At 31.5% G+C, this 72089-nt stretch overlaps 3 protein-coding genes across 3 annotated transcripts; 1 reads left to right on the top strand and 2 right to left on the bottom strand.

Annotated features, from left to right (window-relative positions):
- Positions 1–15376: 15376 nt before the first annotated feature.
- Positions 15377–17534, bottom strand: LOC149538502 (protein OXIDATIVE STRESS 3-like). Its single transcript, XM_089802835.1, has 2 exons — positions 17367–17534; positions 15377–15946 (listed from the first exon to the last, which is right to left on the bottom strand). Exons 1-2 carry the CDS (start codon positions 17474–17476, stop codon positions 15655–15657), a joined length of 402 nt encoding a protein of 133 aa, XP_089658961.1. The 5' UTR covers positions 17477–17534; the 3' UTR covers positions 15377–15654.
- A 16277-nt stretch (positions 17535–33811) lies between these two features.
- LOC149538501 (uncharacterized) lies at positions 33812–35051 on the top strand. Its single transcript, XM_089799828.1, has 2 exons — positions 33812–34059; positions 34658–35051. Exons 1-2 carry the CDS (start codon positions 33896–33898, stop codon positions 34953–34955), a joined length of 462 nt encoding a protein of 153 aa, XP_089655954.1. The 5' UTR covers positions 33812–33895; the 3' UTR covers positions 34956–35051.
- A 6370-nt stretch (positions 35052–41421) lies between these two features.
- On the bottom strand, positions 41422–42332 carry LOC149538500 (protein OXIDATIVE STRESS 3 LIKE 2-like). Its single transcript, XM_089802834.1, has 2 exons — positions 42104–42332; positions 41422–41966 (listed from the first exon to the last, which is right to left on the bottom strand). The coding sequence occupies exons 1-2, from the start codon at positions 42208–42210 to the stop codon at positions 41672–41674; spliced, it is 402 nt and encodes a 133-aa protein (XP_089658960.1). The 5' UTR covers positions 42211–42332; the 3' UTR covers positions 41422–41671.
- Between the last annotated feature and the right edge of the window lie 29757 nt (positions 42333–72089).

The following is a 72089-nucleotide window of genomic DNA, read 5'->3' as shown; positions in this document are numbered from 1 at the left end:
CTTCTTGAGCCCTATTCTTCTCCATTAGGTATGTAATTGTTGCATCAAACTGCTTTGAGTCTCCATTTGCAAATACTTTCGTGGTGTCAATCTCCTTGTATTATGTCTCATTCTTAGCTATGGCGATGTCTTTTCTTCTCTTTAGGGATTTCCTCAATTCCTCCCTAGCTTCTTCCAGAGAATGTAGAATGAGATGTATTTCAACCTCCTAGTTCTCTATAATCTTCCCAGACTTGTAGACCTCCATCTTTAGATCTTTTCTCCAAGCTGAAAAGCTTCTCATAGTGACAACTTTTCTTTGATACCAATTGTTGGAATTTATGAGTGGGAAGTATACTTCTGATTGGGGGAGGGGGGTGGGTGGGGTCGAATCAAAAGTACAAAGCTTAACCAATAAAACTTTTAACTTAAATCAACACATGCATGTAACATATCTATATAACATGAAAGTAAAGGTATGCATGGAAATAGATGACACAGTATTTGATCACCCAGAACCCTCAAAAATGAGAAGGTAAAATAGGGGTGGGGATGATACCCACAACTTATCACTGCGGCAATATTGTAACTTGTTAAGGTTACAATGTTTGACCATTAGCAATGGTTTTCCATGTGAGAGGCCTACCCTATTAAAGGCTCTAACACCCTACTAAAGGTGTACCTGTCTAAAGGATTTACAAGACAATCACTAGAAATGTCACCTTGTTAAAGGATTTATACAATGGTTGTTAAACCAACCTAATTCCATATGATTTTCATTCTACTAATACAATTGTTAGAGAGTATAGTAGAATGTGTTGACCTAATTACTTACAATCTTCAATTGCTGATTTCAGATCACTATTCAATCTATTCTGATCTGATCGTCTCTAATCTGATGTGAAACTGTTTGTAGTGTGGATACTCTATTCTCCCAACTAATCTTGTAATTATTTTGTTCTTCTAAGTCACCTTAATGCTTCACTTAATGATTTTTCCCTCTTATCCTTCTATTCTCTGCTCTTTATCACTCTTTTTTCTATATGAATTATGAGGCTTCATCTTCCTTAAAAGGTTTTCGTGACTTAGGGTTAGGTATGAATCTACGATCGAGATTCATCCTTTTTGCCTCTTTAGCTTTTCACTTTTCTGACTGGTTGCATGTTTTTTACATAGGAAATCAAATAGATTCAATCTTATCTCTAAGCTTTGAGATCTATCCATTAGCTGTCATGCAACATGATTTGCATCTTATTTTGTGAAGGAATAAACTCTTATGTCAATACTGTGTTACTCGATACTTGTTGTTTACTGATGCTTAGAACACACAAGTGTGTTGACACTCAATTCTCAAAAGCATTATGAGATCAACAATATCTTGTGTGACTTCTAGACATATTGGTTGCCCTTATATATAGGTACCCTCTATGATGTATTCATCCAATTATCCAATTATCCAATTATTTGATATTCAATCATTTGATATCCATTCTCATTTGGTCATCATTAGTCTCTCTTGTGCTATCTACTAAGCTTCTTGATCTTGGCGTTGAATTATTGCCTTAGTCAAATTCTTATATGGTATTAGAGCTATACCAAATTCTTTCATGGTATCAAAGCCATAGGAGTTTCATTGCATAGCCATTGGAGAGATTTTTTTTGCAGGTCAAGATTGGAACTTGCTAGTGCAAATGAGATATTGGCAGCACATTCAAAAGGTAAAAAAACCCCCAAATTGACTTTTGTTTCATCAAATTTAGATATCTGAGGTGAAATCTAGAGTCATTTGATTTTTGAAGGTGTGACGACAACAATTTAAGAAAAATAGTTACAGAGGTGATTTTCAAACAATGATATCTCCCTCATACAGACTCCTTTTTTTGAGCAATTTGTTTTTTTTTGGGGTAGAATTTCATGATCTACACATTATTGTAGGTTGTTTGCAATCCCCGTTCTTGAATTTTTTCAAAAAAAAAACAAATCCTAATTTTTGCAACTTCAAAGGCTTAGTTTAGGCTCATCTAGACACATATTCAGGTGCTATTTTTTGAGAGTGAATGATTTTTTGTCAACTATCCAAATCTAGTATTAGTTTGGAGTAATTTTAAGTAGACATAATACTTTCAAATTTTGGTCTTTTTTTGGCCTATTGGTACCTATAATTAATTAGATCCTTGAGAGGTCTTGTGTCTTATCTTGTTGAGTTCGATATAGCTTCATATTTGTTGTTGTAACCATCAAAATTAGAAGTCCACTTACGCCCTAAATTGGCAAGTTGCCATTGTAATTGCACTAAATATAAAGTGCCAAATCATACATTAGGGGGGATTTCTTTGATTTCTTTTTTGCATTTTGGGGGTACACACATCATTTGATCTCATGGAGTCATGTCAAAAGTGTCACTTTGGTCTAAGATTCAAATTGACAAAAAAAGAACTATTAGAAATAAAGTGCTTTGATGATTGATCATCTAAGAGAACATAAGGAAGTGTTTCCTTATCTATATTCAAAGATATTTCCACCTAATACTAATTGGGGACATTTTTTTTCTTCTTCTTCACTTTATGTATAATAGTATAAGTAAGGAACCTTTTGCTCCTCTTAGTAAAGCAAGTAGTCCTCATGACATTTGCATGTGTCTTTGGGAAGCATATGGAGATCCACAAGTCCCTCCATTACCAAAGGACATTCTACCTCTAGTCACTCTAGTTGTGGTACCTACAACTCTAGTTGAGGTCATACCTCTTGATGCTCTTGTTGCTTCTACTGATCTAGTTCTAGCCATAGATGCTCTTGATTTAGTGTAGTAGGAAACACCATGTCTTCTTATTTCAACTTCATGAGATGACTTCCTTCTAGACATTGTAGTGTTATTTGTGGAGTCTTACATTAAAGATGTGGGAGACATTATTGATGGCATCCATCTTCTCTTTGTTGAGGAGAATTCTTCTTCACTTTTTTTGAGGGAACACTTTGACCCTCAACCACTTGATCTTTCTTTTGAGACTGACATGATTGTGGAAACTTTTTTTTAGCAGTTGGATGAGGATTCTTTTACTTCATAGGAGATATATCAACCTTTGGAGATTGTATTCGAGTTTCCTCAGACATCATATCTTTTGAGGATTCTTTACTACACCTACGGCACCACTTCTTCCTATAAGGAGGAACATCATTTAGTTTTCATCATGCATCTTCTTCAGTCATCAAGGAGCTTCCTTCATGGGTGTGCATTCATCATTGAGGGGAGGCTACATTGCTTCTCTTCCCATATCTTCCTATAAGGATGATTCATTGTCTTTGGAGTTTGATTTACTTTCATACATGGACAAGTTACCTAATTAATTATTATTACACTAAGTTACCTAAGTTTACTTAGGAATATGCATAGTCATATGAGTTGTCTTGTTGACAACACAAGAGTTAGCAACTTATTAGAGCACATGGTGTCTACAACATCTCTTTATGAGATACACCTATGTAAACTTATCCTCTCATCGTTGCACAAACTCCTATGCTCAATGGAGGATAATCCACCTTTGGTGGACATGTGCTGAGTTGTAATCCTTATCTCTTTTATGACTTCTAGACATATCAGTTGCCCTTATATACATGCACCCTCTATGATGTATTCATCCGACTATTCAATCATCTAATTTCCAATTATCTAATATCCATTCTCATTTGATCATCATTAGTCTCTCTTGTACTATCTACTGAGCTTTTTGATCTTGGTGTTGAATTATTGCCTTAGGCAAATTCTTACATGGTATCAGAGCTATACCAAATTCTTACAAATACTAGTGCATGGAATAACTTAATTAGTAAAGAATGAATGTTAAGGGAACCAAAATTGGATGTTACATCTATGATTAATGAGTTTAACAAGAAAAAGATGTTAAAAAAATTTACTCATCAAACTTATCAACTTTGGCCTATTAGTTTGGGTTCCATTTAGAGGAGAATTATAGTATATGTCTATATTTCTTTAAATGACCTTTGTGTCCTCATTAGCGTAAGGTGATAGAGAAATCACCACATTGTAGAATTCTTCTATTTTTGTCTCACTTCTTCTATCTTTGGTTCTATGCTATGTTGTACATGTGCTTGTATCCTTCTGTTGTCTATTTGTATTTGTGATATGGAAGCAAAAAACCTTTTTGGTCTCCATGATGGTGATCCTAAAAGATTCTTCTTCAATACTCTTATTCATATTTGTTCCATTGTGTTGTAGTTCCACTTCCTTTGTGGGGTGATGACATTTAATACTTGATATAATACTTACATATTATCAAATGATCATACTAACCCCATAGTTAGTAGACCCCTTTCCACTCTTGGATGTTATGTTCTCATTTCCCTTGACTTTTCTTCTTTTGGGGACATCTCATAGTGGAACCGTCTTATTCTACTTGTATATATTCTTCCATAAAGACATTGCACCTTTTAAAGTGTTATCATTGAATTTAATGTGGAGGCATATGCTCTACTCATTTTTTTCATTCTAAGCATGGGGTAGTGAATATGGATTTTGAGTCTAGCTTGGGGTACTTTAGCCATGGTTGCTTTATATTATTCCTAAGTTAGAAATAAATCAATGCATTACTTCTTATCCCCTTTCTTTCAATCCACATATTTTACGAATCCCTTTATGGATTATGCACAATCCTAAAAAATGGATTCTTTATGCACAAATTCAATTCAGGAAGTGAGTATCCTTGACATTTAGGTCTATCTTTCCTTTACATGCACATATACTAAATCTCATATATGGGCTAAACATTAAAAAATACTAAAGTTTGATATATGGGTAACACATCTTCACTAAGCCTTACCATAGTGATACAAAGAATGTTGATCTATGGGTGGGTCTTCTTATGGGTTGACTAGTGGGTTACCACCCTATTAGATTTTTTTAATGTCATATTTTTGAAACATCTCTTCTAGTGATTTCTAGTAGGTTGGCAACTCTACTAGGCGAGATAATCACCCCTTTTCTTGTTTGTGATATCTCTCTCATTATAATATGGGATTTTACAAAGTCTTAATCCCTAGAGGGCTTGATAGATTCTTTGTCTCATAGATCTTAATAAGAGTATCCTATTTCTTTTGCTCTACTTTACCAAGAGTTTGGATTGAGTCCACACTCTCACTAAAGTGGGGGATAAGCATACCATCCTAAATTGGAAGCACTCCAATTTAATGAAGGTTTACCACCTATTTAATGTGAGATCATCTCTCTCTCTCTCTCTCTCTCGCTCACACACACACACACACACACACACACACGCACGCACGCACGCACGCACGCATGCACGCACGCACGCACGCACGCACGCACGCACGCACGCACGCACACACACACACACACACACACACACACACACACACACACACACACACACACACACACACACACACACACACACACACACACACACACACATCTCTTCTCCCCTTTTATGTTCTTCTCCCTAGGTAGAATCAAGATAAAATCCAATAGATCCTCTTTAAAGATCCTATCTTCACAGTGTTAAGCTTAAGGTGAGATATATTTCCCATAGGCCCCTCCTTCTCATGCATTCATCCACTTGGAATTTAGTTCTTGCATTGAAACAAGATTTCCTTGGAATCTTGACTTGATTTTGAGATTCTAAGACCTCTTTTGGAGCCTTGAGATAGCCTTAAGGGTTTCTACACTTGACCATTAGGGAATAAATTCACTTATGATGAATCAAGGGAAATATTCACCCTTGATGGACCAACCAATAGTGAATTTTGCCCCTAATGATGCCCTATTTTAGTCCCATGTTCTAGGATGTTTGGGTGTTGATTCCTAGGGCTGGTTGGCTTGTGGGAGTTAGTTGATTATGATCTCTACACAAACCTTTCCATTTTCTCCATTTTTCGTAATAGACATATCATATTACATCCAAGCATTTAAGCTCACAAGCATTCAAGCATTCCATTGGAGACTAGGATTCAAGTATTCAAGAAATATAACAAGTTTATATTAAATACCTTTTTCAATCCATTCAAGATCCTTTGTCGAATCATTTACATCTATTCATACTCATCTTCTTGATCCAATTCTATTGGTGAAGTCAAGTACATTACATTCTATTCAAGAAGTCTAGCTTTGTAAGGTGACTTCGTACATTTACTTTACATTCATTCTATTTTAGTTATTTCAATTCAAAGTTAATTCCTAAATTGGAGCTTGACTAAGGAAAACCCCCCATCAACAACAAAAACACTTTTTTATTTCATGTTTCAGATATTGGATTGACGAACACATTGCAAATTGGACTACCTTTCCTCCATTTAGCAGAATTGCAAAATTAGAATCCACTTCAGTCTATATCATATCAAATATGATTATATGTTTCTAGTTATCATTTCTATGGTGATAGCATAGATCTCTTGTAATCTTCTTTTTCTATTCACATGAGGAATGCCCTAAATACACTTACTAATTAGATCTTGCACTTGTGTCCCTTCATATTTTTCAGTTAAACAAAATTAGATTTGCCCTAAGGATTTGATTTTGGTCTTGTCATATATGTGTAACTTGGTGGTCTATCATTGATCACTATTTTATACAATACACTTTTAAGTAGCATGCTTTGTATAGTGATTCAAAGAGGGGCATTTGTATACATGCATTTAAAAAAAACCAAATCAAATCCATCAATCAATTAAACATAAGATATTTGTACTAATTATATACAAAAATTGAATAACTATGTAATCTATTTAATAAAATAAATTCTATAGTTCATTCAATAATTAAATCCAACCCATTAAATCACATACATGGTTAAATTAATTAATTATTTGAATTAATAAAAAATGTAGTTTCCTCACCCACCACAACAAGATAAAAACCAATTCAACCAATGAGGAAACATGATTTGGAGCACATGAGTTTACAATACGTTTTTCTATCTTGGCCTTTCAATTTAAATAACTCAATCTAGTCCTCTTATTTGAGACACATCAAGAAAAACATTCAACCATTTGTCTCTAATCATAACTCTACCCCTTACCCTTGGGAAATCCTCTAAACAGGATGCATTTTTAGTGTGGTTCATGTCTAGCTCATTTGCATTACTACTATAGTCAAAAAACATTAGTATTTGGAAAAAATGAGTTCACACAACATTTGATTTAATTTGCATTGTATTTTCATTTTAACTTATCTTTCATCTCATCTTTGTGTTCTCATTCTATGGGTTGTGACTTTAAGCCTATTCTTGTATCTAAGAGTGTAATTTTAATCCTAGTTATAGAACCATATGAAGCTCTGACCCTTTTCAATCCAATTTTCTAAATAGCATAATATCTTGACATTGAATTATATTAATGTCCTATGAAGGTATTTTTGATATACAAGTAGATATCTAGATTGATTAGATTTAAAAATAAAGAAAACATAGGTGAAGTTGCATTCATATTGACTTAAATGTCGTTATGAAACTATTAAAACAAGAAAAAAAAAAGCAAGCCTTTGATTTCATCACAAGTTACACAAAGTTCAAAATTTAACTTACAAACAATTTTTGTCCCCTCAATTTCATCAGATGACACACAATATTCAACATTGAATAATAAATAAATAAATAAATAAATAAAAGAAGTCACACTTCTCCCTTAATTATATTTATTCACTCAATTTTCTCAATGTAAAGGAATACTAGACATATAAGTGATAGTAGATGAAATCAGGGAAAATTTATTATTAGGAGGAAAATTTTGAAGAGGAAAAATTCATGAAAACAAGCATCTTACAAATATTTCAGATTCAAGGTCAAGTGATTAATCAATTTTAAGAAGAAATGGGGAAATACTTAGAAATTAAAGGAAGAAAGTAAGCACCAATTTGAATGTATGACATGATTTAGTCCATCAACTTTTTCAATTAAATCATGTAAAATAAAACAATCATCAAAATAAATCATAAATAAACTATTCAAATAATACAACTGCCACTTATGAAATTCAACTTTTTAGCACCAACATGAGTAAGAATTACTAGATAGACACTTTTAACAAGAGTCTAGTACAATAAATATTTTAATTTGGGACAAAAATATAATTGTGGAACATTTTAGATCTTTAAACTAGTATTGGGGTTTGAAGGTGGAAATGTAAGAGGACTCGCCTATAACCATTAATAACCCAACTCGTATGGTGTAGTAGCTTGAGGTCGTGGGTTGCCCCAATGATCTCAAGTTCTAGATCACCCCTGGTTTGAATGGTGCACATGTGTGTACATGTCCCAAGGGGTACTAGTTCACCTTGTTTTCCCAAAATGGGTTATTGGGTGAGTAGAAGAGACACCCCCTTGGTTAAAAAAGAAATGCTTAAGACCAGGAATACACCAAATTGGAGGTTAAAATCTATTATGGACAATGCATTAAAGATACTAAAAAATCTTCAAGAATGTAATTATCAATCACATACACATGGGGGGATATATAATAGCATATAAATTAGAAAGTCATGGTGTTAATTGTATAAATGTCAAAAAGATAAAAGATATTAGGAGGAAATTGTCTCACAAAATGTATGCCAAAACTTTAGAAGCGATCAAAAGTTAAAATTTTGGCATAAATTTAGATATTAGTTTAAAGTTGGAAGAAAAAAACACAAATCAGAAGGTGTTAATAAGGAGGTGCTCATGTTAATGTGAAGTTTAATGGGAAAGTTTTGGTATAAGTGTAGATATTTTGACTAAAATAGTGGTTGAAAAATTGTTAATAGATATTCAATATTCAATTGTGCAAGTGTAGTGAATAATTTTAAAACAAGAAAATAATTAAATCTTTATGTGATTTTTGATATATGGTGGAAAATCTAAACTAAAGAGAAGTCAATATTCAAAAGACCATTAATAAAGGACTTTAAGAGATGGAGTGGAGAAGAAGTTGAGCAGTTGGCCACGTTGGTAATCTTTATGTGATTTTTGATATATGGTGGAAAATCTAAACTAAAGAGAAGTCAATATTCAAAAGACTTTCAGTAAAGGACTTTAACAAATGGAGTGGAGAAGAAGTTGAGCAGTTGGCCACGCTGGGTTTAGAAACAAGGTGATGTGGGAGCTTTCATTTTTTAGTTTAAAAAGGCTACTACTAAATTTAGCAAAAATAGCTTTTAACAATTAAAATAAATTCAAAATATTGCTAAATATAGATGTAGAAAAGAGGTGGCATCATTAAGTATTGACATGGATTACATAGTAATCATTTCAATTTGAACAAGAATATCATTTTCTCCATTTTTTGAAGATTGTAGATAAATGTAAAGGAGAGATAAATTGAAGAACTCATCATAGAATTTATTATGACTCTTAAAACCTTGATTGTTATTGTTTATATTTTAATAATATTCTAAATTTATAGTATTAATATAATCTTATATGACACTAGCCTTCTCCTGATTAGAAAAAGTAGATTAGAAAAAGAAGTTAGTCAAATATACTATAAAGACAAATCCCTTTTACATTAACCCTTTCTATTGCAAACAACCTCAATACTTATAGTATCTAAATAATAATAACAATGAACACTACCAAAAATATGTTTAACCTTGCTACTACATGTTCAGTACCATTAAAGATGTGTCTGCTTTAAGTTCTCAATTTAAAACACAATGATTTTTTTAAATTTTTTTATATAGTTTTGTCCATTTAACTTGACAGAACCTTCTCTAATAGATAGAAGAGGTTAGAATTCCATTTAACTTGATAAATGAGAAATTGACTAGATCATTTGCTTGCTAAGTGATCACTACCATTAGCATTGTAAGCTACACAAAAAGGTTACAAGCCCTAATCTTCTACAGATGTCATTGCTCTCAAGTCTCACTTCATGGATATAAAATGTTAAGAAATTCCCTCAATTTTATTACATGACACACAATATTCAACATTGAATAAAAAATAAATAAACAAAAGAAGTCACACTTCCTCGTAATTACACTTATTCACTCAATTTTCCTAAAGTAAAGGAATACTAGACATATAAGTGATAGTAGATGAAATTAGTGAAAATTTATTATTAGGAGGAAAAAAATTGAAGAAACTTTTCAAGAGAAAAAATTCATGAAAAAAAACATCTTGCAAATATTCCAGATTCGAGGTCAAGTAATTAATCAATTTTAAGAAGAAATTGGAAAAGACTTAAAAATTAAAGGAAGAAAGTAAGTGCCAATTTGAATTTATGACATGATTTAGTCTCTCAAAATTTTCAATTAAATCATGTAAAACAAAATAGTCATCAACTCAAATCGTAAATAAACTATTCAAATAATACAACCATCACTTGTGAAATTCAACTTCTAGCACCAAAATGAGTAAGAATTACTAGATAGACACTTTCAACAAGAGTCAAGTACAATAAATATTTTAAATTGGGACAAAAAACTATTGTAGAACCTTTAAACTAGTATTGGGGTTTAAAGAAGGTGGAGATGTACAGGGACTTGGCTATATAACCATTAATAACCCAACTCATCTAGTGTAGTGGTAGAGCTTGAGGTTGTGGGTTACCCCAATGGTCTCAGGTTCTAGATTGCCCTAGTTTGAATGACACACATTTGCTACAAGGGTGATGTGTGCCCCAAGGGGTACTAGTTCACCTTTTTTTCCCAAAATGGGTTGTTGGGTGGGTTGTAGAGACATCCCCTATTAAAAAAGAAATTCTAAAGACTAGAAATACACCAAATTAGAGGTTAAAATCTATTTTGGACAATGCATTGGAGATACGAAAATTATCTTCAAGAATGTCATTATCAATCACATACACATTGTAGAAAATCATGGTGTTGATTGTCTACATGTCAAAAGATTAAACGTAATTGGAGCAAATTGTCTCATAGAATGTATGCCAAATATTTAGAAGAGATCAAAAGTTAAAATTTTGGCATAAATTTAGCAAAGACTAATACTAGTTTAAAGTTGGAAACAAAACACAAATCAAAAAGTGTTAATAAGGAGGTGCTTACATTAATGTGAAGTTTAATAGGAAAGTCTTGGTATCAAGTGTAGATATTTTGACTAAAATAGTGGTTGAAAAATTGTTAATAGATATTCAAGATTCAATTATGCAAGTGTTGTGAATAATTTTAAAATAGGCAAGTAATTAAATCTTTATGTGATTTTTGATATATGGTGGAAAATCTAAAGTAAAGAGAAGTCAATAATAGAAAAACCATTAGTAAAGGACTTTAAGAGATGGAGTGAGAAGAAGTTGAGCAATTGGCCACGTTGGGGTTAGAAACAAGGCAGGCGATGTGAGAGCTTTCATTTCTTAATTTAAAAGGCTACTACTAAATTTAATAAATGTAGCTTTTAACAATTAAAAGAAATTCAATATGTTGCTAAATATAGATTTAGAAAAGAGGTGGCATCATTAAGTATTGACATGGATTGCATAGTAATCTTTTCAATTTGAACAAGAATATCATTTTCTCTATTTTTCAAAGATTATAGATAAATGTAAAGGAGAGATAAACTGATGATCTCATCATAGAATTTATTATTATTCTTAAAATTTTTATTGTCATTGGTTATATTTTAGTAATATTCTAAACTTATAGTATTAATTAAGCTGATAGGCTTATATGTGGGAGCTATGCTACCGATTTTTACAATTTCGCACTAGAAAATTGTCAGCCTCACCAAAAATTGGTTACTTTGAGTTGCTTTCCCATTATTTTAAGATTATTATAAATTCTTTGTATTTTCTTTAAATTCCTTCCTATTCTTGTCTATTTGTTTCTCTAATTTTTCCCTCTTGTATTGATTGGTTGTATCAAAATATTTCCTTTGAACTTGTTTTTTTCTTTCCCATGTACAATCATTTTAGGTTGCATGTCTTTAAATTTCCCTTCTACATAGTGTGGGGTTTATTAGACTTGTGCATTTTCTCATATGTGTAGTTGTTTGGAGCACTTATATTTTGGATAAGTGGTTTTAGATCAATTTGTTTTAATAGTTTTTAATCTTTACATATTTTTGTGTTTTCTATAAGAAATAAAGAAATCCTATTTGTCATGAAAGTGACTTGTTAATGTAGAGCTCCATTTTGCAAAATCTCTAAACATTGCAATTTATGTTGGGCATTCACTATTAACAAAGACATGGCTCTATAGGTTCCACACATTACAAATAAAGAAACACACTTTCTATCATTTCTATTTGGTTCAAATCTTATATTAAACATGTTTGTATATTGCTACACTAGTAAATAGATTACCATCAATAATATCATCTTATTGTAGTAAGAAACAATGTATTTTGACACATGTGTCATTGCATTTATTAGAAATAGTTTTACATGTTGCATCCTTCACATCATATTCTCTTACTCCATCCTTTTGGCACATTGAATTTTTTTGATCATCATGGTTTCTCTTTTTCCTCTAATACTAATGGCTATTGTGATACAAATTGCCAATTTTGAATAATAGCATTCACCTCAAATTCTAATCATAGTCATCTTAAAAATCTTCCATATTCCCATTAGTTTAAAATTGCATATGTACAAAACATAAGTAAGATAAGGACATGCAATATTACCTAGAAATGAGCAAAGGATTTTAAAGACCATGGACCATATGTTAGTATATTTGTATTTGAATTTCTCACTCTTGTCTATTGTTCTATAAATGAGATTATACATGGCAGACATTCAATTCAAAGGGCACTTTTTGAATGCCAATTAATAAGACAAAATAGTTATTTACATGCAAAAGGAAAGAACAAGATTTTTGATAATAAATTGAAAAATATAGAAATGTTTTAATTCTATCTAAATCTTAGTTGTAAATTAATTCCTTAATTATTCATTTAAAAATTTAAAAAATTTTGATTTATTTTAATTTTAAAATATGTAAAAGTTTGAATAAAAATTAAATAGAAATTTTTTTTTATACATTTAAAAAAAAATTAGAAAGTTTTTATGTTTACATTTTTTAGAAAGATTCTCCATATATCTAGATTTTAGTTTTAGATTTATATATTGGTTGAAATTTTCAAAAAAAGAATGTAATTAAATTTTAAAAGTTGAATTGGTTTACATGCAAAAAAGGGAAATAGGATAAAAAGGGTATTTATATATGTGGATTAATTTTTATATTTAAAATTTCACAACCTAAAAGATATTGTATGAGTATCAATTTAAAGTCACTAAAATTCTACCATTGTATAGTATAAGTTTCATTTTATTAAAAAAAATACAAAATATACTTAACATAAATGTATTAGTATAAATAAATAAATAAAAATATCAAATCACTATTTAATAATTTTTATTTTTAAATTATATTTATCTAATATTTCTTCTATCAAATATAATAGATATTAAAAAATTATGTTTGAATAACCTTGACTAAATGAATCATTTAAGAAAAAATACATACAGTGAATCTATCTTACAATTTGAAATAAAGTAGTGTTATAAACTTAGATATGGTTACGGTGTCAAATTGGGTTATGGTTTTCAGAGAGAGGATTATGGATAGAGTCAAAGTTTAGAGTTATGGTTATGATTAGAGTTGTGGCTAGGGTTGGGGTTTACATCATGATTAGGGTTAGTATTAGATTTATGGTTAAGATCAAGCTAGATTTATGCTTAGGATCAAGGGTTAAGATTAAGATTAGCATTTACATCATGCTTAGGACTAAAACTAGGGTAAATTTTAACATTAGGTTTATTGTTACTCTTAGGATTGTGGGTATCTTTATGTTTATTTTTAGGTGAATCTTAGGATAAGGGTTAATACTATAGTTAGAAATAGTACTAAAGGGATACAAAAAAAAATTATCATAGTTTTTTTTCTTAAGATCGTAGTTAGCTTTTTTATGTTAGAATGATCTAATTACACTTAAGTTATTATATTCATCTTGTGCTTAGGATCAAGGGTAGTGATTATGATTAGCAAATTTGTATCATTCTTACCACTAGAGATAGGGTCAAGGTTAACCTTAGGGTTATTGTTGCTCTTAGGATTAGGACTAGATTTTTAGTTATAGATGTGGATATATTTATGTTTATTATTAGCTAAAGCTTGGGATAAGGGTTTATATTATAGATAGAAATAATATGAGAGGGGTAAATTAAAAATAATCACATGTTTTTGCTCAAGATCATAGTTATATTTTTTTACTATTGAATGATAATTGCATTTAAGTTATGAGTTCGATTAGACTAATAGTTATGGTAAAGGTTATCGTTAGACATTGAGATAGGAATACTCTTATGGTAAGTGTTAGATTTTGGACTATAATTATAATTATAATTGAGTACTTGGATTAAGGTTAGCGTTAGTAATACTATTAAGATTAGGGAAATGATTAGAAATATATTTAAACCTATAACCTAATCATAATACTAACCCTTAGCCTAAAATAATGATTAAAACCTTAAACCTAGCTACAATGCTAACAATAATCTAAAAATAATCATATCCCTAACTCATACACACAACCTAATCCACCTTAAAACTCTAACACTAAATTTTATGTATGTCCTAAAGTTGGCCATTATTTAATGTAACCCAACCCTTTCCATTATCCTAATCTATAGGTTTAGTGTAAAGATTCAAGTAAGTTTAGGATTAGGGTTCAATTAGGATTGAGTTTTTATCATAGTTACAAGAGAAATATTATATTCATGGTTACAATTAAAATATAATTAAGATTGAAATAATGTGTGTAATGATATAATTAGTTTAGGTTTTAGGTTTAATTAAGGTTAGGATATAATTTAGGCTAATATTTTTCTACTAATTTTGTAATTAATACATCTGCCCCACCTCCCAAATCCCCCTTCCAAAGCCATTTCCCTCTTTTTCTGTATTCATAATTTTAAATTTAATGATAATATTCACAAGGCCATTGTGTATATCATTCATGTATTTAGTACAATCATACTAACCTTGCATATGTGTTGTTGCATTCAATACTTCTCAAGAAGCTCTTTATCAATATGTTATCGACTTATTAAAGCTTTGGGAAATCATTTAATTATGTTTTAATTACTGTTTATGTTCATTTTTTCTCATTCAGTTCAACAAAAAAAATCATCCCTATCGACTCATCATTGCATGTACAAAAACGTGCAACTACTAGTATAATCTTATATGACACTAGCCTTCTCCAAATTAGAAAAGGAAGTTAGTGAAATATACTGCATGAGAATTTGACCAACTTATAGTATACTCGTGTCTAATTTTAAAGCCAAATCCCCTTTACATTAGCCCTTTCTATTGCAAACAACCTCGAGTCTCACTTCAGATGCCAGTGCTCTCGAGTCTCACTTCATGGATATAAATTGTTACGAAATCAAATTCATATTGCTGAAAAAATGTGTTTATAAAAAACAAACAATGCTTCCAAAAACGTTATGTCAAAGTTCTCATTAGTTGAAGTCCACGTGATTTACGTACGTAACAAATCTTATATACAAGCAAAAGAAGCTCCATTTCATATGCCTCTCTCCAAAGCACTTAGCTGGACTAAATGTCTTTTAAATAGAATGTGTTTATTTGTTGAGTGCAACCGTATTGCTTTCCTTTTTCAAATAGAATAGGTGAATTCTTTTTACACCTGTCTTCTGTATCAGATAAATCTATTTCATCTTTTTTGAAATAGAATGGAATGACATGTTTTTATAATCCACTAGATAATCTATCTGAAACAGACAATCCAGAGCTCAAGAAACAACATGCAGTCTTCTTCATCATCTGAGAGGTCTTGTGAGGTCTCTTGGAAATCATTGAAGCTGAAGATATTCTAGGTTGATATGACTTACAATGCTTCAATCCACATTTATAACACCCCTTGTGTTTTTTCTTCCTGCAATTCGAATCCTCCGGCTTGGCCAGATGCTCCACACATTTCACTTCCTCCAGACTTGAGAAGGATTGGGATTTTCCACCATAGAACTTTGATAGCCCTCTCCTGAAAATCCCACAAAATTTGAACCCAAATCAATAATAATAATAAGGAGAAACGAAAACGAAAAATACAAGATAAATCTACTCAATCTTTTACAACCTTGGGCCATCAAAGTTGGTGATGAATAGCAATAAACTAGTGAAGAAAAATGGTTAAAATTAGTCAAGAAAATGGTTGCAAAACTAGCCAAGAAAGTGGTTATAAATTTTTTAGAACCTTCACAACTTTGATACACAAGATTTTGAGATGATGCACCATTATTGGATATTCCGCCCTCACAAATCTGTTCAATATTTAAAACTACTTACTTGGGACATTAGAATTGATGATGAATACCTCAAGTTAGATTCAAGTAATAAACTAGGTAAGAAAGTGGTTACAAAAGTTTTAGAGCGATGCATGAGATTTGAGATTATTGATGTACCATTATTACATCTTGCCCTCTAATAAATCTATTCAATATTATTTGAAAAAATATCAAAATTGATGATGAATAGTTCAAGTTGTAGATTCAAGTAAACTACCTAAGAAAGTGGTTACAATTTTTGAAAGAGCTATTACCATATTGATACATGATATTTTTGAGATGATGCACCACTATTAGACCTTCTGCCCTAATAAATCCATTTAATCATTAAAACCAGTTATTTAGAACATCAAAATTGGTGATGAATACCTCAAGTTGTAGATTCAAGCAATAAACCAGTCAAGAAAGTGATTACAAAACTAGCCAAACAAGCTATTACAAGATTTCTAGAACCATTTTCACACTGTATTCAACTTCAAAACTGTTTACTTGGGACATCAGTTGACATCATAATTGATGATGAATTGTAGATTCAACCAATAAACCAGTCAAAAAAGCTATAACAAGATTTAGATCCATTTTCACATTGTATTCAATCTTTAAAACTGTTTACTTTGAACATCATAATTGATGATGAATTGTAGATTCAACCAATAAACCAGTCAAACAAGCTATTACAAGATAGAAACCAGTTTTACATTGTATTCAACTTTGAAACTATTTATTTAGGCTACTGTAACTGGTGTTGCTATTGCAAGATTTAGAACCAGTTTTACAGTGTATTCAACTTTAAAACTGTTTATTTGAGATATTATAATTGATGATGAATTGTTGATTCAACCAATAAACTAGCCAAACAAACAAGCTATTACAAGATATAGAACCAGTTTTACATTGTATTCGATCTAAAAACTATTTATTTGGGACATTATAATTGATGATGAATTGTAGATTCAACCAACAAACTAGTCAAGAAAGTTATTATGAAAATCTTAGTACCATGTCCACATGAATATCTACTATTTTGAAACGTATGAAATTAAGATGCAAAACTAGAAGATCTTCCACCCAAATGTAGGATAATAAAATAAAGAAATCACTGGAAAAACCACTTACTTGAAAGGCAGGCCTGCTATGAGAGAGCCCATTTGATAGAGAGGTCCAGAATGAGCTTCTATAACATCTTTGCTTTCCATACAAAACAAGTTTGAATCTTTGTCATCCATGGCAATGGCACAATACAATCTTCAAAACTCTCCGTCTGCAGCAAAAATGATAATAATATTACCGACTCCCCCATTTTTCTTTTGAAGCAGACCAATAGGTCATCTCGATGCTGACTGTACTTCCCGGGTCCACGTGTCGTGTACGTCATGAAAAGAGATGAGCTATGATTATATATGCTAACCGTATTTTTCTTGCCACGTCAGCCCCAGGCGCTTTTTGAAAATCACATTAAATTATTGGCGGGTCCCACGTTGGGGGAAGATGGAGTTGGGGAGTGGTGGACGGTGAGGGGCACGTCGCCATCGAAAGCTAGGCCGGCACGTGTGGGGCCATGTGGGAATTTAATAATGTTTTACCGTACCTAAATCCTTATCATCATCATAAACGTGAATGGGCCATATCTTGTCTTCCACAAACATGATCTCTTTGGAAAACCACATCGTCCTTATCCTCTTTAATCACACTCTAAACATTCTTACTTGTCAAGGAACAACTTTTTATGGTTGTCATGCACATTCTCCCTTGTGTTTATCTTCACCTTTTCAAAGTTTGGTAGGTACAGGTGCTGCCATGTTTATATGGGAAGGGAATAAAATGTGATTTTTTGGAAGGGTGAAATGTTTTTGTTTTTTTATTTAAAAAAATTAAATTATTTATTAATTTTCATGCTGTTTTATATAAGGATAGTAATTTTTCAGAATCCATTACAATGTTTGCTATGTTTTTTGGGTAGATAAATAAACGTTTTGGATCACACCCTTGATTCATTTTTTTTCTCTAGCTTATCATCGTGTAAGTGTGATCCAAAAAAAACAATGTTGTTTTATATAAGGATAGTAATTTTTCGCAATCTATTACAATGTTTGCTATGTTTTTTTTCGGTAGATAGATAAACGTTTTGTATCACACTCTGTGATTCATTTTTCTTCTCTAGCTTATCATTGTGATAAGTGTGATCCAAAAAACAATGTTGTTTTATATAAGGATAGTAATTTTTCACAATCCATTACAATGTTTGCTATGTTTTTTCGGTAGATAAAAAAACGTTTTAGATCACACTCGGCGGTCCATTTTTCTTCTCTAGCTTATCATCGTGATAAGTGTGATCCAAAAAACAATATTGTTTTTTATAAGAATAGTAATTTTTCACAATCCATTACAATGTTTGCTATTTTTTTGGATAGATAGATAAACATTTTGCTTAAATTTATTTTTATAAAATTTGGATTTTCTCATATATGATTTCAATAAAATAGTTATGTTGTTTACCATTTTGTTGTTTCATATTTAATATAGATACTAATCTAAGTTATCTAAGTTATTCATTCTGTGATGTGATGCCATTAACTTCTTAACACTTTTTTAAAATAAAATTTGGACTTTTTAATTTCTCACATCTACATTGTCTATGTGTTGCTATCCATCTATGCTCATGTGAATTAGCCTTTAAGTGGGCCATCACTATTTTGGAATGGTGAAGTTTACTATCTATGTAGTCTTTTGTTTATTTAATTTTGTGATAGTTTTATTTAATGTAAAATTGAATTTTATGGTTATCTTTGTTTTAAATAAAGTGGTTATATTATTATGTGTCTTATGTTATTTTATATTAATATATGTATTATTATAAGTTTTCAAATTGTTATGCTTATTTTTATTTTAAATAATGTAGTTACCTTGTTTACTTTCTTGTTGTTTGGTATTTGATAAAGGTGTCAATATAAGACGTTCACTCCAAAATGTAATGCCAAACTATATATAATGTTTCTTTTTAGAAAATAGAAATAATCTCATTTCTCATGTAACTTGACAAATTATCTATGTATTGATATTGCATCTATCATTATATAACCTAATATTTTAAAACATTGTCTATGTGTTGATAGACATAGATCTTTTTAAGTGGGCCATCAATATTTTGGAATGGTGGAGTCTACTATCTATGTGGTTTTTTATTTATATAATTTTGTATTAGTTTTTTTAATGCAAGAATTGATATTATGTTTCTTTGTTTAAAATAAAACAATTAAATGATTTTAAAATATAAGTACTATTATAAGCTATCTTAATTTATTGTTGTACTTATCTTTATTTTGAATAAAGTAGATAAGTTTTCTTTTTGTTTGGTATTTAATATAGATGTCAATATAATATGTTTTTTCTATGATGTAATGTCAAACTATGCACAACCTTCATTTTTTTATAAAATTGGGCCATTCTCTTTCTCATTCTCATGTAGCTCTAGGCATTAGTATCAATACCTGTAATGATATGAGCTAGTCTTTAAGTGGACCATCAATATTTTGACCTTCACTTGATTATCCTAATTTTTTTTCTTAGATACATATTTAACTTAGTATTAATATTTGAGTACTTTTGTGTGTTATTATCCAACTTGTAGATCCATTTATCAATCCATTTCATTCACATGTTCTTCCTTGTGTTTGACTTTTTCTCTATCACCATTCCAATTCAATAATGTTTTTCAATATTATTTTAGAAAATAACTTAGTGCCTAAATCATTTTTGATATGTCTTAATGGGGAAGTACATTTTTCAAATAATAAATTAGCATTAAAATTTGATATATTAATATTAAAATTGTGCAAGATTAACTACTTTTATTCTATGGCCAGTGGCGTTCCACAACAATCTTTAGAACCATCTCAAAGGTTGGCCTAAGATTCGATCTTCTAAAATCTATAATTATCTTTGGAAGGCATCCCCATCTATTTTAATGTAGGAAATTTGGAATGAAAGGAATCATAGAATCTTCATGAATGAGGAGCTATCTATCCCTTCTTTCTTAAATAAAGTAGAGGCTAGTGTTAGAGAAAATATCAACAACAATCTTAGAAACTTGATCAAAGAAAAATCATCATTTTCTGTCTGGGATGCAAAAATGGGGAAAAATTGGCGCAATAGATTATTAACCCTCCCATGATGGACTCTAAAGTTGATAAGCAGGCAAGAGATAATTGTAATTGGAGTCCTCCACCAAGTGGGTGGGCTAAATTGAACTTTGATGGTGCATTGAAAGGTAATCCTGGGAATATTGGGAGAGGATGCAACATACATGCTAGTAGTTAAGAATGGCTAGCCAAATGTGCTAAATTCATAGGAAAGGTTACAAATAACATTGTAGAACTGGAGGCCTTAATTGAAGGATTACATTTTAAGTTTAGAATTGGGGATTAGGAAATTGGTTATTGAGGGAGATTCTCAAATCATTTTAAATGAAATTTAAAAATGAGGAACTCCTAATTGGCAAGTCAACTCTAAATTAGAATGTGGAAGGCTCTAGAATTAATAGACAAATTAGAGGCAGTTTGAATTCAACACATTTACAAAGAAGGAAATAAAGATGCTAACTCCCTAAAAAATGCAGGAGCAGATGGAGAGGAAATATTTGTTAAAAAAGAACCAAACACTCTTAATTAATTATTAATCAATTCCATTTATAGAAAATTTAATGACTAAATGGATGTTAGTAATCATTATGATAAAGTAAAATTCAGTTACTACCTTTTCTCTGCATAATTAATAGTATTTGATCCTTTTATAATGGTTAAAGATAGACAATGGATTTTTTATTTATTTTTAAACTAATTCTCTAACAAGGATATTGGGCAAGAATTTATAATATTGCACCTGACTCTACACTCTTTACCTTTATGGGAAAATAATGAATAGAAAGAAACTATTTTGCATTCAAAACTTGGAAAGTTTATAACAAGTTCTTCCTAATGAAAGGGAAAACTCATGGATTAAAACATGTGAATGTTATAAGGAAAATACAATGTCTTGCTAGAAGATCTAAATTATTACTCCTTTTCAGCAAGAATAGTTGTAACTTCTTTTATTTAATTAATATAATTGAAGGTTTTGACTTTTTACTAATCCAAACTATATATATATATATATATATATATATATATATATATATATATATATATATATATATATATATATATATATATATATATATATATACTCTATTTTTTATTTAACGGACTACTCCCCTAAACTTCACACCCATAAAAGATTATTGACATATTTGAATAGATTTCTCTTAGAATTCTAAGTGTAAAACCCTCCACCCCTTGCATTTTTAACCATATATCTCCCAACTAAACTAATGAAAATCAATAATGGGATACTTGTATTATTCCATTATTTTTAATGTATTTTTCTTGAGAATGAAGTTAATTTGTTTTTTTTTCTTTGAAATGAAATCACACTAACTTGGTCATAAACCCTATGAAATTCTAATCTATACTTATGTAAATTTTTAATTTATGCATCTTAGTTTACAATTTGCATCAAGACACCATGTTAAACATTTTTTAATAGATATATAAAAAAAATCTAAAGCTTTTCTTTGGATACCACATAATTTTTCAATCAAATACTTCTAAGGGTTGATATAATTTAGTCAATGGTTAAGAGATTTGATTTGAAACTTGCTTGTGATTTTTCTTTCCCTCTTTTTTTTCTCTTTATCTTCCCAACTACTAAATTTGTGCTCTACAATGTTCCCAAATAAAATTCTACGAAGAAGATAAATTATCATGTTGTGACATTTGATAAATTAATGATATTTCTATTTGTGTGTGGATAATGACAATGATCATTTATTTTTATTAGGAATACTTTACAAATGACTCTATTTAAAATAGATTTGATGGGTCATGTGAAGGCATTTTATCTCCATATTAAATGCTCTTATGGTAGCCCATATATATGTTGTTCATTGCTCCTTGCTATACTCTTTAAACGTAAAGTGATGTATTTTGTAAAGAAGCACTCAGTTGTTGTGTTTATTATGGGAGGGATATATCTATCCTAGGATCTCATAAACTACTTTTGTGAATCTATGGCATTGTTTTCTCTTTTTGTTGTAGTTACTTCCAAAAGATAAAGATTTTGAGGTTGTTATTCCAAGTTAAATTAGTTTTTTCTTTCTTGTGTTTGTATCTTGTTTTTCTAAAAATATATTAATATTTTGCATGCCTTATTATTTTCTTTATTCATCCCAAGTTCTCTCAAATTTCTCTTTATTGCTATACATTTTTTGCCATGCCACAATATTTTTAAAAAAGAAATATAAATTAATACGACTAATTTTTAAAGCTATACTTATTTTTTCAAAGATTTTTTGATGTTTCTCTACACTCTTTTTCATGCCATGAGTTTAAGATTGTGCTAATTTTTTATATATACAGGTTATTATTTTCTTTTTTCATCCCACATTTTTAAAATATCTCTTTATTGCTCTTGACTCTTTTTCATACCACATTTTTATAGAAAAAATTATGACCCAATGTGATTAATACTTTACAAGTCAAGGTAATCATTCGAATTTTTTATTTGACCACTTGTTGAAAATGATGCATTACTGCTGCCATCTACTTTCTAAAAGTTCTCTTTAAGGGTTTTCTTTAAGATTTCTAGATTCTTATTAGAATTATGAGAAATTTTCCATAAAGAGATCATTTTAAATTGTGGTGAACTCCTCTATAAAATAATTTCCAATGTCTAACTCTTACCATCCTTAACCCAAATCATTAACAAAAAAAAACATAATCAACCATACATTTTCCATTGATATTGCCTAAATTTTATCTTATTCTATTTCATTGCATATAAGCATGTTATAACAACTACATGAGCATAACATTTCTACCTCATGCTATGTAACATTCTTATTTACATCTACTAATCTTATTTTCTAAAGATGATCTTCTACACCATCTAGGCTATAGCATTTAATTTTTCTATTTTCTCTCTTTTCTCAAAGTGAGGAATTGATGAATTATTACATTCATGCAATACCATTAAGACTTCCCCCAAAGTTTAAAATATTGAGATATAACCTTTTAGCAATGAATAAGGGTCTTTAGAGTCTAAGTTCCTTTTATTATATATTTGATTCTCTAACCACAAAGTAAAAAGTGATTATAATTAATACTTAACTATGCTTCATTAATTTAAATCATATGTATTCACATTTTCTGGTCATTTTTCTCCATTAAAAAAAAATTATTCTACAATAGAAATTGGGAATAGATTGAGAGTTAATTCCCATAGTTGTAAGGTACATTAGGAATAAGGTACCTTCTCAAGAAAAATATGATTGATGATTCCTTGATAAAAGAGATGTCCATACAATATCTAGATACTCTTGGGGATTTAGTTCTTTTTTGTTTCTTGGAATGAAGAGAGACATTTATATACTAAACACAATGTCTAGCCAAGATCTTATTGAAGCTTTAAAAAGATAAAGATGCAAGAGATAGATGAGGATTTTTGTGTACCTAGAAATGAAATAGGAAGTATGTTGACACAAATCTAACTTTATATAAGTTAAGAGCCTACATACACTTATACTATTTTTATCTAAAACTCCTAGATGGTACTTCCCTATGGTTTTAATTTAGAATATAATAGTTGGAACATTTTGTTCATGGGAATAGAGTTTTCTAGCCCTTATATTTCCTATGTTTTTAATGGAAAATTAGAGATTTTTTCAATTAGATCCTAATCTTCCCTAAATAGCTTTAAGAACTAGATAACCTGTATCTATAAACTTAGAAACAAGGGAAAATTTTGTAGAAATATGTTTTCCTTGGTCAAAACTTTATGTAGGTATTAACCTTGAAAGTAGAATCATACAAATAAATTATTGTTCAATGTGAAATAGAAGCTAGATCTGAATCACAAGTCACCTTATGCTTTGATGAGGTGATTCTTCTTCATACATAATCACATGCATTAATACAACAGTCTTTGACTGCAAACAAAAAACTTAAAGGAATAATAAGGTTTTACACCATTAGTGTTGTGGTTTTTACAATGCATGATGATGAAGATGAATTCTTTATGGATGATGTGGATGCTATAATAATTTGATAATTCCCTTTAAATCTTGATCTTGGTTCTAGAGAGAGAGAGAGAGAGAGAGAGAGAGAGAGAGAGAGAGAGATAACATATTTCATGTGTCACTTTTAGTCATACTCCATGTTGGAGTTCTTTCTTGTAAAGAACATATCAGGTAGATTTAAACCCGATACTAAGAAACAAAGACTAGGGACAAGCCTTAGGATGGGCTAAATCCTATGTTCAGCAAGGTTACATCTTAGTTTTGGACCAATTAACAGAGTCATCAGGACTCACTTCACTTTATGCTTTGCTAAGCCAAGGTGGGAAAACCTAAGGGATACCATCTTATTAACTTGATACTCTTCTATGCAAGATTATCCCCTATAGCAGAAATGGTCAATATTCTTCTTCAATTTGCTAACAATTTTCTTGATTATAGAAGCCAACTACAATCAAAGAAAGAAACAACAAATAAGCCATGACCCACAATTCTAGCTCTTCAATATGTAAAATGGGAAATTGATATTCATTTAAAGATTTGATTTTCTCAGCATAACTCGGGTATGCAACAATAGAGAACATGTATCTTTCAAGCTAACCAATTTCTTATCCATTGGGCACCAAATAAACCTTCACATATAGATGGATACCTGAAGTATACTCATATATTCAGATATCTGATCTATCTATTTCACTTGCAAACAAACATCAATCTTCATGACAACTCTCATACTTATGGTAATATCCTCCTGGTGTAACCCACAACCCTATCAGTACAAACAAGCATTTACTTGGCTTCTTTGTTCCAACAACAAGTTTATCCTAAAATACAAGTTGAAAGGATTGCAACTGAGTTCAAGCTCTTAGTTCTTAAACACAAAATATTGCAAATAACAGAAGAAGGAGACGAGAATCAAAATGAAACTAAAGAAATGAAGCTCTTGCATTAATCTCCTTGAAACCAACACATCATCTACATATCAAAATTCAGAAAATACACAAAGAACTGACTGTGACATATGAATGCTTCAAAAGAAATACAATATTGATGTTCATATCATAGGAACACTGGGAAAATTGGTATCACAAATATTAGGAAATTCTCTAACTCTAGAACCAGATTGGTCTCACAATCCTCAGAAAATCTCCAAAAAATTGGAACCCTTTACAATGAGCAGACAAGGAAGATATATAGGAGAGAAGATATTCAGGAAATATAATTTGGAAATGACATCTATCCCACTGAGAATGTCTTCAATCTGAAGTTGTTAAAACTAATCATCCTTCAACTACTTGCAATTGAACTCATAAATGAGGCCAAAATATTTGATATAATTCCACTTTAATAATCTGCAAAATATCATACGGAGAAAATATCAGGATTGTATTACAAACTGTACTAGAACTTCAAAATCTGATTTTTACTTGTCATATCAGTTTTGCTGTGAAATTCACTTGTGTTGTTGGCCAAAATACAATTGCTTCCACCACCTTCAAAAACATTCAATTCATCCTTCAAATTGCTGGAGAAGTCAAATTAGATGAAAATATGTCCATATCTAATTGTAATTTCATTTGCAACATTAAAATTGCACAATTCACTATGAAGCCCCCAAAATTTTTTAAAAACCTCCAGTAGCTTTTACCGATTGACACCTACACAAAATTTGACTTCAAAAATGGAAAATTCACTCTTTTTCGATTTTGACGATATATTACACTATACATTTTGGATGAAAAATGCCCCCCTGAAACCATTTTGAAAAATATGCCTCCCAGACTTAATAGAGCATATTTAGAATTGAAAATTTTAAAAAAGGTCATATAGTCAAACTATTCAAATATTTCAATTTTAAAATCTGAGCGTTGGAGAATCATTTGAAATTTGGTTTTTAAATCATTGTCTTCTTTCTCTCCTCCCCCTTTGCCACATGTCAATCTTAGATTCACTGCTCATCACTCTGGCAGGCCCCCTGATGACTGGGGACACATGTCATCAAATCGCTACCTTGCTATGCATAACTTTCGCACATCTTTCTATAGCGAGTTAGTGATAACCACTGATTTTGCTTTGATCCTATGGCAGACATTTGATACAACCCTTAAGAGAACAATGGTGGGTCCCTCACTCGCTACTTCGCTATACATAACTTTCGAGCACCTTTCTATAGCAAGTTAGTGAGTATTGTCGATTTATGCTTGATCTGACGATTTAGAATCATTGACATGTTCTATGCATGGGGGTGGGTCCAAGATACTGTTGTCGCTGAGCTGGCCTAACATGCTAGCACACATATATATTATTTAATTTCCAATGACATCATGTTTCCTTGACTCTACCATGTTTGTCATTTTCAGGCATGTTGCTACCTTGCTACCGGAAAAACACCAACTTCTCAGCTAGCGAGATAGCAAGCTCTAGTAGAGTCAAAACTTTCAGCCTAAAAATGCTAAGTAGGATGCCAATGTGTCATTTAATCTGCACAACTCATTTATGACGAATCACTTGTTTGAGGCCCATCTCTTTTAAAATTTCCATTACATCACAACCTTTCGACTAGTTGCTACCTCACTACCAGCAAAACACCAACTTCTCGGCTAGCGAGATAGCGACTCCTGACGGATTCATAATTCTGGTGATGGAGAACACAAAACATATTGATTGAAAATTCGTCAATCAATACTAGTGTCAGAGAAGATGGTCACACATTTTTATGAACTTGCATGAGAATTTCCGCAATCACATTAGTTTTTAAAAAAATGTTGCTACTTCCTTTAAAATTCGGGCACTCGCTATGTCACTACCAATAGGTCACATAGATTTCTAATAGCGACTTAGCGAGTCACCGGAGAAATCGCAATTCCGGTGACACCATTTACAAATTCCTCCTTGTGTGCCCTTTCTGACACTGACAATCCTCAGAGATAGCACGTGACCCTAATGCACCCTTTTCTAGTGCCAGAATTCATTCTTTAGTACTATAACAAAGTTCTCCGATGGTCACTACATCGCTATAGGAAACAACCTCGCAACTTTTTATAGCAAGTACACGACATCCGTTGATCCTAACAAGATCCAATGGCGGGATAAGATTTTTCAAAAGGACTCAACAATGACCTTGACATAGGCAGGAAAGAATATTCAGTTGCTGTTAAGACTTTCACGCCAAAATAAGATTTAAAAGGTAAGACCTAGGGTTTCACACAATTTTTAAAAGATATTAGAAATATAAGACCAAAACCCTAAAACCCTAGAACCTAACAAAAAAAATCACATCTGATTTTTTCACCATGATTCTATGAAAAATTAATAAGTAAAAATCAGACCAACACTCCACATATGGTGTGCACCATATGTGAAATATTCTATCAGAAATTTGAAAGATTAAAAATGTTTTCACATATATGGTGAACTCTATTTATGGTGTACACCTTATTAACTGCTTTGGGAAACATCGAGCCTAAGGCTTGGATTCTTCTTGGGCATCTAACCCAGAAGATTGAATAATTCAAATAGGCTTGATATGTGTTTTCCAACAAACATACAAGATATCACATTTTTCATGTGTGCTCCTTGTAAGGTTTGTGCATGGGTCAACAATGAAAAAATTAGACAATAAGATCTTATTGAGATCTCTATTGGCTACTATCCTCTTTTTTTTTGAATTCTCACTATGTTATGCTTTTCTTCCCTAATTGCTTTGTAAGTATATTTCTTTCTTGTCAAAAACCAACTAGTACTATTTTGGGCATAAATTATGGTCATTTAAACCATATTTTAAAACACTTTCTTTTTGGAAACTAGATTTCATTCTACACACTTTTTTAACAATTTTTTTTATTAGTCTTCAGTGATTTCTATGGTGACCACACATATTTCACATTTTCATGAAACTCCAATTTAAATTTATATGTCATAAAAAAATCACTTCATAAAAAATTTAGTAGAAAAATCCAAGATAAACTACATAGTTTTAGCTAATTTCTCACCTAAGAGCTTAAAAATATTCAACAAAAGGTTAACATTTTAGGGGAGTACACCAAATGCTATATTTCATTTTTTTTCTCAAAAAAATAGGACCATTTTTGTTCTTCCTCATTTTGTTGGTTTTAATCATCACTATTTTTAGTAGTTTAGAAACTAGATTAAAATTATTGCAACTCTTGTTCTTGTCACATGTTCAAATTTTAACTCAAAGTATCTTCAATTTCTTATCAAAGTTCAAAGTTGGTTGATTTCAGGAAAAAAAGTGGTATCTTATACCCATGTTTTGGTTCCATGTTAATGCACTTACCCTTGCATCCTCATGAATTGTAGGGCCACTTATAACATGAAGTGTATGAAGGACTACTAGGTCTATGGTTAAAGGTAGAGAGCCTCATAAATGATGTCAATACTTGTACATGATATTATACAATGGAAAGCATAATTAGTAAATCGTAACTCTCTCTTCTCTCTATTGCATTCCTTTTTTAAGAAAAAAGAAAGGTGTAAATGATTTATTCATGTTTGTAAATTTTATGTACATAAAGATCAATTGATTTTTTAGAATATTTTTTAAATAATTAGAAAAGTTATTATTATTATTTATATTATAAGCATGGTAGATAAATAGACATAGAAATTTAACATATATTTATTTTAAATTATTTAGCATGTTACATGTACTAAGTGGAATAAAGTTAATAAAATGGGCTAGGTGAAAATATGAAGAAATTATGTGGTGATCGAAGTGAAAGACCTACAAGAAAAGTCAAAGGTTACAATTAGATGTCAAGTAGGTTAAGTTTCTCATTGATAACCCTTTTTGTTGACTAATGGTTGACCTTGCCTAGGTTTTTTAATTATTTTCTATCAATTTTTTTAAATCTTGTGTTAGTTTTACAATACCATCTTATGTATGTTTTTTTTTCCCTTTTGAGACTTAATTAAAGGTTTGGGGCCCTTCAAGAACTATTACTTTTTTTTAATCTTCATTAAAAATTGAGTTACACAATGTCCTAATTAAATTACTATAAGGAATGCAACAACTCTAAGGTATGCCCAATAAATTCTTAATAATAATTATTATATAAATAAATAACTAATTTATAGTTAATGTATTATATTATATTGATATTTCTCAAAAAATTTAGTAGATGCATTTAAGTTATCAGGACTAGTTTATCCACAAGAGATGTAAAATTTGTAATTTTATTTGTTATTTACATTAAAGATTATATTTCAATTTAAATCTCATAAATGATAATTTATTAAAAAGAATACATTTGCTATAAAATTGAAAGAATAAATTATATCAAATTTTAATTTTCTAAATTTTAATAATTTCATGTCCATCAAAAGATTAAATCTAGTTCATTTTCTCAATGTAAATAATTTCATGTCCATAAAAATATTAAATATAGTACACAATTAAAATGATATCTAGTCATACAACACATATGGTATGAAGACATATTAGTATTATTGATTAGTAGTGTTAGTCAATCTATATTCATATTTTTTCACTTAAGGCGCTCATTACATGACCTTTTTTTTTATTACTAAGAGAATAACTCTAGATAGTGTACGGTTAATGTAACTAGATCATACAATGAACATGATGTGAAGAAATTATTATTAGTTCGTGCCTTTGGAATCATGAGGTTCCATATTAGTTACATAATCAAAAAATTTCAAGATATACTAATGTTTGTGAAAGCAATATTAATTTGCATTTTTTTAAGAATTGGAAAATACAAATTTTTAAAAATTGTATTGCTTATGATGAAAAAGGCAATGAAAAAATTCAATTTTCTTCAACAAAAATACAAATATTTTTTCTAGCACCTCTATTAATGAATGCATCATTGCAACTTCATCTTTTCCACATTTGTGACAAGTGGATAAACTTTTTTTAAAAAATCATTTTTCTAACACCTCTATTAATAAATGCATTAATTGCAAGTTTATCTTTTCCACATTTGTGACAAGTGGATAAACTTTTTTAAAAAACAATCATTTTTATCTTCCACTTGACAAATGAATGTCTAATCAATATTAATTATCCCTATCTATTTTCCTTACCAAGTTCAAATATAGAGTTAAATGTTTTATATTTCTTATTTTAAATATATTTATTATTAGTTTTACATTGATATATATATATATATATATATATATATATATATATATATATATATATATATATATATATATATATATATATATATATATATATATATTAAAAAAGTTTACAGTATGTTTTATTAGCTACTATTTTACAATTTTGCTCAATTTTTTTTTATACCATTAATACTACCTCTCAAGTTTACTACATATTTTGGTACTTTGATTTAAGTAATCAACAATTTTTTTTAAATTAAATATTTCAACTTATAATTGAATTGGTAGAAATGAGTAGTTCATTCATATAATATTATTTTTATTTTTATTTATATATTTATTAAAATAATAAAATTATTAATATTTGTCCTTATAATAACATATCATTCTCTCTTTTAGCTCTCTCTTCGTATAACATTATATCCCATAGGCCATAGGCATCCTTGATATCAACACAAGCTTAGTTGTATATATACAGAAAAATATTATGAACGTTTCCATTTTAAAAGACACTTCAACATTTTCCATTAGTTCCTCAGTAAACACAAAAAACTAATCTTGAGCCATAAGTTTCCATCAGTAAAACACAGAGGCATTGACAAGATAGAGATCGTTGCAAAAGCTACTTCAGTCAACCATAAAAAATATGAAGGCAGGAACTTCAGTGCATGCACCCCTTGTATTTTTAACCACATAAGTCATACAATTCAAGCAATAATTAATATTGTTAATTACTAGTGTTAGAAGGATCAAATTCATAATCCCTTAATTAAGACAAATAAATATTGTCTCCACCCAAGGAACTCAACATATTGCACCATTCTTTAGTACTAAAGATGGAATCTAGCATATAAATTGTATGGTATGAACTAGTGTTGAAGGACTAGACTATTATTCTCCAAAATCAATACACAAAGTAATGCATTTACTTTAAGATACTCACAATAAGTCATTCATTTTATATTAAAATGTTAAATCTACTATTTAATTATATGACATTTAAAATAACATTTATGAATATTGCTATTTCATTAGTGTGAAAGAGACTACTCTCAAATTTACCATGTTTTAGACACCTAAACAAACGTGCCATCTCCTAGATACTCAACGTAGCATGTTATTCTTTTACCATTTTTTAAAACTTAAACATACGATTAACGTTATTCATTTATACCATAATTAATATTATTAGTTACTAGTGGTAGGAGGACCCTATTATATTTCCCAAAATAAAGACAAATAATGTAACTTCAAGGCACCCTACACAATAGTCCATTTTTTTAATATTAAAAGATTAAATCAACCATATAATTATATGATAACAACAATTATTAATTATTTGTTTTGGAATGTCTACTATCAAATTTACAATGGTTTAGACACCTAAGCTACTAGGTTTGCCCAAAATAATCAATAAAATAAACCATTTATTTAATGTCTAAAAAAAAAACAAACATATAATCAATATTGTTCAATCATGTAATAATACCAATAATGACATTGTCACTACTACTTTACACACACTCCTATTGACCATAACTCACATGCCTTGAATAATTTATTTAAATCTATCTAGAAATAAACATAAAGAATCTTCAATTATAATATTATAATTTTTTTATTTTGTTATGATGGCACCTTGGATAAAGATGATAGATAGTTCAAGTAGATTGTTCACAAAGCCAAGGGTTTTATGATCAAGGGCGACAATAGGAGGACTCACAATGATAGTGTAAAGCTAACAAAAAAATTGAATGCATAAACAACTAACTTGTTGACCATGATCCATAATATAAGGGCATACAATAAAAAAACTAGAAAAAGATTAACTAAGTTTCTTTTGATCTCATATATTGATAGTCTTATAGATGTTGGAAGCTTCTTGATAATGATCCATAATAGAAGGACCCTCACTAAAAAATAACTAGAAAAAGTTAACTAAGTTATTCTTGATTTTATATGTTGATGGTTTCATAAACTAGTAGAAACTTGAATGGACTAGGCTCTTCACAAAGCCCTCTCGCTTCTTGATCATGATCCATTATAGAAGGACCCACAACAAAAAGAACTAAAAGAAGCTTAAGTTGCTCTTGATCTCATAAATTAATGGTCTCATAGAGGTCACACTAATAAAGCTAATAGATACTTGAATGGAGTCTTGATGATGATCCATAGTAGGACCCACAACAAAAATAATTAGAAAAAAATTAGGTTGCTCTTGATCTCAAAAATCAACGGTCTCACAGATATCACAATGATAGTGTAACACTTTAATAGAAACTTAAATGTACTCTTCAAAAAACTATTGACTTCTTGATTACTATCTAGGTATAATAGAAAGACACAATAAAATTAACTAGAAAGAAGTTGGATACTTTTGACCGCTAGCATTAACAAATGCTTTATTTATTTTATATCCAGAATTTGTCAGACATTGGATTTGTTAATTCAGAATTGAGTTTTGTTGAGTGGGAAAATTGAAAAAATCAAATTTGACTTAATTTCAATTCCACCTCTTGAGGTGGAATTAACAATTCCTCATTTCAGACCAAAATGAAAATTCGAAACCCATATTCCAATTCAAATTCGAGCCATCCAAACAAAAGATTGTTTTTGTAAAAAAGAATTTGTTTCTACCAAATCCAATTCAATTCTCACAAATTGATGGTCTCATAGACATTAAAACTCCTTCACTCAAATGGAAGAGAGAGCAAGCGAAGATAACAAAAGATGGAGTCCAAGGGGGGAAGATGATGAGGAACACATATCATGTGTGGAGCGTACGTATGGTGCAAAATGGGGAAGCCAGAAAACATGGATGACGATAACTTTTGTGGGTGAAGTTATTCGATTGGATAACGATGAGAAGTTGACCAGGGTACGTACACATTCTCTACGCTTCCATAAATTCCGTTTTTCCAGGATAAGGATATGGATGAGGATTAAAACCCATTATTATACCTAAACCAACAAATGGCACACTGCACTGACCAAAATCCGGTCCCCAGTACTTTTTGGGCGGGTCCCATTGGCTATGCTAATGTCAAACTATCTCTACAAACTCTGAAATAAGTCCTACGAGGACCCATGTCAAGGGGTCCTACAAAACCCCATGTTTCACATCGGCACTTGGATAAGGTGTTGGGCAAAACCAGGAGCTGAGAAAGCAGAGGAAACCAGTTTACAGCATCCGGTTTTGAAGTTGAGGCACACGCCACCTGCAGAGTCAGCATGGAAAGCCACTCCTTTTGGTGTCCTACGTGGCACGATAATTCAGGAGCATCTTTGGAAAGTATTCTCATCCGTTTGTGTGCTACATAAAGCCAGCCGATGGTGGGGAGAAAGTGGGTATTCAGCATTCATTCTTTCAAATTGAGGCAGTTTTTTTTGGGTAAGGAGAGTTCTTGTAGATTTGTTTTTGTGGGTTTCAATGGATGATTCAAACCAGTGTAGTTCTTTTTCTTCATTTGATTCAAATGATGCCTCAGATAACAGTAATAGCAGCAGCAATTCCTCTTCATGGAGTAATCTTTCTGAGGCTCATGATGGGCCTCTCTTTGACATGGGTGCTCTTGCAGCCAGCCTTCCTTGCAAGTGAGTTTTTCGAAAAATTTGTTTTTGATTTTGCAAGTCAAAATTTGGGAGTCTTGCAAAGAACAAATGTCGTTTTTGAATTCAATTGTGTGAGAGTTTTTGCATCAATGTTTTCTTTCATATTTTCAGATCATTCAGATGTAGATGAGAAAAGTCACATCCATTGATCTGAAAGAACAATGCAAGAATATCTGGCACAGTTGAATCTAGATATAAAAATTTGGGATTTCAAAATTTGGGAGTCTTAAAAGAACCAGTACTGTTTCTGAATTTAATTGTGTGAGATTTTTTGCATCAATGTTTCCATTCATAATTTCTATCATCCAGATGTAGATGTGGACAACCACATTCCGAAAAGAATGATGCAAAGATATCTCACACAGTTGATTCTAGATATAAAAGATAGATACTTATTGTATAGAAAAATTGCCTGCATCCAGGTGTGATTTAAAGAATGATGCAAAGATATCTCACACAATTAAATCTAGATATAGAAAATGATACATACTTCTTGGATTATTAAATTTGTTTGGCTTTTGCAAATGGGTTTTCTTGAAAAAGTGTTGATCTTGTGTTTTGCTAAAATGGGTTTTTTCAGGAGAGGGTTGTCAAGATTTTATGGAGGGAAATCCCAGTCGTTTTCCTGTCTAGGAGACGTGAAATGCGTGGAAGAGTTGGCAAAGCCAGAGGATTCATATTACAGGAAGAAGAAGTTGAAGGGCTTCCAGAGTTGTGGATCAAGGCTTAATATCACTTCATATGAGCCAAGAATATCATCAGCTTCAATGATCTCCAAGAGGTCTCACAAACCTTCTAAACTGATGGTTAGTAAAACGGCCTTGAGTTTTGCCATGAGTTGTAGGCCGCCCATTTCACCTACTAAGCATGTTTCATAGGCAAGAAAAATGAATGGCAAAGAGACAATGGGGATTTATAAATGATAGGGTTTCACTGTACAAAATACAAGATTGAATTCATACTTGTTTATACCATGAGCTTTGGGGATCTTGGCGGCTTTCAATGGGAGGAGAAATGAGATTGGCATTGGTGTTGAAATTTTAAGGAATTTTCTGATTAAGGGTAGTTAGGTTTTACAAAGATCATATACCTGTTTTTAAATAAAAAGAGGGAAACTGTATACAATCATTCACATTACAACCATTAACAATGAATGCGCCTTTCTATTCTGACAATGGGCATTGTAATTACAACAGCAAGGATTAAAATTTATACCATAAGCCTTCTGAGAGGGTTAACCTTTAATGAGGGGTATGTTGTTTGTTTGATCTTCAAAAAAACAAACAATTTCATCTTGAAAACACCAATCAATCTTAGAAAATAGGGTTGTATGTTAATCTACCCTATTAAATGAATATATGTATTTAATATGACTGGGATCCAAATTGGGCTGTTTTAATGAAATTCTCAAATCAGTTGGCATTCAAGATAAGAAATGATGATGATGATAGATTGGAGGGGACGATCCTTATATTCTGAGATCTTCTCTTCAAATTCCTTTCAGATTAAGTATCTTGGTTATATTTTCTTTAGCTTTGATTAGAGGGTATGTTATGATCTTAAATTTTAGTTAAGAAATACATTAAATGCCGAGGTGACACCCTCATATTCTCCGGAATAGGCTCAAGAAATCCCCTATCTTTCTGTGGACAGGTTTTTAAAGTTCATTTTCTGTTTCCTTATTCTTGAATGCGGTTTCAGGAAAAAAAAGAGGAAAAGCTTGGTAATTAAAACCACCATATCATAGCATTTCCATTAAAAAGGAGAAAACACTGATTGTAAACATGGTATTCCAGAATGGCAATGCTAAATAGAAAACGAGCCTTAGAAAAACAGAATAGATTAGGACAAGAACTAGACGTTATTATTAAAGAAAATAAAGTGACTTTCTGTAGACGTGGTGAACATTACTGTCCGAAGATCCAAGATCGTACAATCCGAAAGAACCAGTGGTTAATTTAAAGAATATTACATCATATATCTTCATTTTAAAAGAGTCTACTGAGAGATTAAATATGATTGACATTGTCCATAAGTATTTTCTGTTGATGATGGTAAAGCTTTTATAAAAAAAGTTCTATTTTTTAAAGTTGTGTTAAAAATTGGAAAAGGCTAAGTGATATTTTTTTAAAACTTATTTTTAAATTTTTTTACATAAGATTTTAAATATACTATAAATTTGGTTTGCTATCTATTATATTATATTTGTTGGGGGTGTTGGTATTAGTCTCATTCTTTTTATCATATTTTTAGAGGTTTTTGAATTTTAGGGGATGACACAATTAAAGAACATACCATGGTCTTCATTAGTTCTACTCAACAAATTGGATTATAACACTTCTATGTGTTCAAAGTTTTATAGCTCTCTACAATCGTATGGCCATCAACGTTAGTATAAAATTGGGGTAAAAAAAAGGTTAAAAATACATTTCATCTTTTAATGCATGTCCTATCATGTTATTCTTTTCAGTGTAATTGAAATTGGGGTAAAAAAAAGGTTAAAAATACATTTCATCTTTTAATGCATGTCCTATCATGTTATTCTTTTCAGTGTAATTGAGCGCATATTTTAAATTAAACCAATGAAGATCCTCCATTCAGCCTAAGTCTAAATTTCTAGGCTTAAGGGTAATTTAGAACATTCTTTAGATTTAATATCCTTCATTTAGACTTATTCTTGTAGATTTTATACATATTTTTTCCATGTTAATTGTGTGTTTTTAGGATAGTGTTACAAAATAGCTTTGTACAGGAAGATCAACAACACTAAAAATATTATATTAGGTGTAGGTCACATGGGACAGTATGTATGAGTATTATCTTGTCCTTATCTAGGTAGTGAAAGCATATAGAAAAGGGAATGCATTCAACTAGTTCTAAACTAAAACATATTCACCCAACTCATCATAATAAGATATATTGACATACAATGTTGTTGTAAAGTTGAACTACGAAAATGTTATTGCATTTCTATAAGGTTGATGCAAGATTGCTCTATTATTTTTATGTTGCTACAATATCTGAGATAGATAATGGGCTCTATGTATCACCATGGAACACACTTAAATGTCCTAAGAGACTAATTTCTTAAACCCTTTGGATATCAGAAAGATTCTCAAATTTAATTTAGGTCAAGATCATTATCTAGTTTATTTTACAAGGTAAAAGCTAGGTTTTGAAAGGATCACACAAACTTAGATAAAGTCTCAACCATCTAAGGATATGAACACAAACACAAAAGTAGTGAAATAATAACCTAAAACATAACTTTATTCTTCGTTAACCAAGAAAAAGATAGAGAAAGATGTGCTAGACTTATTATACAATCTTCCTTATGGTCCTCTTACATGGCTCATCTTTCACATATATGTCTCTTATTTTTCTAGTGCTATCTTCATCATCCTTAATTGGGCACACTCTAGTTGGCCTTTATCACCTACTTCCTCTAGTTAGTTATCACCTTTTACAACTCATGTTCAAACCTCCTCACTCTAAACTACACATTATTCATGACCCACAAACTTAAAATTTCTATTGAAAGGTCTTTCAAGTTCATCTAGTCCTCCATTTTCTTCTTTTCTACCTTTAAATTTACAAGTCATTTTGACTCTCCATTCAATCAATCTGATTGTAAAAGAATAGCTCTTTCATAATGCTCATTACCACTACCATATAGGAACTCCACCATATCGAGATAAATAATTTTAAAGATTTCTCATAAATGGGTATCTAGGAAAATTTGAAGCATGATGACCTAATTATAAAGTTGGATAGAATTGGGGAAGTGGTGCAGAAGAATCCCCTATACAAGAAAAAGGATGGGATTGAAACATGATTATTGTAATTGTTAGAAATAGGAAATACTGAGAGGGGGGAATTTTGCCCAAAATTGGATATTGTTAATTAGTTTATAACATGCATGTGAAAGTAAACTAATAATGCCAAACAATTAAAATAACCATACACAAAGAGAACTCATTACACCATATTTTGTTAACTTGGGAAACCCTGGCCAAGAGAAATCCCCAGTGAGGATGGTACCCACAAAATGATCCACTAAAAAAGGTATCTGATTAAGGATGTTGACCTTGTTAGGAGTCTATTAGATACATATAGTGTCTTGGTCCTTGTTAAAAGCCTCAACCCTACTAGGAGTTGTTATGTATAATTACAAAATGTATGCAAGATGAGTCCACTGGCCAAACATGCAATATACAATGTAGTTCCTTGATAAAAGGGATAGATACAAAAACCTTTTTACAATGTTGGTATCTTCAATATCTGATCTTTCGTTTGCTACTCTTCGCATACCTCTGATTATACATCAAAATTCACATCACATATAGTTCGTATATCATACATATGGTTTTCACATGGGTTTGCATATTACTTACATCATTCACACAACTTCACATATCACCATCTTTCCTTTATACCTTTACATTTTACAAAACTGTTCAATCGACCTTCAAGCTTTCACACACTTAGCAAAATACAAAATTAATTCTTTCTCTCTTAGGATTAACATCTAGGATGTTTTCCCTAATTATTCAGGTAACTATTTCATAAACAAAATAATTCCTTAATTCATAATTCACACTTTTCTGTTATACTTTGTTCTGCTTGTTCATTGTCGTAACTGATAAAACTGTCATAAATCTTTTCGTACTCTTCGTACTACCTTACACACTTACATACATCATCTTAACACTACGTACTATCTGTACCCAACTATGCATGTGCCAATAATGTCTATGTCATCTGTACATGCATCAAAATTGTCTCTGTTCTACTTGATAGCTAACTGACACTTAGACAATTTTCCATGTCTAATTGTGGAATCTTCATTTGTACATAGTATCTTCTTTGCATAAAGTATATGTTTCCATAAATGAAAATACTAGCACTATTCCAACTTACCCTACTTAGCCATTACCAACAATATCCCCCTTTGACATTGATGGCAACATATGGAAAAATTGGCTAAGCATTGCCAAGCCCCTTACTATTTTTTGAAGGGATAACACCCCATATCTATATACAAAGATTAACAAAAACATCGGATCTACTCCCTTTACATAGATCAATATATTACCATAGATCATTTTTTCTATATGATAGGATATACTGGTTGGATTTACTATTGCTTCTACATGACTATGAATTTCTATTATGAGCATAAGAATACAGCTCTGAATTAGGTTATATAGGAAATACCGGGAAAGGGCCTTTAGGAAATACTAGGGGAGGGTCTAGAAGCAATACTAGGAAAGGGCTAAGACTGGTATCTCTATAGCCCCCATGCATTATTCTCACCACATCCAAGAGTATCCAAAAATATTTATCTTATCAGCCATTCAAGATTGATTTTGCAACTTAATTGCAAAAGTTACAACATATATATATATATATATATATATATATATATATATATATATATATATATATATATATATATATATATATATATATATATATGGTCATAGAAGGGAACATTAACTAAGGTTTGGTGTAGCTAATCAAGAGATTTTCATCGTAATAATTAATCTATCATTTCACATTAAAATATTTTAGCAACCACATCATGTAATATTCTTAAACATATTTTTACATTATTTCAAAATTATATATATAATTTACCAAATAAAGTAGATACAATTTATAAACCCATAATTTATATAGTTCAATGAAAGGTAACATTGTCAAGAAATTTTCAAAAATCAAACATTAAAATTAATTCCTCCCCAAAATAGATCCACAATAAAAAAAGATGCAGTAAATTATATGGCTCACTAGGACTAGTATAATATTTAAGAGGAGGAACCTTTTGAATTCATTACTAGAGTGTAAGGTTTGAGGCTTTATTAAAGATAATAATCATAGAAAATAGATTATCTAGAACTAAAAGTAATCTATTTTATAAAGAGATGGAATGACTTATAAGGGTAAAGTGAAAGAACTATGGATATAACTTCATTCTTGAGATAAATTATTTGGTTTGAGTTTTAGGAATCAGGTTTTGGTGTTTAGGGTTTAGGATTAACATTTGGAATTTATAGATATAAATTTAAGATTTAAGTATAGTCATGGAAGATGTGTGAATGATAAGAAATCCATTCTCTAGGGTAAAAAATGAAGTAATATATCAAAGAACATGATAAGGTATGTAACAATGTATCATGGTGTAATTTGAGGCACATGACCTCTTATGCATTTTGTGTTGTATTTAACAAGATCTTTGGTTGCATCATTCTTGATGATAATGATTAGGGTTTATCATTTGTCAATTATCATCTTAGGTTTGATTTTGAGGGGTTAAGGTTTACTATTAAATTATTAGAGATCAATTTTGAGGGGCAAGGACATTGCCAATGACAAGAACCTCGAGATACATATTCTTTAGATATATACACACACACACACACACACACACACACACACAAATTTTTTAACACGTTTGATAGGAAATTTAATAATCTAGTAGTATAGTATAAGGATGAGAACATTGGTATAGTTTGTAGGTTTTAATTAATAATTATCCTTGGTAATAATGCTTAAGATTAATGGTTTATGGACTAAGGTTTAGAGTTTGGGTTTGCATGATCATATTGAATGACAAGAAGTTTCATATGTAATTCAACACATGGTCTAGATATAGATTAGGGTTCAACAATTGGATATTGAGGTTTAGAGTTTAAGGTCATTGTGAAAGATGAAAGTCATTATAAATGCAATCTTGGAGCCAAAAGTAAACTAATCTATCAAATTACACGACAAGGCATGGAATGATGTATTAAGGTGAATGATGTTTTAATGCTCAATGATTAGAGATCAAGATTGAGGGTTAAGGATGTTGTGAATGATACACATCATGAAAATAGAAAATGAATAGTAATCTATGCCAAACACATGACAAAAAACATAATGATCTTTTAGGGTGAATAATGAAAACCATAAAATGATGTATCAAGGTACATTTAAGAGGTTCTAGGGTTGAATCATTATTGATTGTAATGATTAGACTTTAGGGTTTAGGTTTGAGGCATTGCGATAAAGGAGGAGGACTTTATGACTCGACACACAAGTATAGATTATAGATGTAGGAATACAAATGAGTTATTTGGTAATATCTATAAAGGTCAAATATTAGAATTCAATGCTAATGATAAGATGTAAAATAGATGTCTTGTTAGTAGATTAGATAACCGAGAGAAGAACTATTGACTTTAACTCCCTAAGTTTGCCCATTTTACAAATCTACTGTACATGCTCTAGTTTTCTGGCATCATTTTTCCATGCTTTAAGAGTGTTGAATGAACGAATGACTGCAACATAAACTGTGGATTAGAAAAAAGTAATCATTCATACAAACCAGCATCTAGTACATATATAGAATACTACCATAAAGAGTCAAAAGAAGCTTCATTTCCTCTATGATACAATCCATTTGCGGTGGGGAAAAATGGCTTTAAGAACCATTTTTCGAATGAGTTTTCTTTTAAACCATTGAAACTTCTAAGTTGGGAATTTGTATATTGGTTGTATTGCCTCATTTTCTTCCGTGTCTCTTGCATACTCCAATCCTCCTCGTACACTAAGGAATATTTTGTGCAGTTGAAACAGATAGCTCTGAGCTAATTGTCAAACTCGTGGCCTTTTTACTCATCATTAATTTAGAAGCCTTCTGAGGTCTCTTGCATATCATTGAATCTGATGATATTCTAGGTCCATATGAATTCCTATGTCTAAATCCACATTTATGACACCCTTTAAGCTTTTTCCTGTTGTAATAAGAATCCTCCGGCTTCTCAAGTTGTTCCATACATGTCACATCTCTTAGACAGGAGAAAGATTGTGATTTGCCACCATAGAACTTGGATAACCCTCTCCTGAAAACCCACAAATTCAATCTAAAAATCAATAATTACAGACAAAAAGAAACCTAAAATACAAGAACAATCCTTTTTACATGATTGACCATAATGGGGGATGACAAAAACAAAAGATTAGAAAGGCTGAACATTACTTGCAAGGCAGGGCCACAACGAGAGAACTCATATGGTAGAGAGGCTCAGAATGAGCTTTATCAAGATCAACATTATTCAAGCAAGAATTAATGTTTTTGTTGTCCATTTTTTCTCAAAAATATCAGTAGGATTTGAGATAGAGCTATGTAAACAAACTTCCCATATGGAATTCTTGGCTCACATATAAATAATCTCTTCTTTAGAGATATCAAATTCAGAAAAAAATATGATAACAATATCTCCTTTATAAGGCTCTTTAATTTGGAGGAAGACCCAGAATTATGTTGTTGTGCCGTGTAAGACTGGCAAACGTTGTTTCTCCGGTGACCACAATTTTTGTGTTTTTTAGTAACCTAATTTTCTGGTACGACGTGATTTTGGGTGCAAGAATAACGTTTTAATTTTCTCTTAAATAACGTTATCTTATTCCATACGGATGAAATGGAATTGTTGGTCTAAGACCATGATCCTTATCTAATTGAATGGTTGTCTGTAAAGTGGAAACGTTGAACAATTATCCTCAGTCGTCATAGAAGAGCTTTCCATCCTCCGAGAATATGACTTGCCGTTCATCTTTATCTTCATTTGTTTCAAGATTGGGTTTTCCATTGACGCGTACATGCCATTAACTTGTTTGCAATAGATATGCAAGTATCCTTAGCCTTTCTAATATTTATTTATAGCAAGTTTTGGTATGATATCAAGATTTACCCTTATCTTCGTTAACATAACTTTTTTAATAATATTTTTTAATGTTTTAATAATTGTATATTAGATTTTGGTTAACTAAAAGCCCACATAAAAATTATCGAGTTGTTTAGGGTAGAGTATATACTACTTAAATATGCATTAATCTCTATGATTGCAGTTGTTAACTTAATATCTACACATGGTGATTCAATATCTAATATTTTTTACAACATTGTACCAATAGTTGTGACTTTAACGAAATGTGTCCCTTTTTCTATAAAACATCCAATTGTGTGATGCCACATAAGTTGCATACGTATGGGGTCCCTAATGCACTACGATTGGTCTCTCTCTCTCTCTCTCTCTCTCTCTCTCTCTCTCTCTCTCTCTCTCTCTCTCTCTCTCTCTCTCTCTCTCTCTCTCTCTCATAATTTGGAGAGGGTTAATTTTTGACACATTGGTAAAAAACATGTTAATGTGGCCTTGAAACCTTATCAACAAGGGACTTATCAAGTAAGCTGTTATAAAAAAGTGAGAGTGATTTGAAATTTTTCACATAGAATTTTGAGAAGTGTGAACTTAGGGCACTCAACTATTTGGTCCTCTCCCCTAGAGGTACATCCAATAGATAGGAAAAAAATAGTAATTACACCAATTGTGCAACTTAGCCCCATACCAATAACTTATTTTTATTGAGGTATTTGTGCATAGGTATTGGGGCAAATGTACAAATTTTTGGTAGTGGTCAATGCAAACTCACAATAAGGAAATAATGAATATATATGGGATGTCAACTCAAATGACCATTTCTTGTTGTGTGCATAAAAAATCCCCAATGTTTGTTGCAATTACCTTAAAGCCAAAGCAATAGCTATGAGTGCCTAAGTCGTGCATACACAGACAACTTAAAAAAAAATATTTTGTCAAAATTTGATGTACCATTAGGGTGCATGAAGTTAACTATAACAACTACTAGTACCCTTCCTTTGTCATTTCACATGAAGTTTGTGTGTATGTCGTTATTTGTCTCTTTACTACTAGACTATACATGTAAATTTTAAAAATATGTTTATATAATTTGAGAAAAGAAGCTAAAGAATTTCTTTATAATGATAATGAAAGTGGTTTTGGTTCTCAAATCAGTAGTTTACTAAACTCTAAAGTTATGTCAAATCTTATGTTCATGTCTAATGATGGACTAGCTAATGAACACTATTTAACCAAGGTGATTCAATTCATGTACTCTAGGCTTTGTAGGACCTTGGTTGGTGAACCATTACTATCATCAATTAAGTGTTGTACTATACTGACTAATGATGCTCTCTTGTACATATACTTCATGCATAGCCTTATAGTTTTTTAGACTTAAAGTTATTTTAGTTTTTATTATACATTGATATGAAGTAAAACAAAAATTGAAAACAAAGCTAACTCCTATAAGTGGAATACAAATATATTGATTAAATATTTATTATGGAGATTTTATTATTATTGGTGCCTTAATCCTTGATCAATAGAGGCCAACTTTAAAATTAATATGTGGTCTTCTAATCTATAGAATTTGAATTTCTTGACACTTAATTTGTTTATGCAATACATAAACATGAAAGTAAAATAACCACAAATCCCTAGTTATTGATCTGTATCTATTCCTTCAAATTATAGTAATATATTTGATAATGATAGAATTTAATCTCTCATTTCTCTACTAGAGTTATGTTTGAATCGAAAGATCAGATTTAACTAATGCATGTATACTTTGCGGGTTGTTGTGTGAACACCCATGGTATAATCCTACCAAAGCTCAACCCTTCTTCTCTTCAGCTTGATAAATGAAAAAAGATCAAGTTATGGTGGGTTGGATGTTGGGATGGATTGCAAGGATGCACCCAAGTTAACAAAAAATCCCTCACTAAGAATGCTCATCAACCATATCACATAGAAACATAAATAGAACAAATTAAGATATATTTGATTTATTAAACCATATAAGGTGTAACGCCCTGCCATGTAACCCAAAAGAAGTTAACCTAAATTTTTACTAAGTTTGATAAACAATTTTTTTAAAGTTAAAGATACAACAATAGTAATAGAATAATAGAAGCAATATCATTCACTCATGACATCAACACCACATAAATAGGTTAATACTCTCAAGGGTCCCATGATGATGAATCACATTTAATTTTAATTAACATTAAATCCAATATATAATAAATCAACATCTAAGAATAATTTACAAGTATAATTCCATTTGAATAATATACATTTATCTCGAATGCCACTTAGCAATAATTGAAATGCACAATCATCCACTATACATGTCATAGGGTATGAAGAGCTAAAATAATATACATCATGAAATAGATTACATCATCTCCTAAGAATTAAGAAATCAAATACAATACACTTAGACCATAACCATCCATCATAGAAATACAAGGTCAGATAAAAAGGAACATCTACATAAACACCTCCAACAATGATATCCAATGGTCAAATCTCAATGGTCTAAGAAAAGCACTACCACCCGATCTCGTAGAACCCAAAAAGGTCCACTCCCACAACGCTGAGGAGATAAACTCAAATCCCAAACAAGATAACAAACTCAAAAGTCAAAACCAACAACTAGGTTCAAGGAATCACCTGAAAGCAAACTATCTCAAGGTACCGAGACACCAATATCAACTAATCCCAGAGGCAACATAGACACATAGGGAATCTATTATGCATGTGGGCAAGTGTCATCGCATGAACCAACTCTAAGGTTACCCAGCTAGTCTTTTAATCCTCTGACCTCTTAGTGACTCTATGCAACTCTAGTATCCTTTTCTACTAACAAGGCATACTAATGAAGCATGGTCACAACCAAGTGTCCTCTCTACTCGCATCCTAGCCTATACTAGCACTCGAGGCATGAGTGAGGAAAATAATGACTCTTATTTATTCATTTAAAACCCGTTTAATGAAATGTTATCACTTATTAAATAACCTACAATGGGTTACTTGTTAGCCTCTTTAGGGCCTCAACCTCCATTGCAAGCCACTTCCCAGCATGACATACAAATAACCTACCCTATGCTCAATAAAATCAAAAAGATCTCAAAAGACCACATACCATACATCGATTCTTAAACAAGAAAATGAAAAACATTGAAATATTACTGGTAAAAAATACAAGCATCACTAAAATGATCATCGTGATAGGATTGATCTAGGAAAGTACACATAAACCAATCCACATCATAACATGACATCATCAAGAATAAATCATACCAGCACCTTAGTCCTATACAAGCGACTGGAAAGCAATCCAAATACAATTGATTGAATACTCAAAGGTTATATTAGATAGGTCACACCATTCACCTTAGTTTCACACAAGAACACTGAAAAGCAATAATAATCAATAGATCAAAACATCTCATAGAGCATACAAGACACATTACCATGGTTTATTATAAAAGATCATGATCAAAACATCATCATGACATCACAAAACATAACTCTCGAGCCTCTGGTGAACATCTAGATTTGGTCATAGTACTAAGTCAAACCCTGAAATCCAACATCAGTAAAATCAGACGTCTCATATAGAACATACAATAGTAACTTTTAATAATACATTAGGTTTTGGAAAATACACATATTTAATTTTCACTATAAGGTTTCCAAGTTTTCATTTTCAAATATTATAGTTCATAATTAGGGTTTCAGTTTTCATTTTCTCAAAGTATTATAATTACTAAGGTTTTCGAATAATAAAATTTTCCTAGTATTACAAATCATTTTCATATATCTAAACCATGTAAACACATCCAAGTATATAAAAGAAAACATTAATTCTCCCAATTAATTTCTTTGATTTTCAATTTACTTTAGAATTATATTTAAATAATAAAGTAATAAATCAAATTTTTAAATAAGTAAATTTAAAATTTTAACAATACTTATTAAAATTAATAATGATAATAATTTAACAATTTTAAATTAATTAAACTTTTTAAAAACTTTCTCAAAAAGGAAACTTGCTAAAAATAGAAACTTTTCGAAATGGAAACTTGCTAAAAATAGAGACTTTCTTGAAATGGAAACCTACTAATATTTTTTTCTAAATAGAAACTTGCTAAAATTAGAAAATTTTCAAAAATAGAAACATACTAAAAACACAAACTTTCCAAAAATAGAAACCTACTAAAAATAGAAACTTTCCAAAATAGAAACCTACTAAAAATAGAAACTTTCCCAAAATAAAAACTTGCTAAAATAGAGACTTTTCCAAAATGGAAACTTGCTAAAAATGGAAACTTTCTTGAAATAGAAACCTGCTAAAACTAGAGACTTTCTCAAACTAGAAACTTTCTAAAAATGAAAAAATTCCAAAAAGAAAAAATTACTAAAAATGAAAACTTACTGAAAAAAGAAACTTTCTAATATAGCCCTGCTATAGAAATTCAAACCAACCAGTCAAATTCTATAAAACTAAATTTGTTTTCTTTTCATAACCCAAAACCCAATTTAACAAATCCATATATGAAACCTCAATTTAACAATAAGGTTTTCAATTTAACTCTTTCATATATGTATTCAAGAACAGAGACTTAAATCTTAACATGATGGTTTTCAAATTTTCAATTTGTATACAGATGTTTCCTAAGAATGATGAACAACCAAATCCACACAAAAGGTTTTCAATAATTAAATTGCTGATAGAAGTTCCCAAAAATGAAGAACAATAAATATGCAAACAAGGGTTTCAATCCAGAAGAATTCTAAAAAAAAGAAATGCAACAGAGATGTAGAAGACAAGAATTCAAAGGATGAAAAACTACTGTACAAATAAACCACAAGATCCTACTAGATTTGATGCTAAAACAACAATCACACGAAGCACGCAAAACAATCCCCTTTATCTAAAAAATTTCTTCTTCAAAATTGCTCCCCCAAAACTTATGTAATTGCAAAATGAGTTCTAGATCTCTGATAAAGAGTTCTCCCTAAATTTGGGGCTCTAAATGTGCAATCACACGAGGAAACTTGCTAATCAATTACTGCTTATTACTTTATTACCTTTTATCTTTTCATGTACAACTCTTTTAGATATTTAAAATATCTTTATATTAAATTAATTAGCTTCATCTCTTTAATTATTTATTATATTTTAATTTCATGCATAAGCTTTATGTAATTTAATTAAAATAAACTTTATTAAATTATGTTTTCTCTCTCTTATTAAATCACTAGACACTTTTAATGATATATTTATTAATTCAACTAATAATATTATTTAGAGTTTATTATTAAAATAAAACTCCTAAATAATAATAATAATAATATTATTTAATAAATATAAATATGCCTAAATTAGAACTTTAATTAAATCTTTAAATTTAATTAATTCATGAGACAATTTTAATGATATATTTATTAACTTAAGAAATAACATTATTTAGAGTTTATTATTAAAATAAAACTGCTAAATAATTATCATTAAATTAAATAAATATAAATATGTCAAAAATATAACTTTAATAAAATCTTTAAATTTAATTCCTTTATTTAGTTAATTCACGAGATGTTACTAATAATATATTTATTAACTTAATTAATAACATTATTTAGAGTTTATTATTAAAATAAAACTCCTAAATAATTATCATTAAATTAAATAAATATAAATATGTCAAAAATAGAACTTTAATAATATATTTTTTTAAAATTAAATAATCGAACATCCAAAAAGAAATGAGTACAAAATCAGAGCAAGGGAGGCAAGCCTCAACCACCAAGCTCAACCATCAAGTTCAACTGAGATCCAAAAGATAACTAACTCACACAATATGAATCAGTTTTCTGAGAATACAAAAGAAAAAGATGAAAATTAATCCAGAATGTCATCATGGTCTTCAATCCAAGCAATCCAACCCTGCTCTCCTTCCATCCAAACTATTTTCTTGCTCTCATATATTTAAATTTAATTCCTTTATTTAATTAATTTCTCAATCAATTAAATATTATAAAATACTAATTTTTCTTTAAATTTTTTTTATTAAATTAAATCATTAAATTATTTGTTAATTTGATTTAATTAAAATAGAACATCATCACACCAGACCCATAAACCAAAAATGACAACTCAATAAAAGAACATAATCAAACTCTAGGGTTATAATCACGAATTTACATCACTTCATGAATTCAGAAAGGTGAAACTAACTCAGATACTTGTCCTACTTTCTAGGACAATTGGCTTAGGTTAGGATTCAAAATCAAGAATTAACTCCGCACTTATACCATTGAAATAATGCAATATGGTACACTTATCTTTCCAATTTAGGAAAGTTGATACCCGGTACTTGCAATCTACATAAAATCCATGCATGTACAAACACATATATTCTAAACTAAACATGCAATGGTAGGAAGTGGTGCATTGTGTAGATCCCGACTAGCAGGTGACTATGACTCCCTTCCTCAACCACATCAAAAATGTCAAACATAAAGAAAACATACATGCACACCATACACATGCAAGTATGGGGTAAGTATCCATAGAAATTGCATAAAAATCATTCGTCTAACTAACATCACTAAATAACTGAAAGTCACTAAGTGAACATATATATCATCATCGAAATGATCATGAAATAATTGAAATAACTAGCACTAAAGTAACTCAACATATATATTAACTGAATATGAAATACAATTAACCAATTCTGGTAACCCAACATTGCTAAACATAAAATGCAATTAGAAAATTGACCTAAAAGAATTCGACAATACAATGAAAAAGTCAAGTAGGGGTAGGTATTACATAAGGAGAAATAAAAATTGGAGATCAATGAATGATTTTTTTCTATTATAGTAACAAACAATTGAGCCAAAGTTTGTCACAACTTAGATAAAGATTATTTCAAATTTAATGTTAATTTGATTAACAAACAAATAACTAGTTGTGAAGGATCCAAAAAAGATAGTTGAGAACAAAGAATAGGCTTTAAAGGCATAAGACAAACTAGAAATAAACATTCACTTCATCCTAAATTGAAGGCATGTAAGACCCACCAACAATGAAAGATGAAATAATACATGTTTAAGAGGAGAATGAAAACTTGGAATGTGGGGATGATCTAATGTTGGTATCTCTAACCATTGTTGTTTATTAGTGACAACCACTTAGTCATTTACAAGGTAGAGTCATATGATCATCACTACGACCGAGCTACTCTATATAGTTCGAGTCATGTATGAAACCTTTTGAATAAGAGATGATCATAGCCTAGATCAGAGTGAGTTAGAGAAGTGTGTAGAGTAAGAGCAAGAGTAGAGAAGTGTATGTATGTGAACAAGGAGAAAAGTGAAGGATTGAGATCAGATCAGAAGTTAGTGAAGGGTTCTGCTATCATCTAATGGAGAAAGTGAACTATTCATGGTAGTGAAGTGAAAGGGAAAGACAAGTAATATCAAATCAGAGAAGATGATCAATTAGCAAGGAGAAGACTTAAAATCATCTTGTAGAGAAAACCAAGAGTCAGGTACTAAATCAATTTTAACCAACTTGAATCTGGGTAAATCTTGTAATAAAGTCCTTAATTTTTTGTAAGTGTTAAATCCTCTAACAAGGTGAGACTTATTAGTGTCTCAAGCCTTTAAAGGGAAGACTCCTCACAGGGTAGATCATATTTTATGGTCAAAAATTGTAACCTTAATTGGTTAACTTTATTACTGCATTAGTGAAGATTTGTGGGTGTCATCCCCACCCTAGTTTTACCTTCAACTTGGAGGGTTTCTGGGTAACATATTATGTGTTATGTGTTTTTATCTTCATGCATGTGATTGATCAAATTTATATGTTAGAATCTATTTACATTACATGTTTTACATGCCCAAGTTTATTGATAGGTGTGAGTGAAATGGTGAAAATTTCTAGTGTTTAAGATTCTAATTCACCTCCCCCTCTCAATATCTTGTTTATACCTCCATCAGTCAACAATTGGTATTAGAGCATTGGTTCTATGAAGGAAGCTTAATAGCTCGGGGATTAGATCTTGGAGATGGAGGCTTTCAAACTAGACAAACTTATTAACAATGAGATAATTGACATCAAACTCATATTGTATAAACTTGAGAAGGCAAGACAAGATCTAAAGGATTCCCTAAAAAGAGAAAGGAAATTGCCATTCAGATAAAACAATTTTCATATGAAGAAGTAGAGACTGAAGGACTATTTGAACCAATCAATCCAAATGATAGAGCATTTTCTATTCTCCTTGACAAGAACAAGCTCTCGAATGAAGAAATAAGAGGATTGAAAAGAGAACATAAATTCCAATCAGTAAGACTATGTGAAGTGAGTGAACAAAAGAAGAAAGCTGTAGAAGACATGACTATGGCTAAAGAAGACAAAAGGGTAATGACTACTAGACTTGAAGAAAGGATATCAAATTTGTAAAAGCTCACAAATACAAAACTAGACATGATGAATCAAATAATGCTTACAAATTAGGAATTGAATCACAAGGATGTAGAAATTGTAAATCTCAAATCACAGAAGGACATATTGAAGAATAAACTGAAATTTGAGAAAGAACCTATGGAGAAATTCAACAAACCTAAAGAGGCAATCAATTACTTTGAGGAACTTATGAAGTCATCAAGATGTTCTAATGAATAGGGACATTCATGCACTAAGAAAGGAGAACCATCTAGGAATAGAGAATTGACGAATTCAAAGGAAAAGGACAAACCAACATGCTATCACTATGGAAAACTTGGTCATACTACAAATATTTATTGAAGAAAACATGGTATGCAAAATTCTAAACATAAGTTTACTGGTTACTATTTTTACCTGCAAGAAACAAGGGCATTAAATACATGTGTATAGGTCAAGACTAAGGAATATAATTGCTACAACTAAATTTGAAGGAAATTGCTATAATTGTCAAAAGTATGGGCATAGAGCATATGAATGCAAATCACAAACAAAACCTTAATAGAAAAATCAAATGAAGAATTATGAAACTGATAATGCATGTTCCAAATGTCACAAGTTTGGATATCAAAGTGTAAGAATTTTCCTTAGGGCAAAATTCACCCAAGACCAAGGAACTCAAGCACAAGCACAACAGTAGACCAAAAGAGTATGATCAAAATAATGATATGATATTCAATTGAATATGAAAGTACACTAGGAATGCCTATATATAAAGGCCTCTAGAATGCTTCTAGAATGCATAGGAATCAACAACATGATAAGTCATACAACTAGGCACATGTCCACCAGGTGTGGGTTTTCCTTCATTAAGCACAGGAGTAAGTGCTATGATGAGAGGATAAGCCTACAAAGGTGTAGCATGCAATATTATGTTGTAGACAACATGTGTTAAAATAGGAGTGCAAATAACTATGTTATCTACATGACAACTCAGTTAATTATGCAAAATCCAGTGTTGTAGACACCTTGTACTAAATTAGAGTTGCTTACTCCAGTGTTGTCAACATGACAATTCATAAGACTATGTAAAATCCTAAGTGTCTCACCTAAAAAATATAAAAATAATGCATAATAATAAAATAATGCATTGACCTAAGTAAACTTAAGTAAAGTGTAATAAGTAAATAGTTATTTACACCAACACCCCCCCTTAAGTGCAACTTAGGGGAATGCACTTAAGCTTACAAAAGCTAGGAAGAAATGTAAAATGGGTCTTGACTACTAGGCCATGTTAGGTACCCATGTACATAATGCAATGTAGTCTCTCATAAATCAGAGAAAGAGGGAAAACCTAATGGGAAAAACTCTCCCCCAAAAAGAGAGATGAAAAATCAAGATGCATGGATGGATGGAGTAATCAAGACCCCCCCATTATGACATACATCAAGCATATACAAAAGAGAAGTATGCGAAGGACAAAACCCCATAAGAGGAAAATGTTCCCCCCATAAAAGAGAAGAAGAATAGAGACAAGGTAGTCCCCTCGCAATGAAGAGTGTTGATCAGTGATAGCTGCTTCAATGTAGAAGCTAATCCATGACTACTGAATAATGTTCCTCCCCTTTGGAAGAAACAATATCATAGGTACTTATGAGATGCTTCCCTTATGTGTAGAAATAATTTTGGTGATCAATGATGCCTCTGAAACCTATTCAACTATCTCTATGTTGATACTGAATAGCACCCCGTCCAATGCTGCTGAAAAGAACACTGTCAGATCTAGCAAGGATGGATGTAGAACCTATCCCAAAGAACCTACTATCTCCTCAAATGATAAAGAGACCCCCTGCAATGGTTGCACATAAGAATCCACAATCATATCAACTTGTGAAGATCGATCATGTAGATAATGGACATGAGGGTCAGAGTGAGCCCTCACAACAACTAAAGAATGATCTTCTTCATCAAAGAGAAGATTTATATCATCAGTGATGTCTCCCAAATCTACTACATGTGAATCCACCAACAAACTTGAAATATCTATCAAGAAGTCATCCACTGATGTTGGAGCTGGAAGACTAGGTGTACCCTATTGTGTTGGACCTATCACTATGGCTATATATGCATGTGGAATATGCTGATGTCGTGACTTCTTGCTGCAGCTATCAATACTATCCCACATTGTAATGTCCCGTTTTTGGGGCATCTTCATATTAACATTTACTTATATCGATTTGATAATATTTCTTATGATTCTATATGATATCCTTTTTGATTGTGTGATATTCAATATATATATATATATATATATATATATATATATATATATATATATATGGATTTTCAAAGGGTCGCCTCTTTTCATAATAATAGTTATAGTATATAATTATATTATATATTAATAAGGTTTATTATATTAATAACCATTTATTATATATAGATTAATATTAATTATATATGATTATATATTAATAGTAGTTATATATAAGATTATAACAATATATGAATCTTTTTAATTAAATATTATTTTAATGTATAACAAGGATATAATATCACATATTATTGTCATATGGATATGTACTAATTATCTATGGCATATAAATATCTAATATATAATAATATTCATAGATATATTTATATGTATAATTAATACTTAGAATTATATAATATTTAATTATAAATTATATAATATAATATATGATTATTATAATATTATAAATTATATCTTAATATAATTATAATATTATCAATTATTAATATTATATACTCTTTATGTAATTAATTTATATACTAAAATGGGGATATCACAGCCATCCCCTCTCGAATTTTCTTGTCCTCAAGAAAAATCATTCACATACAACTTTGTCATAGACACAAAATGTACTTGCATTTAAAAGGCCAAAAAGATTTATGAAATATACATTGAATGAAAACACGAAGCATACACGATGTAGACAGTTGAAGACACGAAGCAAACATAATGCAAACACATAAGACACACATTATGCATTTCCATAATTGTGAACCTGCAACCAAAAGAATCATTAGTACACATTATATATATAAATCAATCTCCTCATAGGGTGTTTATAGTCTCATCATTTCCTAAATATGGGAGGAGGAACCATAATAGGGTGCCCTGTTACCCAACCAGTGGGCCTCACCGTTCTCCCTCATTATTGTTACCTTCCTCCGATCATCATTTCCAAGAAGGCACCTTTGTATGATGTACCCTGAGATGTCCCATCATTGAGGCCTTATTCAATACCCGTAGGCTTTATCCGATACCTCGCATGATGTCCCCCAGTCCATTCCACCGCAGGCCTTATCTCGACTTGGAGAATCATGATCCTAAGGTGATTCTATTAACTATTTTCCAATAAGAAGTCTTTTAAAGCATAATTTTTGAAATATCATATAGTTAATCTTATCATTCAATTATAGGAGGAGAAACCATAATGGGGTGCCCTGTTGCCCGATCAGTGGGCCTCACCATTCTCCCTCATTATTGTTATCTCTCTCCGACCATCATCTCCAAGATAGTACCCTTGTATGGTGTACCCTGAGATATCCCGTCACTGAGGCCTTACCCGGTACCCATAGGCTTTATCTGGTACCCCGAGTGATGTTACCCAACCCATTCCACCGCAGGCCTTACCTTATCTTGGAAGATGATGACCTTTTTAACAACATTCTTTGATTATTATCAGCTTAAAAATCAATGTCATTTCCTTATTTGATTAGAATTATTGATAGTAAATATTTGAACTATTCAATATTCATCAAAATATCCAAATGTCTCAATAATAACAAGGACAGTAACAATTATTTCATAATATACGAAGAAAACATATAATTTACCTCGTTACCTTTATGTGTTGACTGGCCATTTAAAGGCACAAAGTAACCTTGATATCCTTTTTCCATATAAAAGTCTCTTAATTCAATCGAGTCAATAGATGAAACTCCTCTTCTAATGTTGATGTTCTTAATAATTAAAATTCAATCTCTATTAATTGTATTAACTTCATAACCTCTTATAGTCAACAAATCCTTTTATGAAATATCGAACTCCCACTTGACTTACACCCAAGTATTCACAAAGCTTCCACATGGATTTATACAAAGCTTTTTCAATTATATACGAAACATATAATAAAATTATATATTTATAACCTTCTTTAATCAATAAACAAATTAGAATCTAGAATATTTAGATGTTCATATATATATAAATAACAACTATGAAAAACTCTCGAACATTTTATAAGAGCAAAGAAGAAAATTCATACCTTTACCAAGGCCTTATTATAGGTCTTTCTCTTCGATACTACCTTTGGCCTATATTATTCATGTATGGACAAAAAATCTACTTATCCTTTAATTAACCCTTTCAAAACTAAATCTCTTTTTTATATATTTTTAAAAAATATTATTTTCTATTCATTATGAAAATATAATAATCAATTTTCATAATCCATATTACTTTAAAAAAACATAATCATAATAAAAATAGACAAATAGTTCTTACCTCATCATTATTTTGAGTGCCTCCATTTTTTATTTTCAACGTCTTTATATCAATGCATACATTGGCCTTTAATTGTTACCTTTTATAAGAAGAGAAACTTCTCATTTTAACTTGGTTGACTTGCACTTTCTTTGTATTTCTTCCCCATGCCTCTCTATGTAACTTGCAAGTACATGATTTTTCTTTACTGTCATATATCTCACGTGGCTTTTCCACCTAGACGATCAAATCCATCACTTTACATGGAAATAGTGTACATGTGGGGTGAGTTTTCCAATCTCGTCTTTTTCTCTACTTTATGCATGAATTTTGTTATATTATGTGCTTCCTTGACCTGTCACTAACCAGGGTTTCTCTTCCTTGAATTAAAACAATACCTAGCATTAATATGTTTCCTTCATACGAAGTCCACGTCTTAGTGAAAGGATGGATCGGTTCTCTTTTTATTATTTAGGGCTAGATACTATACTTTACCAGATCTGGCATAGCACTTTAATTTGAGTTGGCCCTAATTTATGCCCTCTAAAGTTTGTATTCCAAAGTTTACCTACTCCCCTCCTTGTCTGATTTGATCCCTTGTTTCTTATAAGTTCTCTTCTACATTTCTGTATATTTCTTCTTGTGCAAACCTATTTATTGCATTTAATGTGTAATGCCCCGCCAAGGGACCCAAAAGAATTAACCTAAATTCTTAATAAGTTTGCCAAACATTTTTTTGTTTTTAAAAACATGAAAGTAATACCATTCATAACATCTGCAAAGCAATAGTAACATCCAATTGAAAGTAAACATAACATAACAGATTACATTCTTTAAAGATCCCTTAATACATCTAAACTAACTATTCATCTATCATTACATACTTAGCAGTGATACATCCAAAGTTCTTAAACAATATACAAGTGTCCTTTTTGGTAACTACATAAAAGAATAAACATCCATGTAAAGAAAGTACATCATCATACTAACTCTAAACCATGATGCAATAACATAAATAAAACCATACATGATACATCATCACAAAAGATATAAACATCCATCATAAAAGATAACCATATATCACAAACATAAATAACTAAGTGCACGGTTCCTCCCAACCGTTAATAGCATCATTAGACCATCGTGGATCCTAGCCATCCATCCGTGCGTAACATTCCAAAGCACCGAAGAGATAATTAGTATTATCATAGTAGGAATGTCACTCCTAAAACATCCTACTAACATGCAAAGTAAAGCATAGGATACCATCATCTAACATATGCAAATCATCAATATAAGAAACATACCAATAAATACATCAATTATAAGGTATATCATCTATCATAATGCTCCAAGACCATAATGAAGATAAATACCAACCAAGAAAGCATCAGCCACGGTGTTTCAGATGGATCTCAAATGATAAGAGTTGGAAAACACTACCACCTGACCACATGGAACCTAAATGGTCCACTCCCACCATGCTGAGGAGATAATCTCAAGTCCCAAATAGGCTATCCAATAACACATGGCATAAATCTATATAAGTTTAGGAATCCTAAAAGTATACTAACTCAAAGGTTTCAAACACAAAATTGACATCTAATTCCCAGAGGCACAACAATAAGTACACCACTAGAGGTACACAAAATCTATAGAGGAGACTCAGGCTACATAATAGGGAGTGTCATCACATGGCTGCCTGAGTTACCCTGGATTGGTCTCTCATTAGACTCCGGACCCTCAAGCATTGAGTTACCCTGGACTGGTTACTCTGAACCCCAGACCCTCAACGTGGCACATGTGGAAACCAAGAAGCCCTCTCAAGAAGACAAGGCACTTCTCTCATCCTTAGTCTATACAAGAACTCAAGGCATGGGTGGTTCAAATATCTCTAACTTATCTTTTTAATGTGTTTCCCCCCATAAATTTTAATTACTAGATTATCACTTGTTACATAACTTGCTTTAGGTTACCCTGGTACTGACCACTTTGGGCCCCGGACCCCTATGCAAGCCACTCCCATAGTCATGTACCTAGACAACCTCTCCTAGGCACATAAATCCATAGTTGTGTCCCATACCACAACACTCATAAGATCAAACTCAGTTCCTTAACAGGAAACCTGATAATAAGATGGTTCTCCCATCCAAGAACACATAAAAGCTCCACAAAATAAACCTCATAAATATAATCTCCAATATGAATCACAATATCCATTGGTTCTTAACAAGCAACCAAAAATATCTCAAAATAATACTGATCAAAAACTCCAAAATGGTTGAGTCAAACATGTCACAACATGACATCATCAAAAAATAAATCAACATCTCAGTCCCATCATGGCGACTGGAAAATAATCCAAGGATAACTGATCGATGACTCAAAAATTATTAGCTCAAGTGTCTCATACACATACATCTTAGCTTCACACATGAAGACTGATAAACAATAACAATCAGTAAATACAAACATTTTATAGAGCATACGATCACATTACCATGGTTGGGCTTATAAAGATCGAGACCAAATAAGATCAACATGCCATCACATCTCATAACCCCTGAGCCTCTAGTAACAACCTAAGATTGGTCAACACTAGTCAACCCAAAAGCCCAAAATAAGAAGCATATAGAATACACAATGCAAACACATGTTTTGGTTTTGCTAAAATCACATAGCTGAATAATGTGTGGAGTTTCAGTTTTCCATTTGCCAGTATACTTCAAGTGTCTTAAGTTTCATCATTTGACCTACAAGTCAACCCATTTGTACCCCGATAGCATTATCCTTCTATTATTCAAAATAACTTTCTAAGAATAACTCAAAGATAAATATTCACTAAACTGATCATCATTGACCTTTAATTGAATTGCTTTCTTTATTTAACTAAGATCCATATTCTAATTGATTAACTTTCCTATAATGTTACTTCAACTTTTCACATAAATCAAAGGATCATTATTCGTTACATTATAAGAGAACCAATTATCAATCCTTGAATAAGAAGATTATAACTTTATTTATCTCAATCAATTAACACGGCTACACAATCCATGACCTTTTAACCTTCTAATAGTTCTCAATTAAATATTACTAAGTCTCACCATTAAAATATTTAAAGTCATTGTTCAAGTCATTAGAATAAGACTTATCAACTTCGATATCAATTTTTTTTTACACAATCTCATTAAAGGAGTTATATCAATTAAATCTCTATTATATAATTATTAATTAAATCCAATCAACCCTAGTTAATTGATTTAATTAATAATTGCACAACCATACCATCAACCTAAAGAATATCAGTTGACTAACAATAGTTTGTATGTAGAAAGTCAACTTCAATACAAATATTAATATTTCAATAATACTAATAATAACAAGTTATTTTGAAAATCTTATCCATAATGACCACATTCGTCATACTAATGTTTTCTTAACAAATTCGTATTAATGATAGTCATTTCAAGTTAAAACTCTTATCACATAATATAACTATATTGATAGCTCACTGAACATCAATTGATTAAAATCAATTATAATCCAAATCCAAAAATTAATATCTTTTACAAAACTTTAATCATTAAATAATCTCTTCTAGATTAACTCCAATCGGATTAACCATTTATACTATTATTTATTAATAGTTTGTTAGACCCAACAAACATTAATAAATAATAAACCCATCTATAAATAATCGATTTAGAGACTTTTACATAAGCTTCATTAGCTAACTCTTGATACCATTAAGGTACATAATGTATTAATCATAACAGTAATTCAAATCGTAGCTATATTATAACAATGTTATAATATAACAATGACTCCTTGTCAATATAATATTTCTTATTTAAATCTTAATCCAATACCATTAAAATTTGCTTCTCTTAATAATCATCATTAAACACCTTTATAAATTACCACCTCTTAACTATTTAATATATATTAAATAGTATTGAATATACATTATAAAAATTCCACTATATAAACTATATTAAAATCTCTTTTCTTTTAATTTTCTCTCATTAAAAAATCTATTTACTTAGATTGACTAATAATTAATCACACTTCTTCTACTATTAACTAATCTTAATTAAATTTGATTTAATTAGATTAGATAATAAACCATATAAAACTAATGCATATTAATAAGATTCTAATAAGGGAAGATTGCAATAATATCTTTAATTCATTCCATGCTTTGATATATTATTTTTGTGAAGTTTAAGCATAAAGAACTTTTGGTTATGGGAAATGGAGAAATATCCATGCTTGAATAAAACAGTCCCAGTACAAGGGCCATATCTCCCTAATGAATTGTTGGATCGGGCAGAAATTGAAATATGTTGGAGAGGGCCAAGTTGTGCCAATTCTGATTGGAGCAATTGAATAAATTCGATCATGATAAAAAGTTATGAATGACTGAGTTCAGATCTATCCAAGGGGCAACGACAGGACAATTTGTGATGAATTAAGAATTTTCTCTTAAAATAATTGTTCTCTAAATTTAACCATAAAAGGGTTTGTTCATACGCATTTAAAAATATAATTGATAGAAAGATTACATCTAATCATTTGAAATTTCACCATAAAATTTCTATTGTAATTCCAAATCTTGTCTTTCTAATTTAATATAAATTCGAACCCAAACCCGATTCATATCTAATTATTTCTCCTTAATTGGATCTAGGGTTTTTTTTTCTATTGTTTTCTTCTCAACCAATAACATATCTAGATTCTAATTTTATTGTGGATTCAATCACAAAGAGTATTCAGAAACATATAACAAACACGATGAAGACAAGAAGAGAAATAGTGCAAAGAGAATCTGCGTATATTATGAGTGCACCTGGACACTGATGCTAATTTTTGCCATGCCTTAGAAGTCCATAGAAAATTCTTTCCTTCTCCATCATTCGCAATTCCTCCAAGATCCAAGCCAACCGAATCCTCCAAGTGACTAGAAGTGCTAGAAGAAGCATGGAAGCATATAGAAGCATATGAGCATGTAAAAATATATGAGTATGTAGAAACATATGAGCATGGAGAAGAATATGAGCATGTAAGCTTGAAGCTTCCATTTTTAGCTTGAAGCTTGTAGCTTGTAGCTTCCATTAAGCTTGTCCAAACACACTAGGAGAGCCTCTATTTAAAAGCCTCTAAGATGCATCTAGAGCGTGTCTAGAAATAACTAGAAGATAAGCATGACAACCAAGCATGAGTCTTCTCCAACCTTCTAGATGAGTCTTAAGGTTGTAGACACTATGTGCTCAAATAAAATGCTAACTCCTAAGTTTAGACAACTTATGCATTCTTAGAGTGCAAACCCTTGTGTTGTCTACATGACAACTCTCAAGAATTTGCCAACTCCTATGTGATCAAACTGTAGTGCCTACCCTCGTTGACATCTTTTCTGGACATTGTTGTTGTTATTATCAAACTATGATGGACTAGTTTTATGTTGATGGATTAGTGGTATTATTTTGACACTATCAGACATTTTGATATGGATTTAGTGATTATGTGATGAGATCATTTAGACTTTACATTTCATGCATACATGATGACCATTATATTTTTTTCAGCTATGGTTGATGATTAGTTCATGGTTATTATCTCATGTGTTTTATTATGGATACTTACCTCATACTTGCATGTGTATGGTGTGCATGTTTTGTTATTGTATGACATTTCTGATGTGGTTAAGGAAGGGAGTCATAGTCACCTGCTTAGTCAGGATCTACACGATGCACCACTTCCTGCCATTGTTTGTTTAGCTTAGTATTATATATTGTATGTACATGCATGGTTTTTTTGCAGGTTGCAGGTACTAGGTATCGACTTCTCTAAATTGTCAAGATGAGCGTACCCTATTATACTATCTCAATGATAAGAGAAGGGAGATAAATTCTCAAGTCCAAATCCCAAACCCTTAAGCCAATTGTCCTAGTGAGGAAGGACAAGTATCTAGATATTTTACCCACCGAATGTGTCGGATGACATGATTCATGATTTTTAACCCTTTAGACTGATTTTGAGTGATTTGTCCTATGATGGGTTTTCATATTTTATCTTGGAGGTCTATGGTGAATTTTCTATTAATTAAGTCTTAATAAATAGCTTTAATTAATAAGTTAATTATTTGAGAAAATTAATATAAAATATCATGTTATTTGATATTTTGATTATAATTAATTAAATGAGAATTAATTGAGGAAAAAGAATTAAATAAAAGAAAATTAGAAATTAAAATTAATAATAATAATAAAATAATAATAATAAGTAATAAATAAATAATAATAATAAAAGTTATAAAAATTAAAATTAAAAGTTATAAAGATTAAAATAGAAGTTATAAATATTTAAATAGAAATTATATAAAAAGTGAATTGGAGTTATAAGCTTGCATGGGAGTTAACGCACTTTTCTATTTCTCAAGTGTCAACAACATGGGGGTTAGTGCATCAATTAAGCACATGGTGTCTACAACCCTATGGCTCATCTTGAAGGTTGGAAAAGACCCATGCTTAGTTGGTGACACCTTCCAGCTGTTTCTAGAAGCATTCTAGATGTTTCCTGAAAGCTCTTTATATTTAAGCATTCATAGAGGCTTAGACATAGCGGTTGGAGTGCAAATTGGAGCATTGGAGGACTCGAGAACTCTGAAGAAGGGAGGAGCTTGCTTTGCAAGTTTTTTGAGGAAGAGCGAATTAGCATTAGAATTCGGGTAGATTCTTGTGATTTTACTTATGCTATTTTCACATCATGCATTCCCTATCTTCTTCGTGTCTTCCATATGTCTTCTGAAGAATTTCATAATTTATTTTGCATTCTCAATATGGGTAGATTAATTTATTTGAGAATTTTTATATGCATGGATCTAAAAAGAACACGGGGCTAGGGTTGAGATTCATAGTCAAAGCCATTAGATTAATTATTGGAAATTTTGGCAGATCAAAATTTTATGGGGGAATTTTGAAAAAGTTGAAGTTGTATTGTTATATTGTCAATTTGTTTATACTTACATATATATATATATATATATATATATATATATATATATATGTATATATGCTCATATATTGTGATATTATTAATTCTGCATATATTTGTATATATATACATACATATATATATATACTTTTATATATATATATACATATATGTATATATAATATATATCTGTTAAAAAATGGATAACATACCCATGGGCGAAAACGTTTTAAACCAAATCGCAAATGGAAATCGTGTTAGAGATTTTAAAAAAAGATATAAACATTTTATAAATATTGAGTCGAGGGGGGCGACAAGACCCGCACCCCCCCATTGTGGTCGCAGTGTACCCCGTCGCAGGTATTCGCGACTGCAGGGTCCTGCGTACTGACAGTCATATTATGTAATGTGTGTTGTTTTTAAAAAATGTTTTCCATTTTTGATTTTGGCATTAATTGAATTTGATTAATTCGATTTTGTTAAATGATAAAATAATTTATATAAATAAATAAATAAATAAATAAATAAATAAATAAATAAATAAATAAATAAATAAATAAATATATATATATATATATATATATATATATATATATATATATAATATGTAAATACGATTATATGTTTTATAATTGTAAATTGATAATTGATTTATATCAAAGGCTCATAGATTAAAATTAATTGTTCTATTGAGTATATTAAATATTGATTTGGTGGGGGACGTTTGGATTAAAATTATAATTAAAGAATGGATTTGTATTCATTCTAAATGTATAAATGTTCTTTCAAATTCTTTCTCTAAACTTGGAAACGTAAATTGAAAGTTTTGCATTTAAATTCAAATTGTAAATTTAGCAAAACCAAAACATGTGTTTACATTGTGTATTCTTTATGCTATTGTTTTGAATTTTGGGTTGACTAGTGTTGACCAGTTATAGGACGTCTACCAGAGGCTTGGGAGTTATGTGATTGTGATGTCATGATGATGTTTTAATCTCGATCTTTATAAACCCAACCATGGTCATGTGATGGAATGCTCTATGTATTGTTTGTAATTACTGATTGTTATAGTTGAGATTCTTATGTACGAGACACTTGACTTAACCATTATTTTGGTCATCGATCAGTTAACCTTGGTTATTTTCTAGTCGCCATGATGGGACTGTGATGTAGATTTATTCTTGATGATGTCATGATGTGACATGTTTGACTCAACCATTTTTGGAGTCTTCGATCAGTATGATTGAGATATATTTTGGTTATTGAGAACCATTGGATACTTTGATTATCAGTGATACTTCAGTTGCCAATAGAGAGTTGTTGTGTTCATGATTTTCTATGGATGTTTGCTCATGGAGATTTGATGCTTTTATGCATATTTGATGATTTTATTATGGATTATCTTTTGTGATTTTGAGATTTATGATTCCATGAGCGTTAGGGTAGGATATCTGCATGTAGTGACGAGAAGTGGCTTGCAATGGGGGTCGGGGCCCTAAGAGGCTACCAGGGTAACTCATTGTAAGTTGAATTAATAAGTGATAACATTCACACCTAATACTAACTGAATGAACCTAAAAAGATAAGAGTTTTGTTCTCGCCCATGCCTTGAGTGCTTGTACAGGCTAGGATGGGAGTAGTGAGAATGCATGGTTGCGACCTTGCATTCCATAGTATGCCTCGTCAGTATGAGAGTATACTAGTGGCCGCATGAGATCAGTATGGACCCATGGAGTTTAGCTAACTTCCAGGGTAACTTGGATGTGATAATTGCGATGACACTTTCTCGCTTGCATAGTAGGTTCTTACATGTCATTGTGTGCCTCTGGGATTAGATGTCAGATTTTGTGTTTGGAACCTTTGAGTTAGTATACTTTTAGGATTCCTGGACTTATAGAGATTTTTACTATGTGATTTTGGATAGTCTGTTTGGGACTTGAGGTTATCTCCTCAGCATAGTGGGAGTGGACCACTTAGGTACCATGCAGTCGGGTGGTAGTGTATTTTTCACTCTTATCATTTTGAGATTCATTGAGACATCGTGGCTGATGCGTCCTACATGATGGTGGATATGTATCCTTTTCATTGATGATTAGCATATGTTAGATGATGTTATTTTATGCTTTTATTTGCATGTTAGATTACTTTCTGCATATGATGTTGTGTATGTTAGGAGTGACATTCCTACGATGTTAATACCGATGATCTCTTCGGTGATTTGGAATGTTACGCACGGAGGGATGGCTAGGATCCACAATGGTCTAATGATGCTATTAACAATTGGGAGGAACTGTGCACTTAGTTTATTATGTTTGATCTTCTATGATGATGTATCATGTATACCATGTGATTATCTTTACTTGATGTATCATGGATTAGAATAGGATGATGTACCTTATTCTATGTATGTATATTCTTTGAGCTTGTCATACCCTGTGACATGTACAGTGGATGATTGAGCATTTTGAAATGTAATGTATAAACATTGGACTTATCATTATTATTTCATGTGGATGTTGTACTAGATGGATTCATGTATGTTAGATGTTTCTAGATGTAATCCAATGTTAAGGGATCTTTAAAGAATGTAATTTGATTATATACGTTATGTTTACTTTTAGATGGACATTACTATTGCTTCCGTTATTATGCATAAGTTATGTGTGGTATTTACTTTCATGAAAAAAAAATGCTACTAAACTTAGTGAAATTCTAGGTTAATTCTTTGGATCCCTTGGTGGGGCATTACATTTGGTATTAGAGCCCGAGTTTCTACATTGGGAGCTCTGGGTGTTTTGGAACAACTAGAACTTTGAACTATTAAGTGTATCTTTCCGAACTTGATCTAGGTAAACTGAAGTAGAACTTGAACTGTTACTTGAATATTTTTCATACTTCAACACTTAGTTTCAAAACTGGAAATTTTAACTTAAACCTAAACATAGAACTGAACTTAGTACCTTGTACTGTTGTAGGATGGTATTTGGGACTAGGTCTTCTGTTAGAGGCCATGGTAGAGGCCATGGTAGAGGCCATGGTCGTGGCAGAGCTATCAGTGTCCATGATTCTGCCCATGAGGGATCGGCTCATGTAGAGAGCAGGGAAGAGCACTAGGCAACAGGAAGAGAGCCGTAGAGAGGACCAAGCTGAGTCTGAAGAGGTTGGTTTATGATAGATGATGCAGACTATTCTAGAATGTTTACCTCCTATTCAAGAACAACCCAAAGTGCATCAGACAGAACAAGAGCATAGACCCAGATCTAGAAGTCTTCAGAAGGATCGTCAGAGGTCCATTATGTCCACTTAGATGAAGGATCTTTCAAGATCCAAGGTTAAGCCTTTCAATGGGCAAGGTTTTGGTTATGTGGCCGAGCAGTGGCTTATTTCTCTCGACAGGATTTTTGCCATCTATAAGTTCGACAACAATGTTAAGGCAAGATTTGCGATTGCTAATTTAGAGAATTTTGGGGCCACTTGGTGGACGATAGAGGAGAAGAAGTTGGGAATCGATATGAGCAGTATCACATGGGAGTTATTCCTAGAGAGTTTTCGTGAATGATTCCTACTAGAGGAATGGAAACAACAAAGGGCTAATGAATTTCATAATCTTAGATAGTACACTTTGTCAGTGACCAAGTATGAGCGTAAGTTTTATGAACTCATGTCTTTTTCAGGGTTTAGTGAAGATTCAGCTCAGTTGACACAACATTTTATTAGGGTTTTGAATAACTGTATAATTGGGGGTGTTAAGGTATTTGAGCCAAAATTTGGGGATGCAGTACATCGAGCTATCCTTATTGAGCAAAGTGTCAACTTTGGTCAAGGTGGTTTTGTAGGAGTGCCAGTAGCATCAGGATCTAAAAGCAACTATAATTCAGGTGGTAACAAGAAGTTTTCTTTCTCTAAGGGGAAACAGTATCAGCAACAGTCTCAGCAGACACAGTAACAGAAGGGTTCAAATTCTCAAGCTCAAGGTGGTGGCAAAGGTTCTAACACCAAGAACAACTGCAATGCTCAACGCAATAAACAGAATCAGTCCAATCAGCCAGCTCAGAGTAGCTAGTCTTTTGTGAGCAGGAACAATTGTCAGCAATCAAATGTACCACCTATGGGAAGAGGTTCTGGCAGAAATACAAAATGTTTTTCATGTGGTCAGATTGGACATTATGCAACTCAGTGTCCTCAGCAAGCACCTTAGTTTTTAGGACCTAGACCTACTATTTCAAAGCCTACAATTGGTGATGCAGGTAGAGCTCATAGAGTTTTAGCAGCAGTTGATCAGCGTCAGGTAGATCATTAGGGAACAGTGGTTGAGACCACAGGTGCTATTAGAGGTATATCTCTTTTAGTATTGTTTGATTCAGGAGCTACAGATTCATTTATTTCACCATCTATAGTTTCTAAGTGTAAGCTGGATGCAGTGAAGCAAGATCGTGGTTGGCAAGTGGAACTAGCCTCAGGCATTAAGGTCTCCATAGATTCTGTAGTTCATAAGTGTGGGCTTAGCTTAGGAAGCTTTGATATGGCAGTGGATCTTCAAATCATACCCCTTGGTTCCTATGATGTGGTTTTAGGCATGGACTGGCTTGGATCTCATAGAGCCAGTATAGATTGTAGGAAGAAGATTATTATGTGCCAAGATGACCAAGGGAATGATGTGCAGATAGTTGGGATACCAAGGCCTATATCTCTGCGGATGATTTCTACTATGCAATTGAGACGAAGTTTCCGTAAGGGATGTCAGATATTTTCTATCATGGTAAATGATCTTGATGAGGAAGATCCTATGAGGGGGACTTTAGATCACCCAATTTTGCAGGAGTACATAGATGCCTTTCCAAGTGAGGTTCCAGGCATGCCTCCAAAGAGGGACATTGATTTTAGTATTGATCTGATTCTTGGAGCAGAGCCTATCTCTAAAGCTCCGTATCGCATGATGACACAGGAATTGGGTGAGCTACGTCTTTAGCTAGAGGAACTTCTAGCCAAAGGGAGCATTCGACCTAGTGTATCACCATGGGGAGCTCCAGTGCTCTTTGTGAAGAAGAAAGATGGTTCTTTGCGCCTTTGTATTGACTACAGACAGTTGAATAAGGTGACTATTAAGAACAAGTATCCTTTACCTAGGATTGATGACTTATTTGATCAGATCAAGGGAGCTACAGTATTTTCCAAGATTGATCTTAAGTCAGGATACCACCAGCTTCGCATTAAGGAAGCAGATATTCACAAGACCGCATTTCGAACACGCTATGAGCATTATGAGTTCACAGTGGTACCTTTTGGGTTGACTAATGCTCCATTGGTTTTCATGAGTTTGATGAATGGTGTGTTCTGATCTTATCTAGATAGGTTTGTACTCATGTTCCTTGATGACATATTGATATATTCTAGAACTCAGAAGGAGCATGAAGAACACCTGCGATTGGTATTGCAGTGTTTGAGAGACAATCAACTTTATGCTAATGCAGCTAAATGTGAATTCTTCAAATCAAAGATTTAGTATTTAGGGCATGTTATTTTAGGTGATTTCATGGTATGTATAGATGCTTCACTTGAAGGGATTGGGGCAGTGTTGATATAGAATGGACAGGTGATTGTGTATGAATCACGCAAGCTCAAGGATCATGAGTTAAATTATCCTACGCATGATCTCGAGTTAGCAGCAATAGTTAATTCTTTGACAAGGTGGAGACATTTCTTGTTGGGGCACAAATTTGAGCTACACAGTGATCATCATAGTCTTCAATAAATTTTTACTTAGCCTAATTTGAATGCTCACTAGAGGCGATGGATGGAGTTTCTATGCGAGTATGATTTTGAGGTTAAGTACATTTAGGGTAAGGAGAATGTGGTGGCAGATGCTTTGAGTCGCAAGAGACATGTGTTATTATCGTTGACCCTTAGTGTGGATTTGAGGAGTTGAATTCTTCAAGAACTTCCTATGGATTCTTGGTATCAGGAAGTGTGCAGAGAGATAGATTCAGGGAGATCTTTGGAAGGTAAGTTTGTAGGTTACGTTCGAGAATCAGATGGTCTTTTAAGACATTTGGGGAGGATTTATGTGCCATTTTTGGATGAGCTTCAGACCTTGATACTGGCAGAAGCCCATTGTACACCTTACTCAGCACATCTAGGTGTCAAGAAGATGCATGCTGATTTGAGACATTTTTTCTTTTGGTCTAGGATGAAGCGAGATATTGCTGATTTTGTGGCTAGGTGCCTTGAGTGTTAGAGAGTTAAGGTAGAACATCAGCACCTAGCTGGACTTTTGCAACCTAATCTCATTCCTTCTTGGAAGTGGGATATCATCTCCATGGATTTCATTTAGGATTACCTATGACATTTCAATGTCGTGGTGCTATCATGGTCACCGTTGATCGATTGACTAAGGTGGCGCATTTTTCACTGATTAGGTCTTCATACACAATAGCTTCTATAGCAAATGTCTTTATGTGTGACATTGTGAGATTACATGGTATTCCTAGAAAGATCATTTTTGACAGGGACCTTGTGTTCACATCTGCATTCTGGACATCGCTGCAGCATGAGCTTGGAGTGCAGTTAAACTTCAGTTTGGCATATCATCCAGAGACTGATGGTCAAATAGAGAGGGTGAGTCAGGTTTTGGAGGATATGTTACGAATGTATTTGGTGGAGAGGTAGACAAATTGGGAGGATTATCTCTACCTAGTGGAGTTTTCTTACAACAATGGGTATCATAGTTCTATTGGCATGACACCATTTTAGGCATTATATGGACGTCCTTGTCGTACACCCTTGAGTTGGGACAATCTTGAGGATCACATCTTGTTGGGCCTTTAGATGCTTCATGATATGGAGCAATAGGTAGTGCGTATCTGCGAGCACTAGACTACGACACAGGATAGGCAGAAGAAGTATGTCGATGCTCATAGGATTGATAAGCAGTTTGCTGTGGGTGATAAGGTTTTCTTGAGAGTGCGGCCCCGAAAGAGTCCAATCCAGTACGGAAAGGGTTCTAAGCTACTACCTCATTTTGTGGGACCATTCGAGATTCTAGAGAGGATTGGCTCGGTTGCTTACTGCCTTGCTCTACCGCCTAGCCTAGCTCGCATTCATAAGATTTTCCATGTTTCAGTGCTTCGGCAATATATACTTGATATTGTACATGTTCTTGATTGGATTGCGTTGCAAGTAGAGGACGAGCGGCTGGCTTTGGAGTTGGTTCGTATTCTGGAGCAGCGGGAGTTGACCCTCAGGGGTCAAACCATCGAGTAGGTAAGGGTCCAATGGGACCCTACTGATGATTCTTCAGCTACATGGGAGGATGCAACTAGATTGAGGAAGTTATATCCCTACTTATTTGTAGGCTTCCAGGAGTAAGCCTAACCCAAGGGGGGGTGGATGTAGTGCCTACCCTCGTTTACATCTTTTCTGGACATTATTGTTGTTATTATCAAACTATGACGGACTAGTTTTATGTTGATGGATTAGTGGTATTGTTTTGACACTATCATACATTTTGATATGGATTCAGTGGTTATGTGATGAGATCATTTAGACTTTACATTTCATGCATACATGATGATCATTATATTGTTTTCAGCTATGGTTGATGATTAGTTGATGGTTATTATCTCATGTGTTTTATTATGGATACTTACCCCATACTTGCATGTGTATGGTGTGCGTGTTTTCTTATTGTATGGTGTTTCTGATGTGGTTAAGGAAGGGAGTCATAGTCACCTACTTAGTCGAGATCTACACAATGCACCACTTCCTGCCATTGTCTGTTTAGGTTAGCATTATATATTGTATGTACATACATGGTTTTTCTGCAGGTTGCAGGTATCGGGTATCAACTTCCTTGAATTACCAGGATGAGTGTACCCTATTATACTATCTCAATGATAAGAGAAGGGAGATAAATTCTCAAGTCCAAATCCCAAACCCTTAAGCCAATTGTCCTAGTGAGGAAGGACAAGTATCTAGATATTTTACCCACCGAATGTGTTGGATGACATGATTCATGATTTTTAACCATTTAGACTGATTTTGAGTGATTTGTCCTATGATGGGTTTTCATATTTTATCTTGGAGGTCTATGGTGAATTTTCTATTAATTAAGTCTTAATAAATAGATTTAATTAATAAGTTAATTATTTGAATAAATTAATATAAAATATCATGTTATTTGATATTTTGATTATAATTAATTAAATGAGAATTAATTGAGGAAAAAGAATTAAATAAAATAAAATTAGAAATTAAAATTAATAATAATAAGTAATAAATAAATAATAATAATAAAAGTTATAAAAATTAAAATTAAAAGTTATAAAGATTAAAATAGAAGTTATAAATATTTAAATAGAAATTATATAAAAAGTGAATTGGAGTTATAAGCTTGCATGGGAGTTAACACACTTTTCTATTTCTCAAGTGTCAACAACACGAGGGTTAGTGCATCAATTAAGCACATGGTGTCTACAACCCTATGGCTCATCTTGAAGGTTGGAAAAGACCCATGCTTAGTTGGTGACATCTTCCAGCTATTTCTAGAAGCATTCTAGATGTTTCCTGAAAGCTCTTTATATTCAGGCATTCATAGAGGCTTAGACATAGTGGTTGGAGTGCAAATTGGAGCATTGGAGGACTCGAGAACTCTGAAGAAGGGAGGAGCTTGCTCTGTGGGTTTTTTGAGGAAGAGCGAATTAGCATCAGAATTCGGGTAGATTCTTGTGATTTTACTTATGCTATTTTCGCATCATGCATTCCTTGTCTTCTTCGTGTCTTCCATATGTCTTCTGAAGAATTTCATAATTTATTGTGCATTCTCAATATGGGTAGATTAATTTATTTGAGAATTTTTATATGCATGGATCCAAAAAGAACACAGGGCTAGGGTTGAGATTCATAGTCAAACCCATTAGATTAATTATTGAAAATTTTGGTAGATCAAAAGTTTATGGGGGAATTCTAAAAAAGTTGAAGTTGTATTGTTATATTGTCAATTTGCTTATACTTACACACACACACACACACACACACACACACACACACATACAACTATATATATATATATATGTATGTATATGCTCATATATTGTGATATTATTAATTTTGCATATATTTGTATATATATATATATACATACATATATATATACCTTTATATATATATATACATATATATGTATATATAATATATATCTGTTAAAAAATGGATAACATACCTGTGGGTGAAAATGTTTTAAACCAAATCACAAATGAAAACCGCGTTAGCGATTTTTAAAAAATAATATAAAAATTTTATAAACATTGAGTTGGGGGGGGATGAGACCCGCACCCCCCAATGCGGTCACAGT

This window comes from Cupressus sempervirens, chromosome 9 (genome assembly GCF_028749045.1).
Source record: "Cupressus sempervirens isolate cs-2001-9-10 chromosome 9, ASM2874904v1, whole genome shotgun sequence".
In the NCBI taxonomy this organism is placed as follows: Eukaryota; Viridiplantae; Streptophyta; class Pinopsida; order Cupressales; family Cupressaceae; genus Cupressus; species Cupressus sempervirens.
The sequence above is the reverse complement of the archived record's forward strand: the minus strand, read 5'-3'. Positions and strand labels throughout refer to the sequence as shown.

Bases quoted from the DNA above. Each gene is read 5' to 3' on its own strand.
- LOC149538502 (XM_089802835.1), bottom strand. From the start codon at position 17,476: ATGGATGACAAAGATTCAAACTTGTTTTGTATGGAAAGCAAAGATGTT. The intron at 15,947-17,366 runs GTAAGTGGTTTT...TGGGATTTTCAG, and splicing joins ATAGCAGGCCTGCCTTTCAA to GAGAGGGCTATCAAAGTTCT.
- LOC149538501 (XM_089799828.1), top strand. From the start codon at position 33,896: ATGGATGATTCAAACCAGTGTAGTTCTTTTTCTTCATTTGATTCAAAT. The intron at 34,060-34,657 runs GTGAGTTTTTCG...GGGTTTTTTCAG, and splicing joins GCAGCCAGCCTTCCTTGCAA to GAGAGGGTTGTCAAGATTTT.
- LOC149538500 (XM_089802834.1), bottom strand. From the start codon at position 42,210: ATGGACAACAAAAACATTAATTCTTGCTTGAATAATGTTGATCTTGAT. The intron at 41,967-42,103 runs GTAATGTTCAGC...GTGGGTTTTCAG, and splicing joins GTTGTGGCCCTGCCTTGCAA to GAGAGGGTTATCCAAGTTCT.